The sequence below is a fragment of the Labeo rohita genome, chromosome 16 (assembly GCF_022985175.1).
Source record: "Labeo rohita strain BAU-BD-2019 chromosome 16, IGBB_LRoh.1.0, whole genome shotgun sequence".
Lineage (NCBI taxonomy): Eukaryota > Metazoa > Chordata > Actinopteri > Cypriniformes > Cyprinidae > Labeo > Labeo rohita.
In genome coordinates this window covers 13586331-13647278 of record NC_066884.1, presented here as the reverse complement: position 1 = coordinate 13647278, position 60948 = coordinate 13586331, and the positions used below count along the sequence as shown (strand labels likewise).

Below are 60948 nucleotides of genomic sequence, written 5' to 3'. Positions count from 1 at the left end.
ACAGCTGCAGTGAGAGGTAACCGATATTTTCCTCCACCATCTGCCCTCCATGATAGGAGAAAATTTGGGAAATGGGTCAGCAACAGAATGAAGAAGATGTTGTAAAGAGAGTTGTTTCACCATTTTTTACACTATCATAGTAGTGGAGATTTACAGAAATTTTAGGAACATTGAAACACCCAGAGGTGACATGGAGATAAAATGCTTTGGGATGAAAATGTGGGAGGATAAATAAAAAAGATCATTTTAAGAAAGGATTAATAAAATGAGTGTTGACAGTGGGAACAACACCATGAGGAAGCTGTGGTAAAGAGAAAAATTTCAGTAGTTAGTACACATATGTCATCTTGTGGTGATGAGACACAAAAAGGTTCCTCTTTGGGTGCGAGTTTTTTATCTCAGAGAAAAACAGCTTTGGTACTTTCCATCTTTTGCATTTCTATCCCCCAATACTATGTTCTTATTACCTAAATCTCTTTAATCTTTAAATGAAGAATGCAGAACAGTTCATGCCATAACAGATGTCTGGAAGGGCATAATATTGTACATTTTGGTTGTACTCTCTTTCTCTCACTGGGGGTGTGGTGTATGCTCTGGTGTTGAAATCAGAGGCTTGAGATTTGTGAAAGACAATATCTGGCAACAGCAGACAATTTTACCAACGGCAAAACGCAAAGGTAAGATCCAATAAACTTGATCAGTGAGTAGGCTATGCAAAAATCCTGTGTGACATTAAACAGCTATAATGGGTAGACAAATGAACAGCAGTTTTTCTTGTCTTTATTTGCAAGACATATGTCATAGTGCGTTATTAAGTGACAGATATGCTATTAAGAACCTGAGGATGTTTTTGTGACTCATGCATTTTATTGCACACAGTATGTTTTGTCAGTGTTTAAGATTTCAGATAACAGCTTCTGGAAGCAAAACTGTGTTTTGTATAGTCCTTTGTCTTATTGTGTTCAAATCAATTGAGGCTTGTTCTAAAGCACCTTTACAGAAAATAGAAAACTTGGGGAAAAGCAAAAGCACGCTTTTGACCCTCAGTGAGCCACCAAAGGTGAAAATGGTTAGAAAAAGTACACGAGGAAGGAATATTGAAAGTAACCAAGACTCTGAGGGGAAAGTCCTTTTATTAGAGCTAATATGAGAAGTGGTTTTAACCGAAAATTTTCCAATATTTACTAACATTTTCAGAACTTTGAGACACGTAGAGATGGCATAGAGCTAATATGCCTTATGATTAATATGTGGGAGGATAAAAAGAATGATATTAGTGGTTCTATAAGTTTTTCATCAATGACCAATAACCTTTGTATAGAGAGCAGGGTGTTTATTTAACTAATAACCAAACTAAAAGGTTAGTCTTCTGTACCTAAACAATTAATGTGTCTGCTTTGCTTGTAAGGCAGTTAAGCATAGAAAAAAATTCTTATGCTTAAGCCTAATATTTTCTGTGCTTTTTTTTCTCTAGTGGATACTAGTGAAAATACGAAGTATTTGTCAATCCGTCTCTTGCAATAATCTCGTATAGTCTTTTGCTCAGCAGGGGGCGTATCTAACATCCTAATCTATTAAACAGCTTTGGGTCACGTTGATCAGTAGTTTGCATTCAAAAATGACTAGAACTGACCTGCGGGAAAAGTTGATTATTTCATATTAAGGATAACATCACCTCTCTTCCAAATCTAAGCCTTGTAGTCTGAATAAAGCGGTTTTATTTATAGAATGCATTAGCCTAATAAAATGTTGCTTGGAGACATGTTTGACTTTAAATGAGTTTTGTGAGTGTGTTTTATCCCTCTTAATCATGTCATATTCAGAACCTAAAATTCAAACTTTTTTTTTTTCATGTTTCTACTGGCAGTAGTCACATGAGGCACATGAATAATTGTGTCTGCTGGTTTTTTTTTAACCGTTTGTCATTTATTTTTAACAGACCATTTCTGTCCTGGGGAAAATGGAAACAGAATTGGAACAAGATCAAGAAGCTACAACTGCGCTTTATTTAAATGAAAGCACACAAAACATTACATCCACAGGTATGATTTCTCATAAAGGTTTTCGATGCTCTCTTTGTGACCATTTTTGCTGTGATGATTTTACTAGTTTTCTAATTTAAACATAAATAAGAAAAATGAATAAAACTAGTTTCAAAAGTTTGGGGTCAGTAGTTCTTTTATTCTCCAAGAAAGCATTACATTGATCAAAAGTTTCAGACCGTTACATTTTTGCAAACATTCAGATGAATTACGAAACAAATGTATCTTGATTTCCACATTGATAATAATAAGAATGATTTCTGACTGGAGGAATGGCTGCTGAAAATGTAGCTTTTCCATCACAAGAATAAACTACATTTTAATTAGTGATTTAGAATAGAAAATACTAGTTATTTTAAATATGAAATAATATTTTAGAATATTAGTGTATTTTTGATCAAATAAATGCAGCCTTTGTGAGCATAAGAGAGTTCTTGCAAAAACATACGTCCAAAAAAAATTGTATTTAAAAATAAAATATTTTTTTAATTAAATGTGGTCTGTTTTAATTAAATGTTTTCTGAGTTTGTCACACCACAGAAAAATGTGTTAACCACCCAACAAGCTATCAAAATCTTGAACGCTTGGGGCGTGTCCGCCGTCCCTGGTGAAAAAACCAGCATATGCTGGTAGGTATGTTTTGATGCTGGGATGCTGGTTAGGTAGGTTTTGACCTGGTCCTTGACCAGCAACATCACCAGCAAAAACCAGCTAAGGACCAGCATAAACCAGCAAAGGGCCAGCTTAAACCAGCATCAAAACATACCTAACCAGCATCCCAGCATCAAAACATACCTACCAGCATATGCTGGTTTTTTCACCAGGGGTCGGCAACGAAAACCACGCCCACGCACAAAAAAACTTACGCCTCTTGCACTTACCTCACGATTTAGTCAGTTACCCGAATGCGCGGCCATACTGGCAATACTCGGATGTAAACGACATTGCACGGTTAATGTACTACTGAATACATTGTTCTGCTCATTTATGCTGTCTAAACCACGGAAAAAACGTGTGGAAGCTGCTAAACTATATAGAGAAAGACTTATTAAGCAGGTTGCAAGGTTGCAATATTTTGACAAACTAAAGTTAATAGATGGTAAAGATACATACGAGCTGTGTTAATTAAGATATTAGCCTAATATTTCACCTACCTGACTGGAAATGATAAGAACGAACAAATGTTGTCAAGATTCTTGCCCTGGAAATCCTGGTTCAATTTGGCCAACCACAAATGCCTTTTGTTCCACAGTTTTTTTGCACTCTTCTCCTTGATTTATAACTTTTGGCACTCCAAATGCTTTTCCTGGTCCTAATGATTAGTACAGCCCAAAACGTGACAATAATTGATCATTTTCAGCCACAAAAGTCAGCAAATGCAAGTTTTGTTTGGTTCAGTGGCATTGTTTATGTTCTGTGCTGCCAATATGGCGATTGACGACGCGTTGTGAAAACACTCGATAACACTACAGCATGAATGGATGCTCCCTCTATCAGATTAAATGGATTTGCACAGCCATACATGTTTATATAGCCATACATGTACACAGACTTTAAAGAAGTCCACTTCCAAAACAAAGATTCACATATAACATACTCACCCCCTTGGCATCCAAGATGTTCATGTCTTTCTTTCTTCAGTCGTAAAGAAAATATATTTTTTGAGGAAACTTTTTTTTTCCATATAATGGACAGCTATGGTGCCCCGATTTTGAACTTCCAAAATGCAGTTTAAATGTGGCTTCAAACGATCCCACATGCGGTTGTAAATGATTCCAGCCAAGGAAGAAGGGTCTTATCTAGTGAAACGATCGGTTATTTTCATTTAAAAAAATACAATTTAAATACTTTTTAATCTCAAACGCTCGTCTTGCCTTTCTCTTCCTGAACTCTGTGTATTCTGACTCAAGAGAGTTTGAGGATGTTGAAAAACTCCAATCCTATTTTCTCCCTTAACTTCAAAAATCATTTTAAAATCATCCTACATCGCTGCAGAAGTACCGACCCAGTCTTTGCAAAGTGAACATGCAAAGAAGACCAAACACCTTTAACAAAAAAGGTAAAACAGCAATATAGGACGATTTCGAAGTTGAGGGAGAACATGAGATCCCATTGTCCTATGTTTTTCGACATATCCTAACTGTCATGAACCGGAACAAAAACAGTCCAGGCAGAGTAAGACAAGACGAGCGTTTGGCTTTAAAAAGTATGTAAATTGTCTTACTTTTATTAAAATAACCGATCGTTACACTAGATAAGAACCTTCTTTCTCGGCTGGGATCGTTTACAACTGTATTTGGAATCGTTTGAAGCCGCATTTAAACTGCATTTTGGAAGTTCAAAATCGGGGCACCACATCAGTCCATTATATGGAGAAAAATACTGAAATGTTTTACTCAAAAAAAAAACAACAATTTCTTTACACTGAAGAAAGAAAGACATGAACATCTTGGATGACAAGGGGGTGAGTACATTATATTTGAATCTTTGTTTTGGAAGTGGACCTCTCCTTTAATTGTTCATCCTAAAAAGTGATTATTTTGAATAATTTTGATTCTGTACTGTTGCAGATCCAAGCTTGTGCAACAGCACACAATGTTACATGGTCCTGACCGAACCAGAGAAGAAAGCTATTGGCACAATCTGCTTGCTAGCCGGCCCTGTGACGTTCTTCGAGAACATTTTGGTCCTGCTGGTCATCGCAAGCTCCGTCACTCTGCGCAAACGGCCATCGTACCTGTTCATCAGCAGCTTGGCACTGGCTGACACCTTTGCTAGCTGTTTCTTCACCATCAGTTTTCTAGATTTTCATCTCTATAGTCAAAACGACGGCCCTAATATCTATCTGTTCAAGCTGGGTGGCGTCACAATGGCATTCACGGGCTCTGTGGGAAGCCTGTTGCTGACAACACTGGACCGTTATCTCTGCATCTACCAGGCTTCCAATTACAAGGTGCTACTGACACGCACTAGAGCCAAGCTGGCTATTGTATTATTATGGTGTGTGACGATTATAATTTCATTTCTTCCTCTAATGGGATGGAGGTGCGCAACCAATTTTAATCCTCCGTGCTCCCGTCTATTCCCGTATGTGGATCATCACTACCTGGCTTTCTGGACGGGCCTACAACTTGTGGTGCTCTTTCTTATCATAGTCGCTTATGCCCTCATCCTGTGGAAAGCAAATCGGCATGAAACAGCTATGGGTGGACCAAAGTCGGGGAGGCAGAGCGTGAAAGGACAGGCTCGAATGCGAATGGACATTCAGCTCGCACGTACCCTCAGTCTGATCCTCCTAATCCTCGCGGTTTGTTGGCTGCCCGTTCTGTCCTTTATGATAGTGGATGTCACAGTGACACTTACGAACAAACAACAGCGAATGTTCGCTTTCTGTAGCACGCTCTGCCTGGTCAACTCATGTGTAAACCCGCTTCTATATGCCCTACGCTGCAAAGAGCTGAGGGGGGAACTGTTTGCATTGTTAGCGTGTTGCAAGGCATGCGGGAAAAATACTTTGGGAAACACTCATAGCAAAAGAAATGAAAATAGTTCTGGGATTAGAAAAAAGAGCAAAGATCAGGCTGTTACTGATAGTAACCCAGATACTATTTCTGAGGTCGTAGACAAACAGTAAAACAGCATATAAATGTTATTTAAAGTCCCATTCATGTGAGTAATTTACCAACTTTTAAATCCATTTCACAAAATGTAGTTCTTTAGGATTTTTATTTAGGTAAGCATTTATTGTAAGAATATTATCCACCTTATTTTTCAACGCCGAAGTAACGCTGTTCCATATTGAGCATTCACCCACATTGCGAAGCATTCAGCATTTGAGGCATTTAAGCACATATGAAAAAAGACATCACATATTATTTATCAAGCATGTGATGACCTAAATCAATGATTCAAAAAAGCATTTTTGGCAAATCCAGGTCCCCTAGAAATCTTTTTTTTTTAACATTTCTGACTGTTGTGGATCTCCTTAAAACTTTGCATGCATGTTTAGAATCACCTGTCACATGTGCTCACCAAGTTTCGTTAACTTTTGATTTTTTATTAAGGCTTTATAGGCTTTGGGTATATTTGGACCACTTTTCTAAACGACCCCGGTATAGCTTCCTAAAAACGGTACATTTCAACCTTTTCTTTGATAATTATTGACCTAGAGAGTCCAAAGAATTGTACTGCAGTGTTTTTTTCCAGATTGAGAGAAAAACCTAGCACGGGTTTGCAAAAGTGTTTTTTTTTACATTTTCTCAATCATTTCTCAAACGGTTTGTCAGCAGTGGTTCTAGAGACAAAGTGGCTGCTTTCTTTCAAATTTGTCACAGACCATGAGTTAAACTGGCCCACCAAGTTTCATTCCGATCAAGCTCCGTTAACCTTGTCTAATAGGTGCTCAAAATTCATTGGCCTATGGCGGCTATGTTTCGTGAGATACACTATGTTCCTATAACCCCTTGTAGCACTGCGTGTACAAATTTTCATGTCGTCAGGGCAAACGGTTACGCGGTTATAGCTGTTTTTATGTTTTTCCCTCTTATAGCACCACCAAGTGGCTAAGCTGTGCTGCTTTTTTCACATGACCTCAGATTCAGCTCTTAAAGAAGGTCATCGGATGCCCATTTTCCACAAGTTGATATGATTCAAAATCAGCTCTGCAAAAATCATCCTGTTCTGGTCGAGGTTGCTTTAACTGTTAATGAGCTCTGCTCGTCCCGCCCCTCTCTTCTCTCTGTGGAGTGACGAGCCTGTTTACAGCTGCTAAACTTGTTAACTAGCACGTTATTAGGAAAGGCGATAGCAAAGATTCATAAAAAAAAAACCCTTATACTCACTTCTGCTGTAAGTGAAGCTGGATCGCGCGAACATAGACGGATATATGTAGATCGGGAGGCACTTTCCACTCACAAACAAACGTAATCCACTGCATCTTCAGCGGCTCGGATGTTGGGAGTAAATGAGGAACACTATGTTCATTATTACATCCGGCAACACAACACCTCAATTGGAGATACTCTTGTCTAACCTACATCCCTCCTTCGGCATTAAAACAATGGAGTTCAGACTGTTACAGCTGACAGGTCTGAGGTAAGACGCTCATGTCAGTCAACTATGGTGGGAGCAATTTGCACCACTAAACGATCAGGATGTGTGGCCCGATTCGAGGCTTGTCGCAAGTGATTTTTTGTCCTAAAAATCCTGTTGTGTGGTGCCATTACGATTATTTAACTGCTCCTGGTCGAGACAAAGCGTCCCCAAACTCGAATCGTAAATATCAAACATGACAGAATACATCACCCATTTTCGTTTTTATGCTTTGTTTTTTCACTGTGAAACAGAACGTGCATCAGAAGAGCCAGCTGACGACGTTCATTATCTTCCATTTGTTTTTCTTCTCTAGTCAGCAAGTGTGTGGTCTCACGGTCTGGTCGAATCATCTAGTGTGCGCTTTCAGAGGATTATTGTCACAGATTCTCTATTATAGACTATTAGTTTTGTTTTCATGGACTTCTGATTGGTTGTCTTTAGTCGCATGTTCTCCTTTGTTCTGTTTTCCCGCCACTTTTCAGTTGTCATGGTAATTCATCTAATCTTCATCATCTAATCTAATCTTCCTTTTTGGTCACTCTTTAGTTGTCTGGTATTGATTGTATTTTACGCACACTGTTATACCTTTTGAGTATTTTGGAGTTCAATAATAAACCTTGTTTTAGTTTTTATCATCTTCATCTTCATCATTGGACTACCCGTGACAATTATAAGGCTAAAAATCAGCTGAAACTGTCTTCATGTCTGTGGTCTTCCATGGTTTTAAAATCAGTCAAGATCTGAAAATCATCTAGTGTGCGGCCAGCCTTACACACGACACTTGAGCCTGCAATGAATGGTTTGGGAGTTATGAGCAATTTTGTACATTTGATCGCTGTAGTGCCAACGTCAGGCCAATTGGGCTGAGTCTTGGTGACGTCGTAGATGGTGTGTGTACTATCATCCCTTTAAATTTCAAGTCTCTACGACTTACGGTTTGGACTGTCCAATCAGTTTTACGTGGAGGTTGCTGATCCTTGGCCATTCTAACAATTACAATAGGGTTTCAGTGCTACACACTTTAACCCCTAATAACAAAAGTGCAGTCAATGGTAAAACTGTTGCACTACCATTGTGTTCATAATTAAGATATTACATTAAAATAATGTAGTAGGATGCACTAGCTTCCAATATCAAGCAGCAAAACAAATCTTTATAAGTTTAGTCTTTATAAGTTGTATGACTATAATATATTAAGACTTCATTTTACACTTGAAGAAAGACTAATAGCTATTATATTTGTAAACAGAATGCGTTAAAAAGTTTCTTAAATATTTTATTTTTTAGGAACATACAATGGGACAGTGCATAATGTGGCTATTGTGATCAGCTATCTGTGTTTAATCCTGTTTCTCTAAGCACCTAGCACCTTTCTACAGTAGTGAAATGATCTATAAACACACTCAAAACAGCTGACTCACCAGCTACATGTTGACCCAAGCGTAAAAGATGCCAAAATATATATAGATTACACTGTGAAACAAAATATCTTCAGCTTTATTGATGACAACTAGGAAAAACTTTACTTCACCTTTTGGATAGATTATTCATTATGCTATACAGTATGTTTTACTATATTACATAAAGTAATTTTTATAAAACACTAAGTATATTCTTATATGCTGCTTTGGCAAGAATGAGCCTGCTATGAATGCAAAAAGCTGTGTAATTGTTGTTATATTAACTTCTTATACCTTATATTAACTTCCATTTGAGAAGAAGTTCTGGTGCATTATTGTATGTATTGTATGTTAGACCAAGTACTAGTCCTATATAAAATACAGTATGTCATAACTATAAATTACTACTACATTAACCAATTTATTGTCTGATACATCAATAAAAACTCATTTTCTGGATATCAGCTCTCGATTTAATGAACAGCATTGTTTGTGAAGCTCTATATTCATTTAGACACATTTATGCTATGATTAGCTGCTAATATGTTTAACATAAAGTGTGAAATTACCCCTCACTGTGTGTCTCTACAGAACACGTAGGCGGTTTTAACATGAAGAGACAGTAAGGAAATGATTCCTTCTGAGTTGAAAGACTGCTTTGAAAGCTAACACAAACAGACACCAACATGCAAATGCTTCAGAAATATGGCCATTAGCCAAATAAACTATTGCACTCAATAAATGTTGATTCATTTCATCAGAGTCATTCATTTGATCAGAGTCATATGACTGTAAGGCACCAATCAGGATTAGGCTGTTGGAGGAGTGGGCATCTGAGATCAAAGCTTATCAAACTGAAAGTTTTATTGCTATGAAATACTGGTCCACAAGGAGTTTAGGTAAATTGAAAGAGTTAAGTGAGCCTATATTGTTTAAATTAGAAAAAAACAATTTAAAAAAGCTAATATTACATCATGTTTGCATTTATTATTTATAATGTATTCATATTATATATTTAGTTATTTAATAGATATACGTAAGATAGATAAGGATCGTATATGGAATTTAAAATATGTTAATTTATAGTAAAAGTATTTTATATGCAAACAGACAGAACATAAATGTCGGCGCAAGACGCCTGTTTATGCGGGAAAAGTTCAACAATGGCAAGCATAAACTTGAGTAAGTATAACTATCACTTTCATTATTAATAATCTTTGTAATTTGGATCAATACATCACTGGAAACTATGTTAAAAAAGAGGGCACCGACATAAACCTCTAATCACAGGTTGGGTGTGTTATTACTGTTGTAGGTTAACTAGTGAAGTCAACGATTTTTTAAATAGATGTTTTATATACTTTGCACTGCGTTTATGTTTTGGTGCTTAGTAACAAATTTAGTATAATTTAATGTTATTTGGTGAAATAACAAACCTGTTTATAATACGCACCCCCCTCTCTCTGCGAATGGTACAGTCCTCGGCTGTGTCGTTTTAGCATTTTTGCTACAAATCTGGCACTTGGTGTTTAAACCGGTGTGCGAACAGAGGGGGAGCCACCGAGATCCTGCGAAGCGCAATAAAAACCCCGAAAAAGTCGATTTTGAAAGAGTATTCGACGCATTTTATTATCGAAAAGGTGTTGTTTTGCCGTCCGTTTTGTTTATTGTCTTATTAAATCAGCGATCATGGCTTGTGGCGCGACGTTGAAGCGATCTATGGAGTTTGAGGCCCTTCTCAGCCCGCAGTCCCCCAAGCGGAGGAGGTGCAATCCTTTACCGGGGACTCCGACTACTCCTTCCCCGCAGAGATGCAGTCTTCGCCCGTCAACAGAGAGCCCGGCACACTCGATGTCGCCCCAGTCTATGGGTGGAGAACACAGGCTAACTCCAGGTGAGAAAAATACTTGATTCTCGACATTTAACGTCGGGTTGTTTGACATGGAGGAGGGGAATGGGGGGTTGTTTAATCTCGGCTAACCAGCTAGTGGGTATTTGAATTTCGACAGTCGCTTCATTTCATTCCCCCTTAAGCTGTTATGAGTAATGATTTGAATGTGTAACGTTGTTTCTTGATGGATGGTATAGTAGTGGGTTTGGGCTGTAGTTAATTATGCAGTTTGGATGAATAGCTGTTTTGAGCTCGGCTAGCTAGGCTGAAAGCGGCCGCTAATACAGACTAGCTGACACAGAGCTTCATTTAACTCCCATGGCTTAGTGTGAACACACGCACACACAGTCATCGACCATTACTACCGAAAACAATACACATGACAAAGTCTTTCTACAAACGCCTAGCTTTGGCCTGGATGTTTAACGTTTATCTCTGCGTTCAGCCAGTTTATCAGCAGGATTGAACCAGTATGTCCAAACAAAGAGGAAAGGTGGGTATGTGCGCCAGGGTGCAATAGCATTACTTCATTTTGTTTGAACCGTATTGTTAAGAACATAAGTGTTCATGTTGTGTGTAAAGAAGTTCGGAAAAATATTCGCAAAAACGAAGAACCATTAAATGAGTAATTTAATATTTAACATTGATGAAGTCGTGTGTTTGCTTAATATAGTCTGTAGTACTTGTTCTGCTTTATGCGAAATTTATGGACCCTTGGTGAACCCGCCCAAATCTTGCTGTTTAGCCCTTGTAAAAAATCTTTTATCACGTTTTAAAAAGATCCAAGACGCTACAATGAACAGATGAGTAAACTATGGGTGGAATCAATAACAAACTCTTGCACTTTCTTAAAGGGGTCATCAGATGCAAAGTTCACTTTTACATGTATGTTGGCAGTGTATGTACAAATCTACCCTATAATGATAGGGTAGATGGTTTTTAATTAATCTGTAAAAATAATATCTCCTTTTTCAAATGAAGCCGTTCTAAGATGCCTGTCGATGTGGCGTCACACTGCCAGAGGCCGCTCCCACGATAGTTGATTGACATGAGCGTCTTACCTCAGACCCGCCTAAATGAGCGTTGTTTCGATGTGGGAGCAGGGATGTAAGTTAGACAAGAATATCTCTGATTGAGCGGTTGAGGTGTTGTGTTGCTGGATGATGAGCTGGTGCAGAGCTGATTTTGGCAAGGTAAAAAGGATTTTTTTTTTTTTTCCCCTAATGTGTTTGTTAGTGACGTTGTCAATGTGCCATTGTGGCTTATTATGAAACTGAAAGGAATTTTTAACCAAAGTATATTATAGACTTCTCATTAAGACCCTAAAGAATCATATCACCTTGTGGAGAATGGGAATCCGATGACCCCTTTAAATGTAGTAGTTGAGTACGGTTCTCCCATCTTTAGGATTGAAGAATATAAGAAAATTGATTTGGGTTTAGATTTTTAACAACTCCCATTCCATTGACAATCATTCAACTACCTCATAGGTATGTAAGTATTTGCTTAAAAATTGAAATTCTTTGAGTCAAACATGCTGAAAGTAATCACTTATGATTCATTAAGTGATTCAGATTTAAGGCCTGTTTACACCAAAGCAACTTTGGTAAGATTAAGTATGTTTGGACTAACACAATCATTTGCATGTCATCAAGGCTATTTTTCTTTTTTTTTTTTTTTTTTTTTTTTTTTTTTTTGTAACTGAGAAAGCCTCTTAATTTCTTTTCCGTCATAATGCAAAGAAAACGTCTCCGGTTACTGTCATAACCTCGGTTCCCTGAAATTTTATGAATGAGACGTTGCGAGAATCGCTGTGGAAAATCTTCCCCTTCTCCACAGCGATTCTCCAAATGTAGAAAGAACACTCGATAGTGAACTGGCCAACCATCTGTGCTTTGTCACATGACCAGAACAAAACCAAAGGTGTGTTCACACCATGTTGTAATCACGAGATTGCGACATGTAAAAAGATCATTCACTTACTTGTAGAACTCGTAACCACAAGAATTACTATTACGAAAATGACCGCTGCACATTAATTTTTGGCCTGACTGTGGTGTTAATAGTGTTGCCATAGAAATGCATAATTCTGAGTCAAAGGATGTAAATGGTTGTGAGTAGAACGTAATGTGTTGTCATCTTATAATTACAGTAATCACAACATGGTGTAAACGCAGAATGACTTGTGCTCACAGACTATTTTATAAACCGTGAATACCTCTCTTGTCGCTGTACGCTTGTATTTTGTGTTGTACTTTCTCTCATTGGTCTGAACAGACAAATTGAATGTGAAAATGGGACCAATTTTTGACCAAAACATTTGTGTTGGTGTAAACGGGCCTTAAAGGGATAGTTCCCCCAAAAATGAAAATTCCAAACCCGTAACACCTCCGTTCATCTTTGGAACACAAATTAAGATATTTTTGATGAAATCGGAGAGCTTTTTGACCCTACCTAAATAGCAACGTTACTACTATGTTCAAGGCCCAGAAAGGAAGTAAGGATGTCATTAAAATAGTCCAAGTGGTTCAACCTTAATGAAACTACGAGAATACTTTTGTGTGCATAGAGGAAAAAAAAAAACTTTAATTTCTTCACTTCTGTGTCTTAGACGCACATTTGAGTACCACAACACATACATGTGCATTCCTCTGCTTGGCTAGCTTGAACCATTACTGTGCAAAGAGAACAAAAATAACTATTGTCGTTTTCTTTCTTCTGTATGAGTCTTTGACGCACATTGACGAGAGTACCACGACGTGTGCATGCCTCTGTTTGGCTAGCTTGAACCATTAATGTCACATTGACTATTTTAACAATGTCCTGCTTTCATAATATGATTTGTGACGGGCATCATAGCATGAATTTTGCAGGATTTCTAATCTGGTGCTATATAGTGTACCCACTTTATATTCTTCAAGCCAGTGCAATTGTTTTGGTGTCCTACCGAGGATAATACCTTGTATGACACTGGCTAGACAAACGTCATGAAAGGTTTTTAGAGAGCTTATTCTCCGTTTCCAAGCCTGCCCATCAGTGGCTGATTGAAATGGCAAGGAATGTAACTGCCCTTAGAGCCTACTTTGGTGTCTGGTAGTCTTGCCTTTGTGAAACCAAATGCCCCCTATTGTTTTCATAGAACAACCCTCATTAAGATCCTCATTTAGGTTTATGTCTCTAGACGGGCACATTTGAATAGCATACATTTATGCCCTCAATCAGCAGCTTGCAGGTTCTCATTATGGGCCAGCGTCTTGGTTTTTCAAGCTATGTCTGAGGTTGCTTTCTCCTGTTTGTGCTATTCTAACATTCAAAAACAAAATATTTTTGCTTGATAATTAACGTGATTGTGTACAACACCAAATCTCAAACAAACGGATAAAGCTTCCTGTAGAAACACGCCCTGGGCTTGAGCCCCATAGCCTGAGGGCACTTCCTGCGGGTTTGGGGTTTTTAAATTCCCTCCTCAAAGCCTCGGTAGTGTAGTGAATCAGACGCCTCAACTCTACACCCACTTGCTCTCCCCTCCCCCCAGTCCAGTTCATCCCACACCTCCATTGTAGTAGTATTATCCCTGTTCTGTGCTTTTGGGCCTTGAATCGCTCCCCATCCTCTCTCAGGAAGCCACTGTGATTGATTGCTGGGATTGACCATATAAGGTTACAGTTGCTAAGTAACCTGTTGGACCAAGTGTCAGCATTTGGCAGCATTTGATATAGGCGTAGGGGTTCACCTGTCATTCAAGGGGGCTGGTGTTGCCCATGGACTGTCACTGAAAAGTTATTGCATATTTCCGCTGTAGTATCTAAAACAGATTTTTGCATGATCTAAAAATTTAATAAATTAGATGACACTAAAATGAAATCTAATGTCATCCAAAACCAGTTTTTCTTTTGACTTTGTTCTTTCCAGAATAAAAATGTCCTGATAATTTATTCACCCCCATAACATCCAAGATGTTCATGTCTTTCTTTCTTCAGTCAAAATGAAGTGAACTTTTTTTTTTTTTTTTTTTATAAAAAACCATAAATGCTCGTCTTCCACTAGCTCGGACTTTGCACGTTCGCTTTGTAAACACTGGGTCGGTATTTCCACCTACGTCACGTGTGATCTTTCCAATGTGACCATGTAATGCGTGAAGTCCTGCTAGTGCAAGATGAACATTTGTGGTTAAAGTATATAATAAAGTATCAACCTATTGATCCCCATATGGAGAAAAATATTAAATGTTTAGTTTATTGTAGACCTAGTCCATGCAAAACAACATTGGATGCCATTCACCCCCCAAAAAGTTGGTGTTTTTCAAAATACCATCTCTTGTGTTTCACTGAAGGGACTTATACAGGTTTGGAATGACATGAGGATGAGTACCTCATGACAATTTTAATTTTTGGCTGAACTCATCCCATTTATTTTTGTGTGTTTTGTGAACAACCCTCATTACAAGATTATCTACACTTCTTCAGTGACTTTTGGTTTTAATATACTTCTAAAGTGAACGCTGGTGTAAAGTTGCACTTGAGCCCCCATAACACCTCTATATTGGATACACAAAGCCTTCCTGTGTTAAAACAAATAAAAACCAATCAGATGAGAGCGATATTGTCAACACAGGAAGTCTCTTCTGCAGTGAGGCGCTTTGTTAGGTCATAGCCACACGGCCTGCTTTGCTGGAATGCATTAGCTTCAAGCAAGAGAAGCTGGCACCCCTTGAGTTTCCCCTTTTTTGTCCTCTAGTTGAAGGCCGATGCTAATAGAAGGGGAAACTCTGAGCTCCCCACCCAAGATAAGTGATGCAAGCGTCCTCCGATAGATGTCCACCCTTGAAGCTTTAAATGACCTACATTCAGGAAGTTAAGAAACTCGCCCTCTCTCCTTTGTGATAAATCAAGACAACTGGAGAAGATGATTTTAAAGAGTTTAGCTCACGGTTTGTAATTTAGGTTTTGAATCATCCAATGGTGTTGAAGGTTAAAATGGGGGACTAAACTCAACCCAGTTTTTCTAGAAAGAGACTCAGGATGTTCCCGGTTGCATTGCTCCCCTCTGCATTGCAGTCCTGTCACCCAGATTCGGTTTCCAGAAATAGGCTTGACCCACCACAAAGCCAAATGAAACTAACCTTCATCCCATTTTTTCCCCCCCCTAATATGTGTTTGTTAGTGACGTTGTCAATGTGCCATTGTGGCTTATTATGAAACCGAAGTGAAACTTATTTCTTCATGCTTCCTTTTTGTCATGCGACCTATGCTGAAAGCAGGATATCCTTTGTGCATTGTGTTTGTGTGCTTGAAAAAGTGATTACTGTTGTTCTTCACCTCTTTATTGAAGATGGTTAAACACAAAAACATGTATTCCTTGGGACAGATGATATTCCAAAAACACTTGTTTTTTATTTTATCTCTTTAATGTAAGCTCAGTTGTCATTTTTATTAACTCTCGTTTGTCTTTCTTTGACCCCCACAGAGCAGATCTTCCAGAACATTCGTCAGGAGTACAGCCGCTATCAGAGGCGACGGCAGTTGGAAGGGGCCTTCAACCAGACTGAGCCCTCCAGCTCCACTGATATCCAGAGCTCCAGTCCCGCCCTCACCTCCCCCAGCTCTCCCACAGGTCAGTCCACTCAAAACATAACATCCATTGGGGCGGTGGTTTCAACCTTTGTTCTTGAAGCCCTCCTTCCCCAAAACTGCACATTTTAAACATCTCCTTTGTCTAACAAACCTATGAAACAAAGAAGCTAATGCCCTGAATCAGGTGTGTTTGATTTAAAGAGACATGCAATATGTGTATTAATTTAAAGCGTTAGTTCGCTCCTGAATTGAAAATCGTTAGTTCACTCCTGAATTAATCCGAGATGTTCATGTCTTTCTTTCTTCAGTTGAAAACAAATTAGGTTTTTGAGGAAAACATTCCAGGATTTTTCTCCATATAGTGGACTTCAATGACGATCAGCAGGGATGAAGGTTGAAAATGCAGTTTCAATGCAGCTTCAAAGGGCTCTACACGATCCTAGCTGAGGAAAAATGGTCTTTTCTGAAGAAACGATTGGTCATTTTCTTAAAAAAATAAAAAAATAAAAAAATGACATGCTTTTTGGCCACAAATGCACAAATCTACAACTTCACGCATTTTCAAATCACACGTGGTTAGTTCTTCTATACTTTGGTTCAAAAAGGTAGGGTAGGGTAGGTAAATACATAAACGTTTTAGATGATGTTGGGGTGAGTAAATTATCAGGAAATTAATTTAGGAGTGAACTAATCTTTTAAAGGGAACCCTGGGTATTAAGACTTGTATGGCTTAGTATAATATAAATGATGTCTCTCACTAAAATGTAGTAGAAGACCCATGAAAAAGGTACATTATTTTGAAAGTCCACATTGTTTTATTTACATTTTGGAATATGGGGGTTCCATTATTACGATTATGCAAAACAGTTGCACACAGTAAGCTACCGCATCACAACTTGGAATAAGCAACTTTGAAAATAAAATACTGATACGATGCCACGTCATGCAACCTATGGTTGTAATTTTCAGTCAAAGGGCAACGAGAAGTAATTTAAGTCTGCTTTCCTAGTGATAAGAAGAGGAGAAAAGAATGGGAAGATGCCTGTGAATGTATGAAACTTCCTAAAACCCACATCTTTGTTCTCTCTCTACTTTAGCCCTGATGCATTTGAGGCTTTTAGTAGAGCACAGCTACTAAAAGAGCTTACAAATGATATAAACATGCTGATGCTTGTCATGATGCCGCAGCCACTGAAGGGGTTTTTCAGCAAGGATTTCATGTGATATCCAGGGGTGTTTAAACTCTTTGTGCGGAAAATCGATGGTACGGCATTTGGTTTAAGCCTACGCTTATATCAACTTCCAACTATAAGCTCTTTAAGTAGCTGTGGTCATTGTATCAGTATTTTATTTTCAGAGTTGGGTGTTCTGAGTTGTGTTGTGGTAAAAATAGCAACAGATAGTGCCAGTAGCTCACAGAGTGCAACCGTTTTACGTATTATGTATATAACAATGTGGATTTTTTTTTTTTTTTTTTTTTTTTTTTTTTTTTCTCTGCTACATATTTCAGTAAGAGACATAGTTTGTTATTAAGCCTTATAAGTCTTAATACACAGGGTTCCCTTTGAAAAGAGATGCAATATGTGCACTGAGATCCAGGGGCCTGGTTGAAAACCACTACATTGGGGTACAATTTATCATTTTCTTTAGACCAGGTGGCCCTAGTTTTGTTCTTGGAAATCTTCTGCAATTTAGTTCCAATCCTGCTCCAACACACTGTCTTTAGTATTAAATGTTCCTAAATGTTTTAATTAGCTGGTCCAGATGCATTTGATAAGGGCTGCAGCTGCTTTTTACAGGAAGATGATGCAGTTTGCTAAATTTGTTGTCAGTTAAGTCAAATGCTGTTGATTCTTTCATGTTTGTGATGCTAAGTTTTAATACGCAGAAATGCAAGAGAGATATGAGTTATGGCAAAATCACGTTGTTATAGATTGTGAAGCGCAACCTGATCATATGCAAACAGTTTAATCCAAACAGTTCAGTTTAACAAGGTGGTTTCTCGGTAACAAACGTGATTTGTCACGAGGGTGAGAAACAACACATGATGACTGTGACGGTAAATAGTGCGTCATATAAAACAATGAGAGGAAACCACTCAAAACATGCTGTTTAGTACGTACTACAGCTTAAGCACTTTAAAATCTAACCTTTTTTCAGTTTCTTTTTAAATGGATATGTAAGGTGTAAAAAGTTATGTTGATAAGTTATGTTATTTGTTGAACTCTGCTCAAGCTTTTTTTTTTTTTTTTTACATAACTACTGTTAAAATGTTTGGGATCATTAAGATTTTCTTATGTTATTTTATGTAAATTAATACTTATTTAGCAACGCATCAAATTTGTGTTTGCTGTCACTTTATAATTTTATAATGTTCCAAAAGATTTTGATTTCAAATAAACATTCTATTTATCAAGGAATCTTAAGTGTATCACAGTTTCCACTAAAATATTGCAAAGAACTCTTTAACATGGATTGGAAGAAATGTTACTTGAGCACCAAATCAGCATATTAAAGTGATTTCTATATAATATAATATATTATATTATATTATATTATATTATATTATATTATATTATATTATTGGGTATGGGTCAAAATGATCTATTTATGACAAAAATCATTAGGATATTAAGTAAAGATCATGTTCCATGAAGATATTTTGTAAATTTCCTACTGTAAACTTAATTTTTGCTTAGTAATATGTATTGCTAAACTTAATTTGCACCCTCATATTCCAGATTTTCAAATAGTTGTGTCTTGGCCAAATATTGTCCTATCCTAACAAACCATACATCAGTGTAAAGCTTATTTATTCAGCTTGTATAAATCTCAGTTTCAAAAAACTAACCCTTATGACTGGTTTTGTGGTCCAGGGTCATTCATTTGTCATGATACCGAGTTCTTTCAATCGTTTGAACAGTTGTCAGTGTGTTGTATTTTTGAAAATAATTTGACATGGTCAAGGATGGATATTCAGATTTGTGTGGATGTTTTTTAGGTGCCTCATCATTGAAGAAGGATCAGCCACTGTTCACGCTGAGGCAGGTTGGCTATTTGTGCGAGCGCCTTATCAAAGATCACGAGGAGAAGATGCGCGAAGAGTACGAACAGATACTGAACACAAAGCTTGCAGGTATAACACTTTGCTGATTCCACACAGTTGTGTTTTAGCTGAATTGACTGAATTGTGCTTTTAATGTGCTGTTTTTCTTCCTTTTTTCCTTAAGAACAATATGAGTCCTTTGTGAAATTCACACAGGATCAGATTATGCGACGATATGGCGCCAGGCCTGCAAGCTGTAAGTATATTAAATTCCTCTTTTGGCATAAATTTGTTTCTTGCAGTATAAAAACGATTTAACTCGTTGTTTAAATTCTGCTTGTGTTTTTTTTTTATTTCAGATGTGTCTTGAAGAACATTTACAGATGGTACTAGCCACCCCTCAGCAGCTGGTTGCTGTAGAACCAGTTCCCTTCGTTTCACTTGAAATTTCCTCATACTTTTGATTCTCTTCTTTTCCCCCCCCTCTTTAAAATGCTTGGGTGCCATGGTCTATCCACATTTAACTCATTTTTTTTGCTGAACTGTTACTGATGGCCCAACACCAAACATGTGCATATCTAGATGCATTCTAAAGAAGTTTAATCTCTAAGAATTTGTGGGAAAAGATGTCAAACTACCGCTGTAAAAAGCTTGGCTGATGCGATCATCTCTGTATAATGTAATGTGACTGACCTGCAGCAGATATACCAGACTCTTCCTCTATCCTTCAGTCTGTTTTTTAACTCTCCAACTTTTTTTTTTTTTTTTTTGACAAATAAAAGATCTGTGATAAGTCACACCTGTATTGATTCAGTTTCTTGCAGATGTTTTGTAATAAATGCATAGGTTTGTGTTTGTTTGAATGTCTGTGTAATTTAGTTTACTCAGAAATGAGTATTGTCATTTATTCACTTGTGTCGTTCCAAACATCTGACTTTTCCTCTGTGGAACGCAAAAAAGGAAATTTCAAAAGAATGTCCTGGTTGGTATTCTGTGAATTTATTAATGATGGTGCTCTGAAGGTGTTAAAAAAAAAAAAAAAAAAAAGGTTATTGTGGTTTAAAAAGTATATATTAATGAAAGTTTGCTAATAGATTAAGAATATTAGCGAAAATATTATTAATATATTTATTAGGTTTGCAAATACACCATTTTTATTAATTGTACTGACAATGGTGACATCTAATGGCCATAAAGAGCTTCACCATTGTCTTTGAATGGGTTTAAGCTGCACCTGGTCTTTTTAAATACTGTATTTAATGGTCTTTTCTTCATGGTTTGTTGTGGTTCAAATATCGTTTTTACCATTCAGTTTCGTTTGGACGAAGTGCTTAAAATGGATGAACGCTAATTGTCACGTGACTTCAGGTGTGTCGTTTGAGGAAGCGTAGGTAGAACGTCTACCCAACTTTGGCGGGTCATAGGTTGCTTTTTCTTTCAACAAAAGTAAACACAAAACGATCCTGCAGACCCTCCAGTTAGAAACAAGAGGAAGGAACACTGGAACCGGAAAAGCTGGAAGAAGCCTGTAATTATCGTCCAGGGAAAGCGTCTTTAAGTCCGTGGTGCTCACACAACTTTGTTGTTCATTTTATGGATATTTTTAAAATATAGACTTCGCTTTTATTGTTCGAAACCAATAACATTAATGAGCACTGACCTAGGCGTGCTCTCAGATAAAACTCCTGTGCTCGTGTGAGAGAGGTGGTGAATCAGAAAAAATGGGTAAGTTGAGTCATGTTTTGTTCTCAAATTTTCTACATGTGTTTAAAATAGTTTAATGCGTAAAAACACTACTTTTGCTGTTTAAATGCAACTTCTAAACTTTTATAGAAAGCACGTTCTCGAGTACTACAACTTCATTTCGGGTTACAAAAAACTAAAAACAAAAAATGTATTAATCGTTCTCATACTTCATAACTTAATAAAATTGTTTGTAAAATGAATAGCTGTGGTAAGTTCGTAAATAATTCCATACAGGATGAGTTTGTTTATGCAGGAAGAGCCAACAACTCCGGAAGAGAGTTGAGAGAAAAAACGTGAACAGCTTAAATTTGTTCTTTTAAGTTTGGTTTAAAGGTTTTTCTAATTGCAAAGAATATTAACATCTTATGTCAATAAAAAACGCCCTCTGCCATTTATCTGTTCAGTCCTCTCAACGAATGCAACTACCTGTCTGATTTGCATTTTTAAGAAATGGGCGACAATGATATGGAAGAGCAAGACGCTTTTCGCGTGCCGAGGGATGAAGAAGGTGGTTTTCCAGAAAATCCCAAAAGAAGAGTTCGGAGGGTAGAGAAGTTCCATAAGAATGTTTCTAGGTGGATGCTTCCCAAGGAGTTACGGGAGACGTATTTGGAGCGAGCAAACTGCTGTCCGCCGCCAATCTTCATCATCCTCGTCAGTTTAGCTGAGGTACGAATACGATCAAATGTTTGGTGCAAAACATCAACCTTTGCACCAGTGGAATTTTATCTTTTTGGGTATCTGATACTGGTTCTACTGTCACCACAGTTTCTGTATTTTAAGCCTCTCAACAGCTCAAACCACAAACTGAAAACTTCTTTAAAATGAGCCAACAGATCAGGCTTTTAAACCAGCTGGCAAACAATTTTAGATTGGTTTAAGCTGGTTTTGTAAAAAAAAAAAAAAGGGTCATGTACAGTCAAACCAAAATTTATTCAGATACATTAGCATTTCTCACATTATCAGAGATTATTTGTTATAGTTTAGAAAATGGTAATAAAATATGACAAGAACTCAGAGTTAAACTTTGTCAGAACAAATTCATCTTGATGTTATCAGATAACTTTGATAGAAAGGTATGTAATGGTTTGCAATCCCAACTAGTATGACAATATTTACACAACTATCAATACTTGTTGAACAGTTATCAAGAAATGCTTAATTCTGTTCGGTCTGTGGTGTAAAAAGGTCACGTTAGCAATTAAAGAAAAAGCACTTAAGCAAAACAAGGACAGGCCAAAGTGTCTGAATAATTTTTGGTCCAAAATTTTTATCAGTTCTACTGGTATCTCACAGTTTATTTTACTATCCTCACGTTTATAAATGAACTATAGTGTCCTGCACCCACTAGTAAAAACATCTAGCGTATAAATAATTTTTAGTTTGACTGTAAATGTTATAATATACAATAGGTAATAATCTAAATGTTTATTCATTGCAAAAAACTGTTTGCAGGAACCAGTACATTTCCATAATTTGTGAATGTTTTCATTGGGATGCCTCACTATGACAGAACTGAGATTCTTTTGAGCTTAGTTTCCCACTTTCCGTTCCTGTTTGGCAAGTCTTAGCCACAGTGTTTGAAAAGGCGGATTCATCCTTGTTTCCATGGACATTCCTCAAAATAGACCTCTAGTCGTTGACCGGTGTCTTAAACCAGTGAAATTACATGACCTTCAATCAGTGGTGGACGAAGTACACAATTTGAGTACTCGAGTAAAAGTACAGATACGTATAATAAAATATTACTCTAGTAAAAGTAAAAGTGCTCCTCTTTCAATTTTACTCGAGTGAAAGTACAAAAGTACCCGATTTTTTATGTACTTAAGTAAAAAAGTACTGATAGATTTATTTTGCAATTTTATATAGGCAGCACATATTTTTTATAATCCTACTGTTGTTGATATGGACTATGTTGACGAGAGTGATGTAGTAATATTCAATGTGAAGCTTACACAGCAATGTACCTGAGAGAAAACAGATTTGACCATTTCAACAGTAAGAAAAAAGTGTGAACAAGTAAAGCTTGTTTTGCATAACATCACAGTTATATATGACTTGAGAATAAGGACTGAAGTTAACAAGAACATTTTAAGGAAAATATAATTATATTATCATAATGATTTTTTCCTTTCAAATATTGTCCATGTAAAAACACCCCTGGCCAAATGCCCCCAGAGGGCATCACTTCCCACTTCAATAATTACTGTAGTTACCATGTTCTGAACATCACATCCTTTATTTTTCCCTCGGATGTAATCTATCTAGGTCAGGGTTCCTCAAATCTTACCCTGGAGGTCCAATGCGCTGCAGAGTTTAGCTCCAACCCTGATCAAACTCACCTACCTGTGATTTTCTAATGATCCTAAAGACACTGATTAGCATGTTCAGGTGTGTTTGATTGGGGTTAGAGCTAAACTCTGCAGGACAGTGGATCTCGTGGGCCAGATTTGGGGATCCCTGATCTAGGTGGTTGAATAAAAATATGTGGACTTTATATCTAAAAAATTATCTCAACTTAGCACCAGCAAGCAGCTAGACAGTTAGCATCAGCTAACAATATTTACTTATTTTCAGTATGGTTGAATAAACATTCATATCTGTCTACTCTAGCTGATCCAAACAATATAAAAATGTATACTGTTGCTAAACAATATAAAAACAGACGTCACGTAGCGCTACATGCGTAGCATTTTAATAAAACTGCTAACGTTACATCAGCGAGGAATATGAATGTGCATGAGTTATTTTATTTAAGCTGTTATTTAAATTTTTCGTTTTTGAATTCAAGCATTTCAGTACGCTTAAACAGATCACCTTTTACAGCAGATGTAATTCACAAACAACGGACAGCTTTGAACTAAATATGATTTTCAGTTATAATAATTAATCCTAAAATTCGACATTAGTAACTTACTTTTCGCAGCATCAGTCGCGCGCGCGCACAAGATCTCCCGGTTCTTACTTGTGAATTCAGCTGACTGGAGACTCGTTCTAAACGGATCATTTGAATCAATGAGTTGTCGACTCGAGAACAGCTGCAATCGGATCATTCCAATTCGTCAATGAATTGTTTGGTGCGATTGGCGAATCAGATTAACAGGTTCATTGAAAAGAATCAGCTTGTTCATGAATCAGACACCGCTTGTGCGTCTCAGAGCACCTGATATATTATAAGAGGTAACGATATGTTTATGAAATGTAGTGAAGTAAAAAGTACGATCTTACGCTTTGGAATGTGATGAAGTAAAAGTGAAAGTTACTCAAAATAAAACTACTCCAGTAAAGTACATATACTTGAAAAATGTACTTAAGTACAGTAACGAATTACAACTACTTCGTTACTGCCCACCACTGCCTTCAATTAGAAAAAGTCAGAAATTATATCTATTTAACTTACCAGCATTCATTTTACTTATATTTCTACTAACATGATATACTTGAGTATGAGTGAAACACTGCTGAGCGTGCTACAGCAAAAAAGAATGATATTGACACAGGTTTTGGACTTTGCTTTTTGGCAGCTAATGAAGTTACAAGCTTGTTCTGTGTCTCTTTTCAATCTTTGACAGTTGGGAGTGTTTATCTACTATGCAGTATGGAAGCCACAGAAGCAGTGGGTAACACTGGGAGACGGGATCTGGAGGAGTCCTCTTACCTATAAGCCTGAACAGCGAGAGGAAGCCTGGCGGTTTATCTCCTACATGTTTGTACATGCCGGGTAAGGGGATTTTGCTCCTTTTCTTCAACTGTATTTTAAAGTGACTCTCTATTTTGGGACAATTAACACCGTGTCTACACTGGAAGCGACAGTTGTTGCGCCGCAACAGCTAAAGTCTGTCCACACTGGACGCGACAAAGCGACCGTTGCAAATCATTTGAACTTTGTGTGAGCACGTCATAAATAGAAGGCGGCAGCAGTTTACTGTCTGGAATTTGTTGTTGTGTGTAGACTGCATCATTGATTACAATGGGTTCTACTGTATCTTGTTGCGCCACACCGCTTGCGTCCGGTGTAGACACGGTGTAAGGTTGTACGTGATAGTGCTCAATAAAAAAGTGACATAATAAACTCATGTTCCACTGTAGAATGAAAAATCAGTTGATTACTGAGTCCGAAAGTTAGTACCCTAATTTTTAACTTTTTAATGTATCTGTCTGACCATCTCTCTTGGTTTAGTGTGGAGCATATTATGGGAAACATGTTAATGCAGCTTTTTCTGGGCATTCCTCTGGAGCTTGTGCACAAGGGCTTTGAAGTTGGCATGGTCTATATGGCTGGGGTCCTCGCAGGTGGGTTTGTGCATTTCAGTAGTTTTTTTTTTATAGTTCACTGTAGAATATGGTATATATAACATTGCGGTGCACCCTGTTTGACCTTCCATTTTGACATTAATGAAATAATACAAAACTGTATTAGTCATAATTGTAACTTTTTGTGACTTTATTATTAGTATTTGACTGGACTTCAAACAATAACTAAGTTATGTGACAACAGTAAGGTGTTAATGTTTATTCTAAAACATGTATAGACACTGCATATTGTTTCACATACTGTTTTTAAAAAAATAGTATTTAATATAAAATACATACTGGTTTTATCCGACTTGCTGTTGCTGTTGATCCAAATTTATGCTTTACTGTGTTATTTAAAAAAGGTAATTACATTACTATAAGAGTTAGGATTTGATATGATTTTGTAAATATTTAAAGAAGTCTCTTTTATTCATCAATGTGCATTTATTTGTTCAAAAATACAGTAGGAACTGTATTATAAAATATTGTTTTTTTAATATACATTTTTTAAATTAAAATGTAATTTATCTATGGTTCTTCAGGAAATCAATCTAATATTTGGTGCTCATCAGTGTTGCAAACATTACATTGCTGTTCAAAAGTTTGGGATCAGTAAGATTTTTAATGTTTTTTGAAGTCTCTTCTGTTCATCAAGGCTGTAGTCATTTGATCAAAAATTAAGAAAAACTGTAATATTGTGAATTATTATTACAATTTAAAATAACTGTCCTATTTCAATATGCTTTAAAATATACAAATATTTATTCCTGTCATCAAAGCTGAATTTTCATCAGCCATTACTCCAGTCTTCAGTTTCACATGATTCTTTAGAAATGAAAAGATAAAAAAACAGCATTTATTCTAATAATATACTTTAATATTTTTATAGTATATTAAAATATACTGTATTTTACTGTAGTTTGAGGTCGGTACATTTTCTTTAAAAAAATACTTTTATTCAGCAAGAATGTGTTAAATTGATAAGAAGTGATTGTAAAGACTTGTATTGTTAGAAAAGATTGCTATTTTGAATAAATGCTGTTATTGTTAACTTTTTATTCATCAAAGAGACCTGAAAAAGTATCACAGAAATTAAAAAATTAAGCAGCACAACTGTTTCCAACATTGCTAACTAATCAGCATATTAGAATGATTCCTGAAGACTGGAGTAATGGCTGATGAAACCTCAGCTTTGCATTAAAGGAACAAATTATATTTTAAAGAGTATTAAAATAGAAGACCATTATTTAAAATTGTAATATTATTTCACAGTATTACTGTTGTTCTGTGTTAGTGTTCAAATAAATGCAGCGCAGGTGAGCAGAAGAGACTTATTTAAAAAAAAAAAAATCTTAGTGATCCCAAACATCTGAATAGCAGTGTAATTCAATAATTCAGGATTCCTTGATGAATAGAAAGTTCATAGCATTCATTTTAAAAAGAGAAGTTTAATTCTTTTAAGATTTAGAAAAGATTTCGGCTTCATTCATTTCAGCCTTTGGCTCTGGCCCCTTTTTCTCATGGAATATGTGTCTATGGATCCTCTTTCAGGTTCTCTCGCCAGCTCCATCTTTGATCCGTACAGTGCTCTTGTGGGCGCTTCAGGTGGTGTTTATGCCCTCATAGGAGGTTACTTCATGAATGCCGTGGTGGTGAGTAGATTTTAATATTTAATGGGATAGAATTTTAAAAAAAAAAATGCAATTCAGATAATATAGTCAAGCACCAAATAATTTTTTTTTTTTCTTCTAGAATTTCAGGGAGATGATTCCAGTTCTGGGAGTGTTTCGCATCTTAGTAATTGTTCTGATTGGTGCGCCCATCTCCACTTTCCATTCATGACATCTGACATCTTTTTTGATATCTAGTATCAAAGGAGCAGTCCATTTCCAAAACAAAGTTTCACATATAATGTACTCAGCCCCTTGTCATCCAAGATGTTCATGTCTTTCTTTTTTCAGTCGTAAAGAAATTATGTTTTGAGGAAAACATTTCTGGATTTTTCTCCATATGATGGACTGATTTGAACTTCCAAAATGCAGTTTACATGCAGTTTTAAACTATCCCAGCTGAGGAAGAAGGAAGTTATCTAGCCAAAGGATTGGTTATTTTCATTAAAACTATACAATTTAAATACTTTTTAATCTCAAACGTTCGTCTTGCCTTTCTCTCTCTGAACTCTGTGTATTCTGGTTCAAGACAGTCAGGGTATGTCAAAAATCCAATCGTATTTTCTCCCTCAACTTCGAAAATCATCCTACATTGCTGCAGAATGCTGCAGAATTACCGACCCAGTCTTTGCAAAGTGAACATGCAAAGAAGATCAAACACCCTTAACAAAAAAGGTAAAACAGCAATATAGGAAGTTGAGGAAGAACATGAGATGGGAGTTTTTCGACATACCCTAACTGTCATGAACCGGAACAAAAACAGTCCAGGCAGAGTAAGACAAAGATGAGCGTTTGGCATTAAAAAATATATACATTGTATTATGTTTATTAAAATAACCGCTCGTTACGCTAGACAAGACCCTTCTTATCGGCTGGGATCGTTTACAATTGCATTTGGGATCGTTTGAAGCCGCATTTAAACTGCATTTTGGAAGTTCAAAATTGGGGCACCATATCAGTCCTTTATATGGGGAAAAATCCTGAAATGTTTTTCTCAAAAAACATAATTTCTTTACGACTGAAGAAAGAAAGACATGAACATCTTGGATGGCAAGGGGGTGAGTACATTATATCTGAATCTTTGTTTTGGAAGTGGACTTCTCCTTTAATTTCTGGAAAAACTAACCACTGTGTTCAGACATGTTTACTGGCAAATAAAATGGTATTTTTTTTTTTTTTTTTCAGTTGGAACAGATGTCGGATTTGCTATTTACAGAAGATTCATTACCCACGAGGCTGGCTTGAAGGTGAGATGATTTTAAAACCGTAGTAAAATCGTAAACCATATATTAAATAGGTATTTATTCCTGAATACCTAGTTACCATACTCAGCTAGAATGCTTTAGACCAGGGGTGCCCAAACTCTGTCCTGAAGGGCCGGTGTCCTGCAGAGTTTAGCTCCAACCCCAATTTGACACACCTGAACCAGCTAATCAAGCTCTTACTAGGCATACTAAAAACTTCCCGGCAGGTGTGTTGAGGCAAGTTGGAGCTAAACTCTGCAGGACACACACCAGCCCTCCAGAACTGAGTTTGGGCACCCCTGCTTTAGACTAAGATAATAATCTTGTTAATATTTGGCTTTTTTGTTAGGTCTCTTTTGTAGCCCATATAGCCGGTGGGGTAGCAGGCATGACCATCGGTTATGTGTTTTTCACCAGTTACGACAAAGCGCTCCTGAAGGACCCACGCTTCTGGCTGTGCATTGTGGGATACATTGCCTTCTTCTTTTTTGCTGTAATCTTCAACATCTTCTTGTCCCCAGCACCTGCATGAGCACCTGCAAGGAGGATGTGTGTGTTGACGTAATGCATCAGTTTACAGTGGACAATCATAGCTTTTTTAAAGGAGCAGGTATCAGGTCAATATGTCAGAACATCCTGCTGGTTTTAAAGACTTTTAAGGTCGTATGTTAATACACTACCTACATATCTAAAGGAAATAAATGTAATTTTTGGACGTGATTTATATCCAAATATTTTTTTGCTTTTACATGAACAGTTGTCTCAGGAGCAAAGAGAAGTTTAATATTTTTATCATTTATATACATGAACAAAAATTATTGAGTCTTTTCCAGGCTTGCAATAACTAAATAGCTCAATTTAATTTAAAGGGATAGTTCACCCAAAAATTAATTTAAGTCATTTATTACTCACCCTCATTTCATTCCAAACCCGGAGGACCTTTGTTTATCTTCAGAACACAAATTAAGATATTTTGGATGAAATCCAAAAGCCTTCTGACCCCGCACAGACAGCAGTGTAACTGAAATACTCTTGATAATAGTGGAGGACGGTGATGCGAAAGAGAAGAATTGTTGAATGAATTTGTTATTTTTGTTTTCTTTATGCACAAAAAGTATTGACAACTGATGTCACATGGAATTTTTTACCAGGGTCTGGGAATATTTCAGTTACATTGCTGTTTATGCAGAGTCAGAAAGCTCTTGAATTGAAAATATATTAATTTGTGTTCTGAAGATGAACAAAGGACTTACAGATTTGGAACGACATGAGGGTGAGTAATTAATGACAGAATTTTCCTTTTTTGGTGAACTATCCCTTTAACTGTGCCAAAAATAAGCTTTTTGGTTAAAAAGAAAATTCTTGCCATGTAGTTCTTCTTCGTCTTCTTATTGTTTTATAAAACATAATTTACTTGCATTTTAAATGCATTTCTAATTTTTTAGACTCAGAGCATTTGATATGTCATAATAATACCAGTAGAGGGCAGCACTGATCAGCATGTAGACAGACCTCAACCTGAGGTCACACCAATATAGTTTAAATGTGGTATTGCATAAGTTATTGACCTGTTATCAATAGGAAATTGTGTCAAATCAATGCTAATGATATGCACGTACAGTTATCTTGAATATTTGTAATTGATTATCAAATCAGTATGATCCAGACATGGTTTTAAGGTTGGAAACAAGGTGGCAATTTAGTGAATTGTCTTTTTTTTTTTTTTTTAAATACAGTACAAACATTTTTAAACCAATTTAGTTTATTAATGTGTTTTACATATAGTTGTTTTATGAACTGGTTAATGAATTTGGGTGTGAATTAAATGCTGTGCCATGCTGAAACCAAGTTAAAGTGAGTTTACATCGGAAAGCATCCCACTACAAATGCTGTCCTCTGTCCCTCTGTTCCCTCTGTTCTAATTAGCCGATGGTAGTTCTCCAAAACAGATCATCGATTGCTGGCCAATATGGAAACAGTGTTCTTGCCAGTCTAAACAGAACGTTCCAGGTATTTTCAGTTCACGAAAAATCAATTTGAGCTGTTTTCATTACAAATAAATATGAGCTAGTATGATATTCACGGCAGTTTAGTGTTCACTGAGGTCCTTCACAATGATACCTTGTAGTTAAAGCTTGTTAAAATGACTTGGAAAATAGTTTACTGATCATTCGAGCAGTATATCATGGAGTGATCCTATTATGTACTAATGTTAGTCCTCATCCTTGCTGCATATTAAACTGAATATTTTTGTGGCACTGATTCAATGGATGTTTCTGAAATTTACAGAACTATCCTATACACCTTATTCATCAACACAGAAAGGCAAGACTTCCGGGAAATAACATGAAGAATGACAACGTGCAGTAAATGGTAAAACTGTTGCACTACAAACTAGTGTGTTTATAATTAAGATAATAAATTGAAATAATATGGTAAAGCAGCAAAACAAGCTGTTTTGTACAGCTAAAAATAGCTAGATGAGGATGAGACTGGAAGCCAGACCCATAAAATTTACAAATGATCACGCCTCTGATGGGACAAATAAGGTGAATACCTGGTGTGACCTGTAAGTCCTCAAAGGGCATTTAAGGATGAGAAGAGGGGCTTTTGCTGTGAGGCTGATTTTCCAGTTTATTGAACAATCACATCAATTAGGTAAATTTATGACTGGCAGAACATTCCAGTATAAACCAGAATTTGGGTTGTCGATCAAATCAATCTATGAGGCTCCCGCCCCTGGAATACTATGTATTAATCTAATTCTGGGCTATTTTTAGAACTTAATTGACAATGTCTGCGGCTGTGTTGTTAACTAAATGTTCATCAAATGTTCAGTTGTTTGGCCCTGGGTAACACAGAAATGTGATCGGCCACCACTACCACCATTCCCCTGCTGCCCCTGTCTCCCACAACAAAATAATTTGTTCCAATCTATTGTTGGATGCAGAAATACACATAATGTACACTACCTTTAATAAGTAATTTAAACTTTCTATTTATCCAAGAATCCTGAAAAAAGTCCAGAAAAGAGATATATAGCAGCACAGCTGTTTTCATCAGTGATAAATATTTCTCGAGTACCAAATCAGTATGATTTCAGAAGGATCATGGGACATTGAAGGAGTAATGGCTGGTGAGAAATCAGTTTCACCCATAGGCGGAGCAAAACTGCAAATGGAACCCCCCCCTAAATTTAAGTTATGTTTTAGTCACATAACGTTGGTTAATGGAAACGCAGTCATTTCGCAATAACTTTTTAATCAACATTTATAAAATATTGCCAAAGTTTTGCACAAATCTCTAATGGAAACACACCTAGTGTTAAAGTAGCCCAATTCTGTGGGAAAACTGCGAATTTGGCAACACTGACTTGGGGCAAAAGCGCCACCAAATTGGACAAAAATGCACCTGCACAAGTAGACTAAATTTATTACGTCTGTCGTGAATAAAATAAAAATGAATTAAAAGTGTTGACTGCAGCATTAAATTTCGATTTGCTCATGTAGCATCCTATTTCTTTTTACGCGTTTTACAGCGTTACACATTATAACCAATCACACACAATTCTGCTGTTTATAAATGCAATGACCAATCAGAGGCATTCAGATGAATCATCGCTTAGGTGTGTTTCCATTAGAGATTTGTGCAAAACTTTGGCAATATTTTATAAATGTCGATAAAAAAAATATTGTGAAATGACTGCGTTTCCAATAACCAACGTTATGTGACTAAAAAATTAATTAAAAGTGTCGATTGCGGCATTAAATTTAGATTTGCTCATGTAGCGTCCTATTTCTTTTTACACGTTTTACAGTGTTTGCGCATTATAACCAATCACACACAATTCTGCTGTTTATAAATGCAATGACCAATCAGAGCCATTCAGATGAATCATCGCTTAAGCGGCAGATTTTTGTCCTGTGCAGTGTTGCCAAGTCTGCGGTTTTCCCACGGATTTGGGCTACTTTATCACTGTTGCTGCAGGTTGTTTTTCATGTCCACGGGTTAAAATGACCACAATAACGTGATATTTAGCCCCCTGAAAGGCGAATTTTACCAGGGGAACCCTGCTTGTAATTTATCCTCCAGAATGTGATTTTTAACAGGGGACACCCCTTGAAATATAATTGGGATACTTTTGGGTTGCAATTTGACGGGTTTTGTTGTAAAAACCTGGCAACCCTGGTCCTGTGTGTGCTGACTGTGAATTCTGCACATTTTTCTCATCATAGGTTATTAGAAAAACTGCTAGGAACTAAATTGTCTAGCAAAATGGTGACTTGAATGGTGTTTAAATATATAAAATGTTCATTTTGTTTATTAATACAATCATGGAATATCACAAAAAAGTTAAAGTCTCATTAGGGAGCTCATCAGAGAGCATAGAATGCATTCAAGCCAACCTGATGTGGCTTTTCTCTTTTTAATATACCAAAGCTTTAATTTAGTTATTCATTAAAATCATGTCCAGTCTGAATCTTTACTGATTATGTAATGAAGAGGATCACTCATTACGTTAAATAGGGCCTGCCTGATATGACCCTAAATAGATGTCGCAGGATGAAACCAACCAACAGCTTAGTTAGTGAACATAATGGGGTTGCACCATTGATTTCTTTTAAATGGAATAAAATATCACCACAACTAGCAGAGACAACTTAATTACATTGGGCTGGACCCAGCAGAGTATGAAATCGGACATGACCGATTGATTGCTTCCCAAAGTATTGACTACTAAAAGTAGTGCCAACATGTGGCCAGATGCCATTAGAAAGCATTGTGCTTAAGCAGTGAAGACTTTAATGGAAAAGAATAAACAATCACTCTTAGCCTTTTGCTGTTTTACTCAATATTTCACGAATAAAACAAGTAATTGAGCGGAGAAGCTCAGGTTTGCACTTACAGTTAAGCTATTTTTGTAATTCAGCAGAAAAATGGTTCTGTAACAGGTGTTAACTAACAATCAAACATGCAAGACCGTCTATTGTGATTAAGAGCGGGTGCATACGAGCATGAAGAAGCCACTAAGCGTAGCCGAGCCTTAAATTCATACAGAAGGGGGGTTTTATAATTTTACGCATGACATACACTGGCAGAGTTGGCAAGCTAAATCAATTCAGTGTTCCCTTCATGTTTATAGTGGAGTACTGGTTATCGACGCACTGACATACAGAAGCAGTGCGCTTGCCAACAGACCCCTGTGTATTCGGAAACCTTCTTTTGGTGCCAACAGAGAGAAAAGAAGGGGTCACAAAAGTTCAGGTGATGTGCTGCGTCAGATGTGCAGGTCACCAACGATTTTTAAATATTTTGGCGGCCTCATCGCGCTTGTATGACCCGCGGGGATTTCAAGCACTGGCAGTCTGTCCATACTGCTGTGAGGTAAATGGCATCGGCTAGCGTATCGATTTCTCCTGCATGACTATAAGTTGGCACCAAGAAGACCTGCTTGTTTTGTGTTTAGTCGAGACCTTTAACCATGACCAGGATGGCATGAGTCTAAATTTCTGCACTTAAAGTGTAGCCGCTGGAGTAGCTTGTGAGTTACCATGAAGATTTACTTCATTTTCTACTTGTTTGTTTAAGGTATGTTGGTGTTTTACAGTTTATATATATTTACTTCTATAAATAATGTATAGAACTTAAACACAGCAATGCACAATGTACTTGTTGTAGCACTGCATTTTTTTTTTCAATTAGTTGTTTAGTATGTCAGTTAAATCTGCTATAATTATAGCTAATATCAATTAAAATGCTTTCATTAAAAAACATATTTGTTTAGATTGTTATATTAAGGTCTAAATTAAGATTTTTAAAAATGTAAAAAGTAAATTTATATATATACTTTTTTTTAAAGAAGTCTGTTCTGCTCACCAAGCCTGCATTTATTTGATCCAACGTACAGCAAAAACAGTACAATTTGGAAATTTTAACTATTTAAAATAACTGTTTTCTTTTTTAAATATATTTTAAAATGTAATTTATTTATGTCAAAGCTTAATTTTTAACATCATTACTCCAGTCACATGATCCTTAAAAAATCTAATATTCTGATATGCTGCTCAAAAAACGTTTAATATTATTGCTGTTGAAAACAGCTGAATATAATTTTTTCAGGTTTTTTTGATGTATAAAACGTTCAGAAGAACAGCATTTATCTGAAATAGAAATCTTTTGTAACATTATAAATGTCTTTATCACTTTTGATCAATTTAAAGCATCGTTGCTAAATAAAAGTATTAATTTCTATAATTGTATTACTGTTTTATTTAAAAAAGGTACAGCGTATAATATTACAAAAGCCTTTTATTTCAGATAAATGCTGATTTTTGGATCTTTCTATTCATCAAAGAATCCTGAAAAAAATGTACTCAACTGTTTTAAATATTGATAATAATAATAACAACAAATATTTCTCGAACAGCAAATAAGCATATTATTAAATTGTAAACTTATTTTAAATAGTAAAAATATTTCACAATATTACTGGTTTTGCTGTATTTTGTATCAAATAAATGCAGGCTTGAAGAGCAGAAGAGAAAAAAAATCATATATATATAGATATATACATAGAGAGAGAGAGAGAGAGAGCAGGAAGTAAGATTACAATCATTTAAATTTTAAAGTACAGCCACCACAAAATCAGATTTTAGCACCTATTTTTACTTTGAGATTATTCTGAGGTTTTTTTTCTCAGTATTTCTAGTACATACTTTTTTTTGTAATTACATTATGTAATTCTGTTACATAAGTTACTCCCCAACGCTGGTTGTTAGCAGATTAAACCAGAGGCTTATTGGAAGTTTTGTTTTGTCTTTCCATTTTAGCTAAAATTACTTTACTTTGATTTAGTGCAACGAGTAAGACAATTTCTGGGTGTTTGGATATAGGTAGTGTAGTCAAGTCTCCAAATAACGCTGCTTGAAGACACATTGGGTTGTCAAAGACCTCTGACAGCCTACCTCTGATGAAAGTTGAACATGTTTTTTGATGATCGTCGCTCCTTATCCCCTCTCTTACCAGACACAAAAATGCCAGAGTAAAGATGGGAGACTGGAACTTTCTAGGTGGGATTTTGGAGGAGGTGCATATCCACTCCACTATGGTGGGGAAGATCTGGCTGACCATCCTCTTCATCTTCCGCATGCTTGTGCTCGGAGTGGCAGCGGAGGACGTGTGGAACGACGAACAGGCTGACTTTATCTGCAACACAGAGCAGCCTGGTTGCCGCAACGTGTGCTACGACAAAGCGTTCCCCATTTCCCTCATCCGCTACTGGGTGTTGCAGGTCATTTTTGTATCTTCACCCTCGCTGGTATACATGGGCCATGCCCTCTACCGCCTCCGTGCTCTGGAAAAAGAACGGCAGCGGAAAAAACTGGCACTGAGACGTGAACTCGAAGGCGTGGATGTAGAGATGGCGGAGGTGCGGCGTAAAATAGAGCGCGAGCTTCGACAGATCGACCAGGGGAAGCTAAACAAAGCTCCACTGAGGGGGTCTCTTCTTCGCACCTACGTGGCTCACATAGTCACCCGCTCTGCCGTAGAGGTGGGTTTCATGACCGGACAATATGTTCTGTATGGGTTTCAACTAAACCCGCTGTATAAATGTGAACGGGAGCCCTGTCCGAACGCGGTGGATTGTTTTGTGTCCCGACCCACTGAGAAAAGCGTCTTCATGGTGTTCATGCAATGCATAGCTGCCATCTCATTGTTCCTTAACATCCTGGAGATCATGCACCTGGGCTACAAGAAGCTCAAAAAGGTCATCTTAAACTACTACCCTCAGTTGAGGGATGATCTTGATGATAGCTACTATCCCAACAAGCTGAAGAAAGATTCTGTGGTGCATCAGACGTGCATCGGCACCTCCACAGGCCGCAAGGCCACCATTGCTTCAGCACCCAGCGGATACAACCTTCTTCTCGAAAGACCACCTGATGGAGCCACCTACCCTCCTTTGATCAACCCATCCTCTGCTTTCTTGCCCGTTCAGGGTGACTTGCAAGCTAAAGATGGCTCTGATGCACCGAAGTACTCTCAGAATAGTCCTACGGAGCACAACAGCAATTCCAACAACACCAGCAGTGATACACGTTCACCACCTTGCACCACGCCGCCGAAGCAAGATGACGGAGAAGATGTCCACCCTCCATCTCTGCTTAAGAAAGGCCAGGAGTCTAAGACTTCGGACTCATCGAGCCACCCCAGGGAATCTTCTCATACATCATCCGGCATTGGAAAGAAGCCATGGAAGGTCAGCGCACCCTGGAACTGTTCAACGGTTGTAGAAGGTAATGGCTCCGACACGGATTCCCTGGAAGGCGCTAAGGCCCGCTGTCCCTACGCCACCGTGCGGGCACGTACTTCATCCAGGTCCGATTCCAAAATGAGCAGGCCCACGTCTCCTGATTCAATAGAAGAATCCAGCTCGGAGTCACGGCATAGTCCGAGAGCGTCACCGAGTCATCCCGCCTCACTGGCCAGCAGTTCCAGCAGCAGACGAGCAGCTCCTACAGACTTACAGATATGATATGCATTCACTACTGATGGTAGCCATGCCATTTGTACAGTTATATAGTGATGGAATTGACTAAAGTGTCTGTAAAATGACTTTCTCTATAAAGTTGTGGCACTCCTTAATGGATTGTTTACGGTCTCTTTTTACACACATATCAATTTAGCAGTACACACTGACAGTATATTTAATATACAATAGTAGTTTGACTGACAAAATGATGTAATGGTAAGAAAAAAAAAATAATTATAACACATTGTGGAGTAATAGAGCAGCTGTAAAAATCTTTAAAAATATGATGCTGTGCAAAAATAACTTGTTTTATGTACATATGTCATATTAACATAAATAAACTGGTCTGCTTTACAGTGAAATTAAGACACATCAAATCTTTCTTTGTTAAGTCTGTCTTTTCCAAGTGTATGGACACCAGTGTTTCTAAATTAGGAGTCTAAGACTGATTAAACAAGCAGAACAAATATAGTTTGCTTGGAAAAATTGACTAATTGCAAGCTGATTCATATTAACATTAGTATTATGATGAGAATTTAGATTATATAAAATAAATGTCATAAATGTACATATATTGTGCATTATAAAACCATGCACATATGCTTTTATCAGCAAAATGAAGCTGGTTTAGAACCTTATCCAGTTATTCTTCAACACAGATGTAATGGGAGAGGCTTCCAGTTTTATTAGCCGCTAAGGGGAAATACGTGAACAATAACAACTTGCAGTAAACGGTAAAACTGTTTGCACTACAAACCAGTGTATTCATAATTAAAATAATACGGTAAGACAAACCAATTTGCAATATCAAGCAGGAAAACAAGCTGTTTTGTACAGCTAAAAATGAGAAGGCCCTGGCTGCAGCCTGCAGAACGGGGTGGAGCTGCATGTGGGGCAGGGCTACATGTGTCGCCCCACCCACAAATTATATAATTGGTTAATGACGCCAACGCGTCATTTTATTTATCAACGCGATTTTATTTCCACTCATTTGTCGCTGCGTTGGTGAGTAGTTGAGCTACGAGTTTTGTCTTATTTGATTAGTTTTAATGTTTGATTACAACATTGTGTTTTCATTATGTCACTAATGAGCGATTGTATAAGGAGATGTGAAGTAGTTAAAATAAGACTGCCCTCATGTGTGTGTGAGTATGTGTGTGTGTGTGTGTGTGTGTGTGTGTGTACTTGTTTTTGCTACATAGTGGGGAGCAAATGTACCCACAAGGATAGTAAAACCTGAAATTTTTGACATTGTGAATTGCGGGTGCAACAAATGCAAATTGTTGTTCAAATCCTACTCTGGGTTTTATGGTAATGGGAGGCGTGGCTGCTTGAGAGGATTCTATGACAGTATAGAGGATATGGACTCCTGTTTTATGTGCCAGTGCTAGAATGCCTGTGGAACGTAGTAGAAGGGAGAATCAATGTTAACCCAAAAGGTTTGTGTGTGTTGGTCTTGTTTTTTATCCTGGAGGGAACTAAATGTATGTGGTAACAACGGAAGACACAACAGGTGGGCCTCTGCTAATAAAACAGTGATGTTAAACTGCTGTTTTGTATGACCAATAAAATGAAATACTCATGAGGTAATCTCTATATTTTATCTCTACATGTACACATAATTTATTGTGAAAGGTTTTGTTATCAGAACAAAGCAATAGCTGTCATGTAGTTCTTATAAAAATGGCACTTTATCAATTCATAATTCTAAGACAACATTTTCAAAGAAACTTTAAGTGTTGAGTTGGTGAAAAAAAAATACATTAAATACAAGTAAATGCGTAAATAAAAATAAAAACCCATAAATAATTTCATAATCGTTGCGATATACAGTTCTTAATGCACAAAGATATGACAGGTCGAAAGCAGAAAGTGGATGCTTGCTTAGAAATAATAATGAAATTTTGCCCAAAATAATGTATTATGTTTGGTATAGATTAATATTACGTGTAGATAATTAACGAATTCATTATATATTGTTTATTTTTGTATGTAAGTTAATATCACGAATGATATTCTATATATATATATATATATATATATATATACCTTCAGCTGTGCTCTTAACCACATTTCCTGTTTACAGAGGTGTCTACATCATTACGTCATTAGCCAACTGAACCATTTATTAATATCACATGTAGATAATTAACGAATTTATAATATATTGTTTAATATTTTATATGTAACAGATATTTAATATCACGAATGAATCGTAGCTTGAACTATGCTCGTAACTGCATTTCCTGTTTACGGAGTTGACTACGTCATTACATGTCATTAGCCAATGAAAGCATTTGTGGGCGGGGCGATGCATGTAGCCCCGCCCCACGTACAGCCCCGCCCCGTTCTGCAGGCTGCAGACGGGTATACTTGCTAAAAATCGCTGAGAGATTAGGATGAGACCGGAAGCCCGACCCAATACATTTACAAATGGCCACGCCCACTCTAACGGGAAGAATAAATTGGATACCAAAATATGCCACAGTTTCTTCCCACAGGCTTGAAATTAACTTATTTTACCAACAAATTTAAATTTCAATACTATTTGTATTAATTATGGTTTTGTACTTTTTTGTATGTTGTCTGTTGCCGTTATTGTCAGCTTAAAAATATTGTTTATCTGTTTATGTCACGCTATGGTACTAAAGAGAGTTTCTTTAAGAAACTATTCTTGTTGTTGTCTTACACTTGACTGTAAAGAGATGAATAATAGATGGGAAGTGTTACCTCACATTACAAGGAGACAGACACAGCCATTTGAAAGTTCTTATTTTAACAAAACAGTCCAGTGTTATTAATAATACAGCTCAAAATCTGACTATTTTAAGTGCTCACAGCACCATCTACTGGACTGTAGATATATATATTTTGAGTCCTCACACAAAATATACTTTATACTTCAACTTGAGACCTTAGCAGTTAAATGCTGCTCTAATCTGAGTGTTACGAACTTAATTGGTTATACTTATTTGTTGTTTTAGAAAAAGAAAGCATGAAGCAGAAAGCAATACATGTGTCGTCCAAACTACAAAACGGTTGATAAGATGAACTTGTTTTGTAAGACAGTTCAACATTCCTATTTGACTTTTGAATTGAAAGCTTTTACTATTATCATTTCAAGAAATCTTAATTAAGATCCCATTTATACCCAACATTCTGGTCATTAAATGTAACCCAGGACCACAAAACCAGTCATAAGGGTTGATTTTTTAAAATTGAGATTTATGCACTATATGAAAGTTATATATTTGGCCGTTATATATAACTATTTGAAAATCTGAAATCTGAGTGTGTAAAAATACCAAAATATTGAGAAAATCACTTTTAAAGTTGTTCAAATGAAGTTGTTAGCAATGCATATTACTAATCAAAAATTAAGTTTTGATATATTTATAGTAGGAAATTTACAAAATATGTTTTTGGAACATTATCTTTACTGAATATCTTAATGATTTTTGGCATAAAAGAAAAATCGATAATTTTGACCCATACAATGTATTTTTGGCTATTGCTAACAAATTTACCCGTGCCACTTAAGGGTTAATTTATATTTTATCAATTTAATTGATCTGTTCTTCTAAAAACCAAACTAAAGTGCAACAGTTTTGTAATGTGACTGAGTATACAGTACAGCGGTGCATATACAGTAATAAAACTGAACAATAACAACATTTAGTTTAGTCTGCCATGTGACATTGCTCAGTCAATGTTATGTCTGAAGGCCTAACCTTTAATCATCCTGTCGTTCACATAAACTGGCACACATATAGTCATATACACATATAGTGGCATAATTTTCATTCTAACAGTAAACAACAGACTGTTTAATAAGGCTTTTAAAGTCTAAAAATAGTTATTCAAATTAAATTAGTCTTAATGTCATATGAACATTTTTACATGGTAAATAGATATAACCAGAGCATAACAAATGATCAGAGATGTTAATTCCAGTTTACCCATTTGAAAGATTATGTCTGTGTTATGTCATAAATAAAATATATCACAATAGGCCTACAACTACCATATTTGTGACCCTTTGAAATTGAATAAATAAGCTTTACATTGATGTATGGTTTGTTATGATAGGACAATATTCGGCTGAGATACCACTATTTGAATATCTGGAATCTGAGAGTGCAAAAAAATCTAAATACTGAGAAAACTGCCTTTAAAGTTGTCCAAATGAAGTTCTTAGCAATGCATATTACTATTCAAAAATTAAGTTCTGATATATTTAAAGCAGGAAATTTACAAAATATCTTCATGGAACATGATCTTTGCTTAATATTCTAATGATTAATAGAAAAATCAATAATTTTGACACATACAATATATTTTTGGCTATTGCAACAAATATATCCATGCTACTTAAAGGGGTCATCGGAGTCCCATTTTCCACAAGTTGATATGATTCTTTAGGGTCTTAATGAAAAGTCTATAATATACTTTTTTTATATAAATTCTCAATGGTTGTGTAAAACAACACCCATTTTACCTTTAGCTCTGCAAAAATCATCCCATTCTGAGGGATTTTTCCTTTAAATGCAAATGAGCTCTGCGTGCCCCGCCCCTCTCTTCTCTCTGTGGAGCCACACGCTGCTCTGAGAGATTGTTTACTTTAGTTGCGAAACTTGCTAACTAGTATGTTATTAGGAAAGGTGATTGCAGAGATCTAGAAAAACCCTTATACTCACTTCTGCTGCAGGTGAAGCTGGATCACGAATGATTTTGCGTGAAGATAGACGCATTTATGTAGATGGGGAGGTGCATTCCCTTCACAAACAAACATAATCCACTGCATCTTCAGCAGTTCAGATGTCGGGAGTAAATGTTCATTATTACATCCAGCAACGCACCTTAATCGCTCAATCGGATATTCTTGTCAAACTTACATCCCTGCCACACCGACAGGCATCTGAAAAGGGCTCGATTTGAAAAAGGGGGTATTATTTTTACAGATTAATTAAAAACCACTGCATGGATTTTTATCATTATAGGGTTGATTTGTACACACACTGCAACACACATTGTCCAGACAACATGTAAAAGTGAACTTTGGGTCACATTTGGCATGCATAATGTTAAAAGGGTATATTAACCAATTTATAAATATTAATTTAATAATAAAGATGAACAGGTGGATGTTATTATTTGCAACTTTCTATTTGATTTTCCCACTAGTTACTTTAACTTATTTATTTATTTGTTATTTACTCACTCATTTATTTATTTTTTAAAGAAGAAAGCGCATAGTTTGTTTCTTATCCAAAAAGCAAAATGTAGTCTATGTGCTGACTTAGCTTGGAAAATGGGGTTAAACTAACATTTATATATGAACATTTATAAACAATTTTTTAACACCTACCAACTAATCTTTTTAGCATTTCAAGAAAAGAAATACCGTTTCAGGTGAAAGGTCGGAAAAAAACACCCCCATTCACACAAATCGGTTTGTCAGGTGACCATCAGGCACATGACTTGGAAAGATCCACCCGCATTTTCAACAGCTTACTAGAGTGACACTTTATTTGTCCAATCAGCGTGCGAGTTACCGGGCAGCCGTCCAATCACACTCGAGTGCCGATCTTAAGTGGGCGTTTCATCGAGAAGGGAAACACAAGAGACTGAAGATTTAAAGGAGAATCCATAATAAGTTTGCTTTCATCTGTTTATACGACAACGAGGTTTTATGTTTGTTCACCGAACATTAATTTCGTGCTGGTTGGATTACTAAAAACCGGCCAGGTCATATTTTAAAGGGGTTGGGGAGGGGGTTAACATGTCGATCCAGTACGAGGCACCGCTGGCGGACAGCTACGGGGTGGCGGACTCGTTTCCCAAAGATTTCGGATATGGAGAAGAAGAAGGAGACATTGAGGACAGTCCTAGTCCCTCCGACAGCAAACCGAGAATCTTGCTGATGGGTTTGAGGAGGAGCGGAAAGTCCTCTATCCAGAAGGTAGGAGGAAGAGATGATATTTAGACCATCTTGGTTCTCCTCCCCCTGCTGACTTCTTAGCCGAACGAGTTAGAACCGGGTCAGAGCCGCTCCGGGCTGCCTGGCTGTCAGTGGGCACGGGCAAGATCACCACGCAGAGCCCTTACAACCAACCTATTTCTTAAGCAGTTGTAAATTTATGGAGCCGGATGCCATACAGGCCTAAATTCATCACACGCTCTCATACAGTTGGCTAGGAAGGATATACGCATCATATGTGCGTGCCATGTTTATGTTATGATATCTCACCCGGCTTTGAGGTGGCACGTGATTTAATATTCATATTCATTATTCACCACACCCTCTCAACGCAGATTATGTAGATCATACGAACAGAAATGTTTGACTAGTAGACACTTTTCTGAAATTTAGAAGTAGTTCATACTTGAGAAGCATCAGTTTGTTCACTAAAGTGCATCTCTCATGTATTACTAGTGTTGGTTTAGGAAATATAGCCATTATAGATGCACTCAGTAATAAAAAAAGCATACATAAAGTAGTGAACATAGCTTTTGACATATTATTAAAATCCCGAACAATCACGTGGGTTGACAACTACACAGTCTAGTAGAAAAAGTGTTTTATTGTACATGGAGCGGGTCGCCCCCTCTTGGGTGCTGCCATTGTGAGGTCACATGACCTACAGTGTCATGTTTTGATTGAGGTACTACTAGTGATAATAACAATAGTGGTATTTTTAATAGAGATATAAATAGTACCAAACAGTATAACAACAAACAGCATACAAACGAGCAATTCTTGTCTTTGTCGGTAGTCACGACTCCCCACAGTTTCCACACCACTAGTTAAAAAATAAATGCTGCATCATCAAGCACTAAACACGAACACATGACAGTCATAACTGCCGTAACGTTAAACACACAAATGCCGCAAGGAGAGAACTCATAAGCATTGCATGGGGAAAATTAAAAAAAAAAAAAAAAAACTCATTGACGTATCCCTTGACCACAATGAAAAGTGTGTAAGGAACGTGTTGTTGTTGTGGTCACTTTTCTGGTGAAGTGACTTGTGTTCATGTGTCTGTTTGGCGACAGAAGTAGTAAGCATCCTAACTTCTGATTTAACTTTTATCACTATTTAAACAACCTTTTCAAAACTTGTATATAGTTGCATTATATTTTTTGTTTTTGACTTCTTTTATCCATAATTTTAAAACCATGGTGTCAGTATTAAGTCCAAAACCATTGGTGCCCTTAAACTTTGTAATGCATACTTATGGCATGCCTATATGATTTAAGAATGTAGAATTTGAAGCCCTTGAGACTTAAATCTTGCCACTAGTAAGCTCCTCAAAGTCTGTGAAGCATGTGACTGGGCTTTTAGTTCGATTTCACAACTGTCTGACTTTATCACTCTCCCACTGGAGGTGAAACGGCACTTTGAGAATGCTTTAATGTGTCAAATGTCTTTGACTTATTAGGTGGTGTTTCATAAGATGTCCCCCAATGAGACCCTGTTTCTCGAGAGCACCAACAAGATCTACAAAGATGACATCTCCAGCAGCTCCTTTGTCAACTTCCAGATTTGGGACTTCCCTGGACAAGTGGACTTTTTCGATCCAACTTTTGACTATGAGATGATTTTCAGAGGAACTGGGGCCTTGATATTTGTCATCGATGCACAGGTGAAACAGGAAATTCAATACCTTGCCCAAACAGCATAGTGATGTAGTTCTGCCAGTAATTCGAGATGGCTGGATTCTTTTGTGAAATGTTATAATTACAAATCAAGTCTATGTCTTATTCAATAGTGGAATAGAGGGTTTTCACGACGTGCCATTAGTCGGCCATATTGGCGGCACTGGATGTAAACAATGCCAGTGAACTGAAAGAAACTCGCATATTTTGCTAATTATTGCTGCTGAAAATGGTCAATTATTGTCATGTTTAGCACTGTACTAATCGGACCAGGAAAAACATTTGGAGTACTATAGATTGCCAAAACTTATAACAAATCATGCAGGAGAGTGCAAAAAAATGTCTGAGGAACAAAAGGTGTTTGTGGTTGGCCGAACTGAACCAGGATTTCCAGGGCAAGAATCTTGACAACATTCGTGTTCGTTCTTATCATTTCCAGTCAGATAGGTAGGCTAATATTAGCCTAATATCCTAATTAATACTGCTTGTATGTACGTAACTTTACTTTGTCAAAAGTTTGCGCCCTTTCCTGCTTACTAAGTCCTTCTCTATATGACATAGCAAACAACATATTCAGTAGTACATTAACCGTGCAATCCATGCTGTTGTTTACATCCAAGTATCTCCAATATGGCCGCGCATCCTACCTGGACTTAAGTGCAAACCTTCTACATGTAAAGTTTTATCCAGTCATTAATCAGTCAATAAAGTTGTCATTGCGAAAGGAATTTTTCTTCTTTTTTACTTCTGTAGTACGGAAAAAAACTCTTTGGACCAGTAACTGTTTGTTTACACACTTTCTTCAAGTGTCTTCTTAATTTTTAGGTGAACTCTCCCTGTAATGGTTGTAAATATTTGGCTTATTTAAATCTTGGCATTGAGTTCAGACATTCTGGTTTCATTTAATTGAATGTTGTTTGTCACTGAGGCTTAGCTCATTGGATCACATTGGCTTAAGGTAAAAATAGGTTCAAGATTGACTGTTTCTGCTGATACAGGGAAGTCCGTGCTGTTTTCTCTGAGCCCTTCGTTCTTACTTCTACTGCTGAAAGTTATTTTAAAGCATGTGGTCGATTAGATTGCAGGTTTGCAAACCCTTTTACTAGTTGAAGTCTCAACTACAGCAGCGTGTGATATCACACAAAGAGATGTGTTATTTTATGAACAAGAGCTGTTGAAATTTTTTTTCTGCTATTTAAAGAAACTTTCTTCTGCATGTATGTGTATAGTTTTTTTTTTCTTTTGTAAATATATATAATGCATTTTCTCGAAACCTGGCCAACCTTTATGTTGTGCATTGCCAATTCATGCATTTTGCATTCTTCCTCTGTATCACAGGATGACTATGTGGAAGCCCTTGGTCGACTCCATCTAACAGTATCACGCGCCTACAGGGTCAACCCAGAGATAAACTTTGAAGTTTTCATCCACAAAGTAGACGGCCTGTCTGATGATCATAAGATTGAGACCCAGCGGGACATACACCAGAGAGCTAATGATGACCTGGCAGATGCCAGCTTAGAGAAACTACATCTCAGGTAAATGTTTGTATTAGGGGTGGGAATATTTAGGTACCTGATGATTCGATTCAAATCGATTCTTGGGGTCACGATTTTTATTTTCATCATGATTCACCAGTTTTTCATCACATTTTTTGTGCACAGTGGACATCAAATGCACCAGTATTTTAACACAAAAACACACCAGTCTATAGTATGGGTAGTCCTGACTCAAGAAATCAGTGTTTCCTAATAACTATTATCTTCCTAATAAATCACAAATATTTTACACTTCCCATTAGGGATGTGCCCGAATCCCAATACCATGTTTGGAAAGGAAATGACATGTACTACGGAACCTCTAAATGGAATAAATATGAGCTTTCTCTTACAATTATGACGTTGGGTAATTATTATCCTTTATATAAATTGCGGGCATCAGGGAGCCATTATTGTATATGTATACTCACATTTTACTTTCACTTTTGAGATTCGAGACTCTGTGTACTTACCACAGTTTTACAAGATTAGATGTTTGTCAGATTTGCTCGAGATCTGCAAGTCATTCGCCATCGTCATACCAGTCACCTCTCCTTACTCTGTTTATGTGGTAAGAGAAATTGTATGTACTCTAATGTAGCAGGCTACCGTTAAGCTGCTAACCATGGCCGTTTAGGGGCTCTGTAGAACGTGTTTTCATTTTCAGTGCCTTTGTGAATACGGATTTGAGTGCATAACTACTTCCCATAATAATAAAAGATTAATAATTACTTGCCGTTGCCGAAAATGGGGCAGGGTGTATGTTTTTCTTTTTCCATTGCTGTTGATGTTTTTTTTTTCAACAACATCATGTTTTTAGTATTATTAAGCCTACGCTATTATTATTATTTTATTAACTAGAAAATCAATTTTTGAAATTTGTGAATCGATGCGAATTGCTAGAAGACTAAATCGCGATTCAATTTTGAATGTTTTTTTTCCACTCCTAGTTTGCATTTTTGTTTTAATGCTGTTTATTGATTAAAATACTTCATGAACCATAATATGTACTTCTATTTATGCAATCTGAGATTGAATAAAAATCCTACACTGATGTTTTTTTTTTTAAAGAGGACATCGGATGCCCATTTTCCACAAGTTGGTATGACTCTGTAAGGTCTTAATGAAATGTCTGCAAAATGCTTTTTTTCAGTTCCTCAATAGTTGTGTAAAACAACAACATTTTTGCCTCGTCAAAAACAGCTCTGTTCACAGCACTGTTTCGGTGCATGTCTCTTTAAATGATAATGAGCTACTATTGACTCCACCCCTCTCTTCCCTTTTTTTGTGTATTCGGTGGCAAATTACCATCAAAACAAAACAAATCCACTGTGTCCTCAGTGGTTCTGATGTCGGGAAAACCTTGTATGTGCACTTTTACATCCAAATACAAAACACCTGCATTGCTTTCGAGACGTTGTCGCTACAGCTGCTTGAGCACGGAGAAAATGGTGGACAGCATACAACTGGCTGAGGGCTGAAATATGCTAATATGGGACAGTCCATCAATGGTCGTGGGTGGCGCCCGAACAGTATGATGTCATACTGCTTAGAAAATCAAAACGGCTTGAAATTTGAGACTGTTTAGGTTTTTGGAGGGTGTTTAAAAAAAAAAAGGAGTGAATGGATTTTTATCATTGTAGGGTGGATGTGTCCACACACTGCTAAGACACATTTATATGTAAAAGTGAGTTTTGCATCCGATGTCCCCTTTAAAATTATAATTATTTTTTAATATGATATTCTTTAATGCTTTAATTTTGCAGAACAGATAATATGTAAATATGAGGGAAACTGGTTTCTGAAATCTGTTTGATTTTCGTTTTTTGGTCTGTTTATTTAACGCCACTAAGAGCAGAGAAACTGTTAAGTCAAAGCTCTTTTGTTGACTTAATGGGTGTAATGGATTGATATGGAAAAGCCAGTCTCTAAGGAAATGGTGATGTTAGTTTTTTCATGAGCTCTGTGTTAAATCTCAGCGATTTATAGGCTTTGGAAAAATTAATCTGGTTATCAGATTTTAAATAGAGTGCCACTTATGGCTGAATCCAATTGCGTTGTTTTTCTGCTGTCTTCACTAATGCTTTAGAATCTCCTGGTACTTTTTACTGAATGTGAAGATGAATATGCAGCTCTGCATAGGAGTGTCTGCTTAATGGTGCATTTTCTGGAAATATTTGTATTTACATTTGTATTATTTGTCTGTATCAATCCAAATATAACATCTTTGATCACCTCAGTTAAAAATATATATATATTTTTACTACATAAAAGCATGAAACAGTTGTCAGAAAGGTTGAAAAAGTATCTTTTTTTGTTTGCTGTTTGGGTTACTATACTTTTTGGGAACCAATATAGGTATAGGTTAGATTTTAGCATTTTGTGCCCGCCTGGCCTTTTTAGGACTTAACATCTAGGAAATCCAGAAGCTTGTTTTCCTTCAGCTCTGTACAGCAATAGTGTACAGTTCAAGAGGCTTGAGTGATTAGTGCCTCATGAACAACATGCAAGGTTGAATTTCAAGAATACTTAGCATGTTCTGCATACTGTGAGCATCAGTGTCAGCTTTCTCTGTGGTCTTAATAGCTAACACAACCCTGATAATATGAATTGTTTTTTAAGTAGGACAGAATATTGCTGGCTGCCGTCTCATTTATTCAGAATTAACCTTAATAATATAATCCTCAAATGAATGTGAATATTTAAAATTACTCACACTGCAGTTGCTTAGTTTTGTCACCTTTCATAATTGGCACCTACTGTCATTTCTTACAAGTTATATTTGCACATTAGGCCAGTGTGATACTAAAGGATATTTTATTATGTTAAATGTTGTTGTCCAACACTAGTGTCCAATTCTAGTGTCCTTTATCCTTTTTCTGTTCGTTTGGCAACAGATTTGTTTACACTGCGATATTTATCTCCCCAAATTATAGTCAATAACCGTGTTTTTACATGAGTACAGGGTTCGTACAAGGTGCTTAAAGTGCTTGAATTTGAAGCCTTGAAAACCCTTGAAAAAAGCAATATTCTTGAAAAGGTACTTGAAAAGTGCTTGAAAGACAATGCATTTATAAAATAAGTGTTTAATTTTTTATTATTTTTTATGTGTTTATTTGAAAAACAGATAACTTTAAGATAATTTTTAAAAAAAAATCATGTTTTTTTATATCTTAGTTGTATTAGTTTTTTTAATTTTTTTAGTTATTTTTACTTAATCAAAATAACCCAACTGCAGTTTGATTGAGATTAAATGCATAATGAAAAAACATTTTTGAAAATTGTTAAAAACATTTGTTTTTGCAAATGGACTCTTCATATCTTTTCATGCAAAGTTCCCACAGTTAAAAAAAAAAATCTTTTCTTCCTTTCTCTTTCTTTCTTTCTTTTTTTTTTTTTTTTTTTTTTGCTTATTTAGGTTAATGTCATAAAACATCAAGCTAAACCAGTAGTAGTACTGACAGTGTCGTGTAAACATGGCTGAAGACACAAAATGAGAATAGATGAAGCAAATCAAGTCACTTAAGCTGGAACCGCTCCGATTGATTTAAACTCATGACTTCTTTTCATTTCAAGCGATTCACTAGCAAAAATCAGATCAAATAAAAAAAAAATTCAAATTCAACATCGCTTGTAATGATTTTAAAACCATTGCACCACAACATAATTCAGTAGACTAGTTTCGAAGTCTTTCCGTCGGATTGTTTATAGCGAATTATTTGATTCAGATCAGGCTTTAAATCATGTATCACAAATCATTTGATTTGATCATTGCTGATTTGCGTAACATTATTCAAATTGGGACTTCAGAGCGTGGATTGTGAATAATTTGCTTTAGATCTGAACTTCGAAGCAGGTTCGCAAATCTTTTTTTCTGATTTTTTTTTTTTCTTAAACAGCAGAAAACATCAAACCATAAGTGAGATCTCTGATTGAAGTCCTTGAAAATCAAAAAAGTAGACCTGAAATTTTATTTTTCACTATCTGTGCGAACCCTGTGAATACCCTATGAGACGGGCATTTTGATTAAGAAGAGCATTTAACAGTTTGCCACAACAGTTTGCACATATCCATGTGATATTGCAGTTGTCAAGAGTGAATGTTCAGTCCTCAGAAATGTTTCTTTAGCCACCCTGCAATTTGTTTTTGTAATAGTTGTACTGTTTACACATGTGGCGCAAGGTTTGATCTGTGCCTGATAATGGGGGGGAAAAACTCAATCGGTTCATTGTGTAAATAGTGAAACCGAAGAAACAAAACTAAGAAAAGCATTATGTGATGTTTGAACCACCATTAAATGAGAATTTTATTCTCTTGGATAATACGCTTGACATTCTTTCTAATCGAATGCTTTTTTTCTGTCCTCTACAGTTTCTATTTGACTAGTATATATGATCACTCCATCTTTGAGGCCTTCAGTAAAGTCGTCCAGAAGCTTATTCCTCAGCTTCCCACGCTGGAGAACCTTCTCAACATCTTTATATCTGTATGTGTCTCTACCTCAAAACTTTGACTTAATGATGGTTGCACCTTGTTCCATTTCCTCTTTGGTCACTCTGTTATTGTCATTATGAAGAATATATATTGTTGTTGTTCCTGCGGTGGAAATGGCTTGTTCACTTTCCATCTCTGATGGAGTCACACTCATGAATGTTTTATTATTCTCTCAATGCTGTAAGATCCCATATCAAACCCTGCAGGGCATTATGCAACGTCTGCGTGTTTGTGTGTTTCTCCACTAATAGAATTCAGGGATTGAGAAGGCGTTCCTGTTCGACGTCGTCAGTAAGATTTACATCGCCACCGACAGTTCACCGGTGGACATGCAGTCCTATGAGCTCTGCTGTGACATGATCGATGTGGTCATCGACGTCTCCTGTATTTACGGGTCAGCCTTGTATATTATTTCTACTTGCATATAACAGTACATGCACAATATGTCCATGGTTGTGACATTAGAGGCTCATATCAGTGGTGTGTGGTGGTGTTTTGAAATAGGGAGGCAAAGTCCACAAAGTTTTTTTTTTTTTTTCTTTTTTAAATCAAATGTAAATTCATGTCCCAGTCACATTTTTCCGATCATCTGTCATCAGAGCTTGATAAATATTGATCACAGCCACGGAATCTTACTTTAAATTTCACCAAGCTGATTACTCACTAAAAACTCCCACAGATGATGTTTTCATGCCTTTTATAGTCATATTTTGATGTAACAAAGTGGTTATATCTAAATGTGTGAGTTGTTTCCTTATTTTTTTTAATTAGTCTTCCCATTAACACCATTACATTGTTCATTCAGACTGATTGAGTGTTTTGAATGTTTTGATCGCATAGATTAAAGGAGGATGGCAGTGGCAGTGCTTATGATAAGGAGTCTATGGCCATCATCAAACTCAACAACACCACAGTGCTCTACCTGAAAGAGGTCACCAAGTTCCTCGCCCTGGTCTGCATCCTGAGAGAAGAGAGCTTTGAGCGCAAAGGTACACCAAAGCATAGTTACAGTTGAGGTCAAAAGTTTACATACACCTTGTAGAATCTGCAAAATGTTAATTATTTTACCAAAATAAGAGGGAAATATACCAAATATATAGTCCACATATATCATATAACATATAGTCTACAAGAGAAAATAATAGTTGAATTTATAAAAATGACCCTGTTCAAAAGTTTACATATACTTGATTTTTAATAGTGTGATCCACAGCTATGTTTTTGTTTGTTTATGAGTTGTTCATGAGTCCAGTGTCTGTCCTGAACAGTGCAGAAAAATCCTTTAGGTCTAAATCCTTTTCTGCTTTTTTGTTTATTTAAACCCTTTCCAACAATAGCTGTATGTTTTTGAGATCCATCTTTTCACACTGAGGACAATTTAGAGACTTGTATGCAACTATTACAGAAGGTTCAAACGCTCACTGATGCTTCAAAAGGAAAACCGATGCATTAAGGGGGTGAAAACTTTTGAAATCTGAATATCAGTGTAAATTTAACTTATTTTGCCTTCTGGGAAACATATAACTATCTTCTGTAGCTTCTTAAGGGCAGTACTAAATGGGAAAAAATATGATATTAAGGCAAAATAAGAAAAATGTACAGATCTTCATTCTGTTCAAAAGTTTTCACCCCCGGTTCTTAATGCATTGGTTTCCCTTTTGGAACATCAATGAGCATTTGAACCTTCTGTAATAGTTGCATACGAGTCCCTCAGTTCAGAAAAGATGGATCTCAAAATCATTCAAATACACAAAAACGCTGAAAAACCAAAGAATTTGTGGGCAGCTTAACTGTCCAGGACAAACAAGGGACTCATGAACAACTATCACTAAACCAAAAAAAACACACAGCTGTGGATCATTCAGGTAACAACACAATATTGAGAATCAAGACTATATGTAAATTTCTTTTACGTAAAAATATATCTCATTCAGGTCAGTACTAAAAAAAAACAACATGCATTTTGTTCGATCCCTTTTATTTTGGTAAAATAATTAACATTTTGCAGATTCTGCAAGGTGTATGTAAACTTTTGACCTCAACTGTATATGTGTCTTTCACAGTAGTGGTTTTCTATTATGTTTCAATTCTCCTTTTTGTGCCATAGGATTAATAGACTACAATTTCCACTGTTTCCGGAAAGCCATTCATGAGGTGTTCGAGGTGGGCGTTTCCACCTCAAGGACAAGCAACCAGCCCACTGGCACACCTCTCATGAAGACTGTTGCCTTAAACGGAACCCCTAGGAGCACTGTGTAGAAAGATAGCGATAAAGACAATGATGAAAAGTGTGGAGATGATGGAAAAGGTAACAAAAAAGAGAGACAACAAGATGGGCTGCATTCTGAGTATGCCGACCAACATTACTGCTCCCAAATGCTTTGAAAGTCACTAAAATAAACTTGCTGCAGTAGGCGGGGCAGAAATGTAACGTGGGTAAGCTTGCAAAGCTACGGATGGATGGAAGGGAAGAGGCACAAAAGAAGGCGGAACACTTTTTTTGTGACTAAAAGGCATTAACAAACTGTTCCTCAAGAAAAGACCGCAAACAAGTAACAAAGTGCAAGTCACTGAGGAAAAAAAAACAAAAGCACAGCAAGAAACCTCTCACCCTGTCAGGCCGAACCGCTTGGCAACTTGGATGAATGCTGTATGATACGCTGCTGGTCATTTAACACAGTAGCCAAGTTTAAACGCATACCTGGTTTACTCCTCAACATGTGAATGTGGCAGACTTCTGTGAAAATTTGTGTGTACACTTCTAAAGCCTTACGTAGAGGAGGCCTGTCTGATGCAAGCCCCTAGTGCACACATGCACAGTTGGTCACCTAAACAGCCCATGTATTGTGTATGAAAGGTTAGTAAAGGGATTGAAATGTGTTTTGAACTTGTCTTGAGAATGTGTGTTTGTGTACGTGTGCACATGTATGTATGCAGTGGAGTGGGTGGGTGTTGCATATGCACCGGTTCGGGCCCAGAGATGTTGTGAAGTCACATGGGAGAGCGTTTGCGACCCCGAAGACTGAGAAAGAGCTGTACCGTCCCATTTGACCTCTGGGACACTGTGATTGCACTTACCTCAGAGGAAGTCAGGGATCCTAACTAACAAAATTCAGACTGCTATGCTGTACTGTTGCCCACCAGTTACGTTACGGCATCCTTGGCGTGTAGCTCATGCAATCCGAGGACATTGTAGGACGAATCTTAATTCCTTACATTCCGGTTCTGAGGTGCCAATGCAGTTTTGCTCAGATTTAAAACTCACTAATCTCTGCTTTCACTCTTCCAATCACCAATCAGCATGTTGTTTTTGATTCGGAGAAAATCTGCTGTAAAATAAAGATATTAAGTATAACTTAAGTGAGAGGACATTTGAATCGGTTAAATTCATTCCAAGCATGTCTGTAGAAATGCTTCATATTGTCTTGCAATCAGCTCAGCCTTTTCTAATTTCATTTAATGGAAATGAAATATGGAAAACACACACAAATTGATCTTCAAGCTTGCTTGTGATTCTTGTTTTTCAGACTACATATAGGACATAAATTATGCTTGTCTTGCGTTTTGCCAAAGGTGTTATCATTCACAAGAAATAAAACATGTACACACACCGGAAAGAGTATTCATGTGCTGTCATTGATTTGGTCCCATATTCAAAACCCTAATAATTATGTCTTGTAATTATTATAGATCATTAACTTATTATGCTTAACTGGGACCTGTTACTTAAAAGGTTTAGGACACTTGCTGAAGGGAAACAAATCATATGTGCACATCTTCAAAGAACAATTCGTTCAAAAAGTAACTTTAAAAAATAGGTTACCTGTTGCTCCAGAAGAGTTAGGAATGGCTTCAGCACAAATAAATGTATAATAAATGTCAAAGCCCACTTTTTCAATAGAGGGTTGGCGCTTATGTCACGATTTGGTCAGTTATCCGGATGTGCAGCCATGTTGGTCATACTTGGATGTAAACAACAGCGTGGATTGCACGGGTAATGTACTACTTAATACGTTGTTCTGCTAATTTATGCTGTCTAAACCAAAGAAAAAAAAAAACGTGGAAGCTGCTATATTTTGACAAACTAAAGTTAATAGGTGGTAAAGATACATATGAGCAGCATCAAGATATTAGCCTAATATTTCACCTACCTGACTAGAAGTGACAAGAACAAACACGCATGTCAAGATTCTTGCCCTGGAAATCCTGGTTCAGTTCGGCTAACCACAAACGCCTTTTGTTCCTCAGACAGTTTTTTGCACTCTTCTCCTTGATTTGTTATAACTTTTGGCAGTCTATGATGCTCCAAATGTTTTTCCCAGTCTGACTGACTAGTACAGCCCAAATAATTGACCATTTTCAGCAGCAATAATCAGCAAAATATGCAAGTTTCATTCGGTTCAGTGGCATTGTTTATGTTCAGTGCCGCCAATATGGCCGATTGATGATGCATCCTGAAAACACAGTATACCGTGAATGACGAACACTACAGAAGCATCATAAAAGTGGTCCATGTGATTCTTGTTAAATATTCCAAGTCCATTTTCAATTAATTCAATATTGTGGAAGTCAAACAAACTGAATTTGAAGTCCTTTATATCCACAGAAAGTCTTGACATTCACCCGCTCTGTTGGCGACGTCACGCAGCGATGACGTTCGAATCAGAAACAAATCGTTCTTTTGAGTCAAATCTTCTCCAGTTCACACAATCGGTTCAGCATGATTCATTCACGTATCAGAATGATTCGGTTCTAGAGTTCAATCTACTAGCTCCTGATTAGTCAGCCGTTGTGTGGAAGATTAGCAATTAATAAATAACATCTTAAATATCTGACGTATTCATACACAAAGCTATTATAGATATTGGGAATACAGCACACTACTTCTTCAATACTACTTTTTAAAAAAATATATTTTTTATATTATTTTGTCGGGTCTGGAGCATGAGGGTGAGTGACTTATTACTTATTATTGATGATTACTGTTAATTTCGACTATTATTAATGATTATTGCTTAAACTACTCCTTTAGTATATGCTCATTATTAAGACACTCCATCACTTATGATGTTATATCATTTAGTTTTATGAGAGCATAAATAAATGTTTCTCTCGTTTCATTCTAAACGGAGTTTTTAAACATTATTCTTTTTTGACAATTGGGGGCGCCAGAGTACTGCAATTAAATTGTCCCAACAAAAACTCATGGGGTAAATTGGAAATATCACACTAACATACTTCTCTTACCATTCTACAACTTTATATTGTAGAAGTAGCAATAGGCTAGTATGGTCTGCTGGTGCTGAGAACTTCCCATACATCTGAATCAGTTATACCTCAAGGTAAACATCATTCATATTTTGTTTCCTTCATTTTTGTCCTTATAAAAAAAGTACTGAAAAGCCTCGTTGAACAATATAGGCCAACACTGTAAATAGCAGTCCAATAATAATTTGGGTGATCTTTCTATTTTTCTGAGTGTTGAAGCTTAATTCAGTTTTATGAGAACCCTAACACTATTGGCTAAGGCAGCATTACTCGAGCAGTCTTGTTAAATACGAGCTTGAATAACGCAGTAATATCACAAGAAGCCAATAAAAGCAGATACGCCTCGCAGCTACTGTCACGACTCATTACGAGACCCCCACATCTACGCAATTTACTGGCAATAAAACACTGACAGCATTTCTATCCACTTCATTAAGCTTCTAATTTCTTGTAAAAACTTTGCATTAATCCTTTACATGGCTACTGGTCTAGCGCACTATAGAATTTTTGGTATAAACAAGAAACTCGGCATGCAACTTGTAGGTGAATAATTAAACAATTCTGGTTAATTAATAGTCGGGTTAGATGTAAGGATATAAAATAATCACAGTAAAAGAAAGAAGAAAAATAAATGCATGCACGATATATTTTTAATAAGTTACAGCAAATAGAAACAAGCATTAAGAGCAAGGAATGACTTGTTAATTTACAATGATAACCACAATTTCCTCCAAAGACCTATTAGGGCTAATTACTTAACCGTTTATGGTTTTATTAAACCGATATCACACTTTTGTTTTGAAGTACTGAATATAAGCATAATATGTATAACATAATTATGTTTAAGTGGCTATTTATTTATAATGTCTGGATTGGTTCTTAAGTCAGACATTGTTACTTGTCTCATAATTATTTTCATTTATGTTGTATAAAGGTCACTGTAATGCCATAATACATTAATATCGGTTGTCATCAAACATAAGAGGCTTTCAGAATTGATCAATTCTGTCCTTTTTAAAATAATTTTTTATTCCAATGTATTGTACTAGTTTAACTGTAGGAGGATGAAAAGTCTACCATTTGTTTGTATAAACAATTGTATATACAAGTCGATTTGCTAATATTTTTGACACATTAATATTCAGCAAAGATAGATGTTAAATGTGTAAGCAATAAATATTGTCAATAAAACTTAAAATGTAAGCTATTACATACCATCGTTTGAAGCACGTCGCTTGGTAATGCCGTTTTCCGTTCACTAGATGTCGCCAATGCTTATGAATTAGACCTCTCTCTCCTTGCCTAGTTATTGTTTGTCTAGTCTCTCCCTCACCCTTTCAGAGGCGACCAACATGCTAATGAAATGTTAACATCACGCACTTGTACAATGAGGGAGAAACCAGCATGATGTACAACTGTAATTTGGCTGAATAGCAGCGGCTGAAATTGCTTTGCTTTATCAAAACTGACGCAGCCGCACACCCCCCCTCCGCTCTTAGACGTTAATGACCAAACTTGGCTAATAATTGGGAACGCTTACCACTCCACACCTCTTCCCGACAGCAATGTTGACGTGATCATACTACAGCCCTACCACCAAAGTGTCTGGAACTTTTCCGATGGCTAGGTCTGATGTTATGCTAAGTTTAGAAAGTGCCACACCGGCGTGGAGACTGACAGACATTTGTCAGCGGCGCATTCACTTTTATCTCATTTCTACATCTTGAAGCAGATGAAACGAGACTCGGTTCTTGCTTAACAAAGCGACGTGACTTGAGGAAACCGCTCCGGTTGCCATTTCACCAGGTGCTGGTTATTTTTTACATCAAGACGCCGCTGTCTGGCAGCTCTGCGATCCGAGCGAGATGTCCTGTGAGGAGAGATCTGTCTTACAGGAGCAGCGCTCTGATTGTGAATTAGGGACCTGATCTGCTGGCCTGTCCTACTCTGGTATGGATCAGAGGGATGCAGTAGTCATACCTCAGCACTGTCAGGGCCCTCTTTTTATTAGAGCGCTGCTTTGCCAACAAAATCCAACACCAGACAGCCTCTAGTCATGACAGTAGGAACGGGGGGAGGGAAAAAAGGGGAAGTAAGGAGCGAGACAGGAGCGCCGGTCGGATCCTGTATTTTTTTGTGTTGGGCCATCAGAGCGTGTCGAGCCGGGGCAGTCAGCCAGCAGCCGGCTAATGGGCAGCGCTGGGTCGACTGTGACTAAAGGAACAGCGACAGATGCCATTATCTCAGCCTCGTGCAGATACGACGTCCCGGACAGCTCAGCCCAGTGCCGAAGTTGCGTGTGAGCGCCTGTTTAAACTTAATGGAACACGATGGATTGGGTAATCGCTGGCTCTAGGATGGCCCGTTCCTCTTCTCGCCTGTCCGAGACACGTCGCTCAACTCGCCCGTTCCTCATTGCCTATTCACAGGCATCATGAAAAACATATTGCCGGCCTTCCGCCCTCATCAGGCTCGGGTTTAAAACATGTTCTTCTCGCATCGGCGGCGGGGCGGAGAGTGTGCGACCCGGGCTGCGAGAAGGAGTCATTAGGCAACATTTTTTGGGGGTATAACAAATGCGATCCGTGCTCGCTTTGGTGCAGTGATGTGGGACAGCTATATGGCTGTTGACAGTGGATTGGCACCCATCAAGTCATTTGCTGGAGTCTCCAGTCAGACGTGAAGCTGCTGAGACTAACCAGAAAGGGGAAGAACGGGCATATGCATTTGAATGCGGTTCCTCTCGCCTTTTTTCTCCCTCCACTTCCTTCTCCTCCATAGGCAGTGGCAGATGAAGTGACCATGCTGTTCTTTCCCCAAGTCTGCCTGCCAGTCCGACCGACTGTCTCTGTCTTCCTTCTTTCTCTTGTTTCTTTTGGTGTCTTGCAGGTTTATTCTGACACTGCTGGACTAATCAAAGACTCCTGAAATCTCTCGTCCTCCAGTCCTTCACCCAAGAGTCCCCTTTCTCTCTCCTGTCCTCCGTTCAGTGTCTCGCCTGCTCGGTACTCCTGCACTAGTGTGCTGGCAGCCCATATGACACTCTACTGATGATGGTGACAGATCATGGTCATACAAACCGACAAGATGATCGCTAAGATCTTGCAAACTTATGCATCTTTTACAGCTACAATGATAGGTGGTCCAACTCCTACACATTCTCTTACAACTGTTGAGACCAGTGGGTCAAGATTTGGCTGGTTAGCATGCTTCCTTGGCTGCTGCAGGTTGATGTCACAAACATGCTTATTTCTCCACTGATTGTGATTAAAAAGTAGCTTTTTTTCTATACTGTCAGAAAAAAAAGGTACAGTTCTGTCACTGGGGTGGTACCCTAAGGTACAAAAGTGGTCTTTGTACCTTACCTACCCCTAAAATGTATATGTTAATACCTTAAAGGTACATTTTAGTACTTTGAAAGTACATATTGGTACCTTAAAGTAGAACTTCACTTCCAGAACAGAAATTTTCAACCTCAAATGCTGGTCTTGTCTAGCTCTGCGTGAACTCTGTGTATTCCGGGTCAATACAGTTAGGGTATGTCGAAAAACTCCCATCTCATTTTCTCCTCCAACTTCAAAATCGTCCTACATCGCTGCAGAAGTACCGACCAAGTGTTTACAAAGTGAATGCGCAAGGAGAGTCAAACACCCTTTACAAAAAAAGATAAAACAGTGATGTAGGACGATTTTGAAGTTGGAGGAGAAAATGAGATGGGTGTTTTTCGACATTCCTGTCATGAACCGGAATACACAGAGTTCACGCAGAGCTAGACAAGATGAGCGGTGAGGTTAAAAAGTATATAAATTAAACATTTTTTAGAAATTAACAGATCGTTTCACTAAATAAGACCTTCCTCAGCTGGGATCGTTTAGAGCCCTTTGAAGCTGCATTTAAACTGCATTTTGGAATTTCAAACTCATGGGCACCGTAAAAATCCACTATATGGAGAACATTCCTGAATTGTTTTCCTCAAAACACTATTTCTTTATGATTGATGAAAGAAAGACATGAACATCCTAAAAACAATTTGTTGAGTGAACTTAAAATAATTTGTAACCTGGCTGCCTTAAAATTTTAAGTTCAGTCAACTCAAAAAAAGTTTATTCAACTTGAAATGTTAAATTATACTAAGTGACAACTTAGATATTTGAGTTGAATCAACTTAAAATTTTAAGGCAGCTGGGTTACTTTCCCCTCTGTTAAGTTTAGCAAACACAAATATCTAAGTTGTTCCTTAGTACAACTTAACATTTCAAGTTGACTAAACTTATTTTAGTTGACTGAACTTAAAATTTTAAGGCAGCAGGGTAACAAATTATTTTAAGCCGACAAATTGTGTTTTTTTATTTTTTACAGTGTAGATGACAAGGGGGTGAGTAATTAACTGTAAATTTTTGTTCAAGAAGTGAACTTCTCATTTAAAGGCACATATTAGTACTTAAAAAGAACATATTTGTACCTTCAGATATTTACAGCTCACATGATTGGCTTAAGGCTGGAATACACTACACAACTTTTAAAAACAGAACAGATTTTAAATACTTGGCATCATACACTTTTCACACTGTCTTTGTAAAAGTCACAGAGCAAAAACTGGCCATCATACACTAAACGACTGAGGGTTGTACAGTACAGGACTTTAACGTTGTTCCGATCACAACATACTCATGCAGAAACGTTTACCTTGTTGCTACAAGATGCATGACAAATGAAAACAATATGTGTTCTAAAATGGGCTCAAAATATCAAACTTGTTTATGGATATAATCATAATCTGAAGCTAAAAAATCGGATTCTGTGACTATGACTCAAATCTCCAGACTGGCTCTGACTTTCAACAACTAGTGTCAACTTCTCCAAACAGTAAATTGGCAGAAAATCGGGGCAGAAATCGTGTAGTGAATTTTCTGCCCCAAACTGAGTGCCCTTGAACAAAGACGGCAGTAAGCAGGTTGTATATGTCTGAGGGCTTCTGCGGCAGCCTATCAGCTGCTAGAGAGATGAATGCAAGTGCTAACAGGAGGTTTTATAGACCTCCTTGGTTCAGGTTTAAGGTGTAGAGTGGTGGAGAATGCAGGTTGCATTTTACTGCAGTGTGAGAGTTGAGGACAGCACACCACTGTGGTAATAAATCCCACAGAAACCACATCTCAAACTGAAACACCTCTCGGACAGCCAGGAACAGCACGGTCACTGCCGGCCTTAGCACTCCGCTGATTCCCTGAGAAATGTGGCCTACTCAAGCAGCCTCAAACGGCACAGCACACTTCTGCTCTCAACCTACCTTCAGTGTTCTGGTTTATCACTGCCTTTGCTAATATAGTACTGTTGTACACATTTTAGACATACAGTTAATCAAATTAATCACATAGTTTCTGAGCCTTGTGTGAGAATATATGCAGGATAATGTGCAGTCAGCTAGTATACATTATATACTTTCAATGTGACGCA

The 60948-nt window shown here is 37.1% G+C and overlaps 5 protein-coding genes across 7 annotated transcripts; all 5 read left to right on the top strand.

Moving 5' to 3' along the window:
• Nucleotides 1-430: 430 nt before the first annotated feature.
• cnr2 (cannabinoid receptor 2) lies at nucleotides 431-10160 on the top strand. Of its 2 annotated transcripts, none has more exons than XM_051131602.1 (4): nucleotides 431-677; nucleotides 1940-2042; nucleotides 4613-9435; nucleotides 9647-10160. In XM_051131602.1, exons 2-3 carry the CDS (start codon nucleotides 1961-1963, stop codon nucleotides 5674-5676), a joined length of 1146 nt encoding a protein of 381 aa, XP_050987559.1. In that variant the 5' UTR covers nucleotides 431-677; nucleotides 1940-1960; the 3' UTR covers nucleotides 5677-9435; nucleotides 9647-10160. The 2 variants fall into 2 exon arrangements, with proteins under 2 accessions (XP_050987559.1, XP_050987558.1); XM_051131601.1 differs by having other exon boundaries at nucleotides 4613-9448.
• akirin1 (akirin 1) lies at nucleotides 10072-19843 on the top strand. Its single transcript, XM_051131603.1, has 5 exons — nucleotides 10072-10430; nucleotides 15894-16040; nucleotides 19002-19136; nucleotides 19231-19302; nucleotides 19406-19843. The coding sequence occupies exons 1-5, from the start codon at nucleotides 10226-10228 to the stop codon at nucleotides 19414-19416; spliced, it is 570 nt and encodes a 189-aa protein (XP_050987560.1). The 5' UTR covers nucleotides 10072-10225; the 3' UTR covers nucleotides 19417-19843.
• A 583-nt stretch (nucleotides 19844-20426) lies between these two features.
• Nucleotides 20427-29178, top strand: rhbdl2 (rhomboid, veinlet-like 2 (Drosophila)). Its single transcript, XM_051132107.1, has 8 exons — nucleotides 20427-20771; nucleotides 21241-21461; nucleotides 24365-24513; nucleotides 24973-25085; nucleotides 26640-26740; nucleotides 26841-26901; nucleotides 27944-28005; nucleotides 28352-29178. The coding sequence occupies exons 1-8, from the start codon at nucleotides 20768-20770 to the stop codon at nucleotides 28532-28534; spliced, it is 894 nt and encodes a 297-aa protein (XP_050988064.1). The 5' UTR covers nucleotides 20427-20767; the 3' UTR covers nucleotides 28535-29178.
• A 444-nt stretch (nucleotides 29179-29622) lies between these two features.
• On the top strand, nucleotides 29623-36901 carry gja9a (gap junction protein alpha 9a). Of its 2 annotated transcripts, XM_051132106.1 has the most exons (3): nucleotides 29623-30012; nucleotides 30292-30375; nucleotides 35029-36901. In XM_051132106.1, the coding sequence occupies exon 3, from the start codon at nucleotides 35051-35053 to the stop codon at nucleotides 36536-36538; it is 1488 nt and encodes a 495-aa protein (XP_050988063.1). In that variant the 5' UTR covers nucleotides 29623-30012; nucleotides 30292-30375; nucleotides 35029-35050; the 3' UTR covers nucleotides 36539-36901. The 2 variants fall into 2 exon arrangements, with proteins under 2 accessions (XP_050988063.1, XP_050988062.1); XM_051132105.1 differs by lacking the exons at nucleotides 29623-30012; nucleotides 30292-30375 and adding an exon at nucleotides 33200-33591.
• A 5226-nt stretch (nucleotides 36902-42127) lies between these two features.
• On the top strand, nucleotides 42128-53581 carry rragca (Ras-related GTP binding Ca). The gene is made up of 7 exons (XM_051131835.1): nucleotides 42128-42497; nucleotides 43978-44181; nucleotides 45533-45732; nucleotides 50104-50218; nucleotides 50478-50620; nucleotides 51067-51215; nucleotides 52334-53581. The coding sequence occupies exons 1-7, from the start codon at nucleotides 42318-42320 to the stop codon at nucleotides 52483-52485; spliced, it is 1143 nt and encodes a 380-aa protein (XP_050987792.1). The 5' UTR covers nucleotides 42128-42317; the 3' UTR covers nucleotides 52486-53581.
• The last annotated feature ends 7367 nt before the right edge of the window (nucleotides 53582-60948 follow it).

Coding starts and splice junctions, on each gene's coding strand:
- cnr2 (XM_051131602.1), top strand. CDS start 1,961: ATGGAAACAGAATTGGAACAAGATCAAGAAGCTACAACTGCGCTTTAT. Junction 2,043..4,612: donor ACAAAACATTACATCCACAG/GTATGATTTCTC, acceptor GTACTGTTGCAG/ATCCAAGCTTGTGCAACAGC.
- akirin1 (XM_051131603.1), top strand. CDS start 10,226: ATGGCTTGTGGCGCGACGTTGAAGCGATCTATGGAGTTTGAGGCCCTT. Junction 16,041..19,001: donor CTCCCCCAGCTCTCCCACAG/GTCAGTCCACTC, acceptor GATGTTTTTTAG/GTGCCTCATCATTGAAGAAG. Junction 19,137..19,230: donor ACTGAACACAAAGCTTGCAG/GTATAACACTTT, acceptor TTTTTCCTTAAG/AACAATATGAGTCCTTTGTG.
- rhbdl2 (XM_051132107.1), top strand. Junction 25,086..26,639: donor TATGGCTGGGGTCCTCGCAG/GTGGGTTTGTGC, acceptor ATCCTCTTTCAG/GTTCTCTCGCCAGCTCCATC. Junction 28,006..28,351: donor CCCACGAGGCTGGCTTGAAG/GTGAGATGATTT, acceptor CTTTTTTGTTAG/GTCTCTTTTGTAGCCCATAT.
- gja9a (XM_051132106.1), top strand. CDS start 35,051: ATGGGAGACTGGAACTTTCTAGGTGGGATTTTGGAGGAGGTGCATATC.
- rragca (XM_051131835.1), top strand. CDS start 42,318: ATGTCGATCCAGTACGAGGCACCGCTGGCGGACAGCTACGGGGTGGCG. Junction 42,498..43,977: donor GAAAGTCCTCTATCCAGAAG/GTAGGAGGAAGA, acceptor TTGACTTATTAG/GTGGTGTTTCATAAGATGTC. Junction 44,182..45,532: donor TATTTGTCATCGATGCACAG/GTGAAACAGGAA, acceptor TCTGTATCACAG/GATGACTATGTGGAAGCCCT.